The sequence below is a fragment of the Papio anubis genome, chromosome 1 (genome assembly GCF_008728515.1).
Source record: "Papio anubis isolate 15944 chromosome 1, Panubis1.0, whole genome shotgun sequence".
Classification (NCBI taxonomy): Eukaryota; Metazoa; Chordata; class Mammalia; order Primates; family Cercopithecidae; genus Papio; species Papio anubis.
Genome location: NC_044976.1, coordinates 94,723,953 through 94,796,041, shown reverse-complemented (window position 1 = coordinate 94,796,041; position 72,089 = coordinate 94,723,953). Strand labels below are relative to the sequence as shown.

The window sequence follows — 72,089 nt, the reverse complement described above, 5'->3', positions numbered from 1 at the left end:
CAACATAAAATATCTTCACTGATTTAAGTAAATAGCTAAATGGACACAAACATATTTTATGGAAATAGCATAGTCTATGTAGAGCTGCTACAGAATAAAAATCAGTTTTCCAAATAATCATTTCATTTGCAGCACTGAAGCAACATCTTACAATTAAAATGCACTTTCAACTAAGATCATTTCAGTTCCAATCCCTCTCCAAATAACCAAAGCTTAGAGGCACTATTTATTTACTTCACCAACAAAAAACAAAACACAAGAAAAACAGGATTTATTCTTTAAACACGAGCCCTTCAGATGATATCCAGTTTTCATCTTTCTTGGGTCTAGTAATTATAGCTGCAAGCTGAGAAATAGAAATACACACTTTGGTCTCATATTTCCAACTGAAATATTGGCTAACCTGTGATAAATTGCTTAACCCTACTGTATCATTGGATCCACCTCTGTTTAAAAGGTGAGGAAAAGTTGTTGCTTACCTATGGAAGGTGTCTGGTGCAGGTGAGTGAGCACAAGTCTATTAAAGAACTCAGAATACAGATATGGTATAATGCTGAAATAGTGTGATTTTTTTTTTTAAACAACAAATTTCTAATTCAAAGATTAAACCTATTAACCATGATCTTCTTTAAAAAATGCCCTGAGCAAAGGAAGATGGACTCTTTCTTAAAACACTCCCTTGGGAGAGGGAATAGACGGAATTACACATAACAACAACAAACACAAAAGTAAAATAAAGGTGGCAAGAATGTCAAATTCCAAACAAAAAATGCAGATGTTCTGTAAAGGAGAACCTAGAAAGACGTTGGCAGGTCTTGAGACTTGTTCTCAAGCAGGCACGCCCATCGTGCACTGCTGCTCTAATTTCCCTGCTATGAAATAAAACGACAAATTACTAAGCACTACCTATTTTATGGGCTCTGAATTCTGTGGGGGCGCTGATTTCAGAAGGCGCTGATGTTGGGTGAAGTATTGTATACTATAAGTGACTGTATTTTCTCTTCTGATTTAAAGGTGTTTTATTGGACAATATATGCCGTCTTTTCTTTATGTTTTGCACTTAATCCTTCAAATAGAGAGGTATTATGTGAGAAGCTGCGTGGGGTGCTTAAAGACCTGCACACCATCAGTAATGCAATTAAAATTGGCATTTATAAAAGTATATTTTGATTCCTAATCCTGTTTTTACAAGTGCAAAATCACATTAGAAAACAATGTGATGCTAATTAAAGCTTTGTCACCCATAAGACCTTGGTGAATTGCATTTGTAATAGGCTCTGATGCAGAAGCAATTTCTGCGGGAGAAACTTAAGCAGAATATGTGACTACATTTCTTGTTACTCTATTAAAATCAATGCTACAATTGTGTATGTTCCTGTCATGTTTTTAGCTCTAAACTGAGCTTGAAATATCATGTCATCTAAGTTTTAATTCAAAAGCTGAAAAAATGCATTGCATATTATATTTGCATATTTTAGAAACAGTCAAAAGGCCAGGGATGCTATTGATTTTCCTCATAAAGATTAAAAGGACTGATAGAAGCATCAAATGTATGTTTCAAATCACGTATGAATCCCGTCTTGCAAAAACAAATGTGGCTACTGGAAAGAAACAACAACAACAACAAAAAACCCCAACTAACTGGTCCTTATTCTTAGGTTTACATAAAACTTACCTATAAGAATATAAAATTAAAATAAAATAACTTACATTCAAACATAATTTAAAGATACGCGTTTTTCTAGGAATCTTCAGGTCAGCCTTAACCGATTGGTAACACAGTCATTAACAAAATCCTGGATCTAATGGGCACTCAAACAGAAATTCAGGCTAAGTTCCTCTTGAATCCAGGAGCCATCCCTAGAGCTCTGGTTGTGGACAGAGAAGAAAATGACATAGGTTGGAATCTGAAAACCATCTAGAGCTTGACTTGACCTTTACAAATGGCCACTAATATTACTTAACAGCTATGTTAATATAGATGTCTCTGTGGTGTGCAATTTAAATAGACCTGGGATTGTGCCATTTTTATATTGAAAATTCCACTGTAGTAACAAATAACAAAACTCAGAATTTTTAATGACATGCCCAACAGTTAAGTTTCAGTCATCTAGAATAGTACTAATGTGGCCTGGAGGATGCAAACTGACATGAATAATTGATATCTATGAGAGTAATTATAGGGAAGTTTTAAGCTCTTAAATATTCTTAGAAAGAGATAGAGCATTAACATTATTTTTAAATATTCAGATATGAATCATTGAGGTTTTATTTCAAATGTGATTATACATAGATATCTAAGCAGTAAAAGACTCTAGTCCATCATGCCCCCCACCTCTACCAATAAAAAAAAATCTATCTATCCATCTCTCTACCCATCTATCTGGATCTTGATCTTCATCTACCTTGATCTTGATGGATCACAGAAAGGCATAAACGGAGATACAAAATTTAGAAGGAGGTATAACCATGTAACTGTCTACAAAGACATCACACTGCAGATAGGACAGCAAACAAGTCATCCTTCAATGTAACCAAAATAGGGAGGACCCAGTGAGCATGGGCAATGTGCATTAGAGCTTGTGAGTCAGAGTTTTGCACTAGGCAAGTCAAAAGAGGCAGAGATCTAATGACAGCATATAAACAGTAGGTGAAAATGAAGAAAAATATCAAATAAACCCACATATTTGGAAGAGAGAAATGCTCTATGGTAAGATGAAGGATAGTGCAGAGGGGATCAGGCATGAGACCAGAGCGAAAAAACTGCATGTTTCATCTTGTGAGGGAGTGGTAGCCATTGAAAACACAACCCATATTACAGTAAACCCAATCAACAAAGTAAATATAAAGCGAAGGAGAACTGAAAATAGAAAAAGGAAATTACGTGGTTATTTTCTTCCCTTTAAAGCTACATTGTGCTTCCTTTTGTATTCTGCTTTTTTCAGCCTTTTATTTCTCTTCAAAAGAAACAAACAAGCAAAAATAATTTACAGTCATAGATTATCAGTACCCACATCCATCTGTTTAGTTTAACCACAACAGAATGTGTGAGTGTTTGTATTTGGGGAGAGTCGGGCGGGCACTCCCATGTATCCGTGAAACAATCCAATGTACAAAACCCAGATTCTGTTCAGTAAAAAATTTCACTGTCTATGTTGTATTCCTCCTTGAAAATGCTCATAGGAATTCAACTTAAAGAATCTTCCTCCTCCTCCTCCTCCTTTTTTTTTTTTTTTTTAATAAGAAGTCAATTGTTTCTGGAATGAATATTCACAATACTTGTCCCCACAAAAGACAGCTAATGCATCCAAAAGTGAAACCGGTAAACAGCCACTGGCAGTAGAAATTTATGGAATTAGAAAAACCGGACTGGTTAGAATACATGACTGCATTCATTGTTTGCAAAATGATTGGATTCATGTCTCATCAAATTTACATTGTGAAGACTGAATATAGTATGATTAGGCATTATTTTAACAACTACATTAAAATACAATTTAAAATAAAATGGCCCTTTATATCATACTAATATCAGTGTTTTAAATAACAAAGGGGATTTTTTTAAAGGAAAGGATTAGCATTTCGTTTCAATCAGTACAAGCAATGAGATTCCAGTTGGGGTCTCAAAGATTCAGGATTTTATTAATATTCCAGAGATGCATTTGTGTTGCCTCTGGGTACACTGAAAAGCCACTTAAACCGCACTTAAAACAGCACTACAGGATCAAATTGATGTGCATCAACCATTTACAATAAAACTTGATTATTATAAAGGCATACATATTTGCATAATTACATGTTTGATTTTTTGATAATGCAGCATACAAGACAAAATGTTGCTTCATGTAGAAACACATCATCAAAAAGCACCATCTGCTGTAGTATTTAATGCACTGCACACTGATCAAAAATGTTGAAGATGGATTTCTAAGTATCAAAAGGAAAAAAAAGAAAACCTGAGTTGTATTTACACAGGCAGTATGGCTGGCTGGATCATGCAGAAAGGAGAAATAAAATTCAGGCAAAACATGGTGTAAAAAGATAAGACCCACATATCTTCAGACATAGAAATGAGCACTTTCATTAATATGGCATAAGAGGTTTGGATATTTATTTATATGATGTCATCCTTGCATTTAGTAAATTTTTAGATTCTAGATTCTATATTTAGAAATGAAACACTTTAGAATAATTGCTCATGAATAGGGTTATCCTTGGAGAGGCTTCCATTATGTGTAGTAGTGTATTTGGAAAAGAGAAAGAAAAAAACCTTCCATTTTTCATTGTGCACTAAAATGAGGATAGTAACAATTATTATCTTAGTGGATTTATACATGCTTTTTTCCCTCTTTTCTTCTTCTTTTGTTTATTTATTGCTTAAATAATCCTCCTAATTTTCATATAATGTACATTTCAAAAGAGTATCAAATAAAAAGTAGAAAAAATTTTAAAAATATAGAAGTTGGAGATTCATTTTCTGAAAGAACTGCTTTTAGGAAAAGAAAACAACAAAAAAAAAGAAAACAGAAAATGCCCACAAAAAATGCTAACATACAAAATACACTTTCCAAATGCTTTGCAGAACACTTAGCTAAGTAGAAGACACAGTTATGGGATAAACAGAAACTATCTGGTCATGAGGTTAACTATGTTGTCTTACGATTGGTGAAATAAATCTACAGATCATAAGGGCATTGTTTTGAAAATGAAGTCGTACTGCTGAGAAGGGAGAAATGACCTCTTCATCAGAACTCTGTTTACTCAGGGCCTATAAGAATTATTTAAAACCGGCCGGGCGCGGTGGCTCAAGCCTGTAATCCCAGCACTTTGGGAGGCCGAGATGGGCGGATCACGAGGTCAGGAGATCGAGACCATCCTGGCTAACACAGTGAAACCCCGTCTCTACTAAAAAAAAAAATACAAAAACTAGCCGGGCGAGGTGGCAGGCGCCTGTAGTCCCAGCTGCTCGGGAGGCTGAGGCAGGAGAATGGCGTAAACCCAGGAGGCGGAGCTTGCAGTGAGCTGAGATCCGGCCACTGCACTCCAGCCTGGGCGAAAGAAAGAAACTCTGTCAAAAAAAAAAAAAAAAAAAAAAAAAAAGAATTATTTAAAACCAGAAATATTTTCATCTAGGTCATTTGCTATGTGAGTCCTCAAAGATGATAACTTAAGGAAAGAAATCCTATAGATGAAGAACAAGAAGTGAATTAGGGAAACTGAGACATAATGAATTTGAATTAAATCAATGTCCTACTACTAGTTCCAAGCCAAAAAAAAAACCAAAAACAACAACAACAAAAAATGAAATATCACTCTAATTGCAGACTTAACATTACAAACAGAACACATCAAGACTTGTACAAGTATAGGGAATTAGCAAAGTAAAAAGTTAATAATACTAACAGTTTTATCCAATTAGTAGACCTAAGCATGGAGAGGGGAAATGTTCTGAGGAAAAGTCCTAAAAGCTTTTCAAAAGGAGGAACCAGGGACCCAAGGAGGAACCAGGGACTCAAGGAGGTAAGGACCATCCATCAAATACTGGAAAACCCACCACTCACACATTGGAGCTGAGTCAGGGAACTTGATCTTGTGCCTTTTAGACACTGGCAGCTCCATATTCATGTAATTTCCTGTCTAGAAAACACTACAGGAAGTCGGCATAGCCATCGGAACAGAGACAGATGCATAGGCACCCTAGCAAGTGAAAAGGGGCTTGTGGGGAGCAGCTGGGCCCTCTCTGTGGATGTTCTGCTTGCTGACAATGGACCTGAACATCAGAGAGTAAAACGCACAAGGGTCATAGCTACAGAGCTTGTCCGGGCACATATTTACATTGTCTTACATGTTACAGGTATGTTCAAAGATCCAAAGTTGAATCTGCTGTCATGATAAGTGAAACCTTTAACGGATACTCATTTCTTAAGATTCGGAAACATGTACATGTGTGCATGTGTGTGGGTTGGAAAAAAAAGAGAAAAGCATTTGAAAAATATGCCCTGGGTTCACCAGAGAAAAATGAAAATCAATTTTTTAACCTGTAAATATTAGTATTAGATTCCCTGTTGGGGGGTTTTCTATTTATTTTTGAAGACTTCCCTTTTATATTTTTACCATTTTTTAAAATTATGAAAACAGGACACATTTAGACCTGAAAATACATAGCCTATAGGAAAGGACAAAGAAGAAAATTAAGACGACCAGAAATCTTACTTTCTACTTACTTAGCTTTTACATTTCAAATAGAAAAACACAAGACATTCTTTAAATGAACAAAAGGCCACTGATTCATTCAAAGTTCCTTTTTAAAAAAAATTAAGCTTTTTATGATTAAATAAATAAACATTAATGATAAAAACTCAAACAGCAGTGGAAAATCACATGGTGTTCACACTTTTGGCAGCCCTCTTCTGGCCTGCCTTTGGCCAATACCTCTCCCTCTCCCCTGAATAAAGAGTTCACATGGCCCAGAGAAAATGCCCCAATCAACTTGTAGAACATGCTTTGGGGAGCCCAGCTCAGAGGCCTTCCCATCCTCTCTGAGCATTCCAAGGATGGGCTATATTACCATTGGGCACACCTTCAGATCCTCAGCCTAGCCAAGGGGCAGCTGATTGCAGATAATGTGGAAGGAGCATGGACAATCTGGCTGGCATGTTCCGTGTATGCTCACCAGGCCCTTCATGGGGTGCAAACAGTTTTTGATGGTAAGAGAAGTGGGGTGCAGGTTAAGGACAGGAGTGGCATGCCCCAAAATCTGAAAATTCTACACTGGAATCTGGTCGTCCAGGTCATTATGAAGGTATATGTGTTAAAGAAAGAGAATAGAACATGTTTCATTTAATAGTTTGTTAGCTTGATTTCTGACCCTTAAAGATTTTGGCACATGGTGTGTTGGCCTACTTTTGCTCCTGGAATTGCAAATGTTAGGGACAGGCCTGATGGCAACAAAAAAAATCTTTGCAGTAGGGTTTTCTGAAGGAAAGCGACAGCAGTTTAGTTCTGAATATTGCCATGTTTCCTCTTGGAAAATGAGTAGAGCAAGAGAATGTACAAAAATAACCTAAAATTCTATTTTCATGGAGACTAGAAAACAGAAAAAAATAGATAATCTTTTAAAGTAACTGACACCAACAGAGCCTGCAGGCTTACCCATAGAACACTGAGGCAGAATAGTGAGAAGGTGTGGGCAGGCTCAGGGGCTGAGTGGGGTAGATCTCAGAAATTCTCAGAAGACTTACAAAAAAGTCCCCAAAAACAAACCAAAAAACCAACCAAACTTTATTATAAGCAAAAATTACTGAGAACTAGACTGAGACCAAATGAAAATCAAATGGAGGAAGAGACAGCATGTGCAGCAGGAAAAGTGCCCAGTGGGTCCCAAAGGCAGATCTGAGAATACTGCAGCAAGAACAAATAAATAATACCTAATTATTTAATACATAGATGACATTAGAAGGCAAGGCCTGTGCCCATGAAGGGCAGCACTTATAAAGGATCCAGGCAAGTACAGGACTTGCTGATTAAGTATTCCTGATTTAAAAAAGGTTCTGAAAGAAAGAAACACTATATTTTAAAAAGATATCTATCCCTGTAGCAACAAAAATGGTGTCTTTGACCCACAGAGACTGAAAGTATACTTTGTCCTTCTCCCTTCTCCTTTGCTCTAGGAAACTCTGGCTATTACCAAGTCCACAAAAACCTAACTCATTTAATATGAGCATCAAGCAAAGAATAGGCACAACACAAAGACAAAAATACAAAGATACTTCAAGAAAAAATGTTTTAAAAATTAGAAAACTTCTAAAAATGATGAAAATTCAATAGGAAAAAAATTACCCTAAAAGCATATGAAAATTTTAATCCAATATCAAATAATACTGAAGCAATCACTGTTATGAAACAAAACCACAAAACAGAAATACAAGAAATCAGGAAAGTGTATCTTAGACTAAAAGCATCAAAGATTGAAGGAGGCAAAGCAGTTACTGACAGAGCTCAGGAAAGAAATAGATAAGATACAATTATTTCAGAAACGGAGACTAATTTTTGCACATGACAGAGTAGACACCACAGAGAATAAAAGACAGAGGATAGAAACTAGAAAAGCAAAGGGAAACAGAAATAAAGGAGATTTATAAACAATCAGAGATGCAAATATATCCATTAGTAAATTTCTCCCCAAAGAAAATCAAAATGATAAAACTGAAAAAATCATAAATATAAGTTAAGAACATTTTCCTGAAATGAAAGAAGACTTGGGTCTGTATTAAGCAAGGACGCTGGGATAACTGACTGCAAATGCTCGACAATGAGACATATACTAGTTTGGTAGGGCTTGAAATCTTAGTTATCAAAGTTGATTTTTGGCTAATAAGCATAACAAAATAACGAAGAAAATTTGTAATGTTAAGAGAGGAAATAAAATTATAAATATATGAATATATATGTATCAAAATGGCAGCAAGTATAACAAAACAGCATTTGCAGGAAACATGTAGAGAAGTGGAAAGACGCTGACTGCACAAGGCTTTGATTTACCACTTTCAGTCCAAGAAAGATCAAGCGAACAAAAAATAAGTAAGGACAAAGAGGAGCCGGAAAACATAATCAACAAACTTGAATAGAATTTGTTCACATCACTGAGACTTTTGGCTTGTTTGGTTTATGATACATAATTATTCTATCTTTGCTGAAACTGATCTCCGCGATATTTATATATCAGCATCAAATATAATGGTGAAACTCTAGAATCATCTTCATCAAACTCAGGAACATGATAAGTCTCTCAATTCCTTTACATTACTATAATTTCATATTACAAGAAGGATTCCATATTAACATTTAAAAATAGAAAGATATTGGAAATAAAAATTACAAATAAAGGGGGTAAATCTATCCTTATTTACATATGAGTGTTTAGCCACAACTACAAGAGAATCAGGTAAAGACTACAAAAAGTAATTTATTTAATACGAATGAAATTGAATTTATCTACTTCTATTTTTTGGCTTTCATATATACAAACAACAATCAGACAGAAAATATTTGAAAAATAAGAACCACATTTATAATAGCAAAAGACATAAAATATCTATGGAAAACAACGAGAATTATAGACAGCTATATAAAGAGAACTGTAAAATTCACTTGATGTACACACAATGTAGACTTGAACAAAGAGCAAAATTTACCAAGTTCTAGGGTAGGAAGACTCTACATTATTAAGAAAAGTCTATTTTTGAGTTAATTGATATATTTAATGCAATCTCAATAAAACTACACATTTTTTTTTTGATGGAACTTTACCAGCCGAATCTGAAGTTGATATGGAAAAACAAGCTAGAAGAATCAAATTAAAAGTGAGCAAAAGCATGAATTGTTAATTCACAGAAAAAGTGAATATATAAATTGGATGCTTAACCATACTCACAATAATAAATTCAAATAAAACCTACATTGAAATGTCAGATTTTACCAATTGAAATAGAAAAAAAAGTCAAAACTTTGGTGGCACATTTTATTGTAAAGGTTGTGGGAACAAAAGACTCTCTGAAACCCAGCTAACAATATTGATAAAAATTTTTAACTACATTATACATTGGTCCATCAGTTTAGCTTCTGGGAATTTATCCATACATAGTCTTTCCTCACAAAAGACTGGGGACACTCCAAATGTCCATCTATGGGGTACTGGTTAAATAATCTTTGATATAGCCACAGGTTGGAATATTATGCAGCTGTGAAAAAAGGATAATCTTTGTATACTAATACAGAAGGTTTTCCGGAATATATTAAATAAAAAAGGTAAGATACAAAATTGTGCATATTACTTATATTTTGAATAAAAATGGAGGAAAAGAAAAAATTATATTTGCATTTGTTTATATTTGCCCAAATAGCAGAATAAATATAAAACTCTACTGAATGTTAGTTTCCTATAAGGAATGGGAGGGACAGAGGCAGAGGTAACTGTAAGATACCTAAACGCATCCCTTTTACTTTTTAATAGAATTTTCCATTTTAAACCTCAATGTTGTCTATATTCAAAATAAAAAACATTAAAAAAAAGAGTCTCTTAGCACAATATCCAAGATAACCAGGATATTAGTTTTTCTGAGGATTTTTTTTTTTTTTTTTGAGACGGAGTCTCGCTGTGCTCCCAGGCTGGAGTGCAGTGGCGTGATCTCGGCTCACTGCAAGCTCCGCCTCCCGGGTTCACGCCATTCTCCCGCCTCAGCCTCCCAAGTAGCTGAGCCTACAGGCGCCCGCCACCACGCCCGGCTAGTTTTTTGTATTTTTAGTAGAGACGGGGTTTCACCATGTTAGCCAGGATAGTCTCGATCTTCTGACCTCGTGATCCACCCGCCTCGGCCTCCCAAAGTGCTGGGATTACAGGCTTGAGCCACCGCGCCCGGCCCTGAGGATGTTTTTTTAAATGTCACACTTTAGGTATCCATGGTTCCAAGTCACTTTCTATTTTACTCTTACGCAGAAAGTCAGTAAGCAGAGACAACAAGGTGCCAAAGTAGGCTGGAATACAAACAGACTACAAGTAGACCAGGGCATAATAGTCCCAGGAATGCTGGTAGCTGTTTCTTGAGGAGTTACTGACTTAAGTAAACTTTTAACCCAAAGTGGTGCTATCTTCTACTCTTCACTCTTTAATGTTTCATGTCATCTTAGGCAATTATTTCCAGGCAATCAAAACAACACTTGTGTGACTGCAAAAAATCATTAAGTTATTCAACAAATAATTCCTTAGTACTAATAGGTGACTAGCACTCTGACAAACACTGTATATATTTTGGTCAATTATGCAGAGCCTTCTACAGAGTCAAGTAGAAGAAGTAGCAAGAAACAAAGCAAATAAATACAACAATACAACAATGGAAGACTGACTAAGATAAGGTCGCCAGAGAAGGCTTCTCTGAAAAGATGGCATTTAAGCCAAGACCTAAAGGACATATGAATCCTTTACGAGAACATAAGGGAGAGTGGAGTTCTAAACTTGGGAAGCATCGTGTACCACATGTGAAGGATGAAGATGAGAAAGAAATCAACTTGCTTGAGAAAATGTCAGGAGTCAGTCTAGAGAGTGGAGAGTGAGGATTCACTAATGTAAAATGAGCTCAGGGAACAGGGTAGAAGGTTGACCAACAGGACTTATAGCAACATTGATGTGCCCGGACTAAGACAAAGTGCAAAGAGAGATTGCATGTCAGGTAGTGCCATGCTGGGATTTATGTTTCAAGAAAGACTGTTTCTGTGGCTGTGTAGAGATTCAATTAAGGATGAGAGTCACTGTGTTCTGTGTACATGGAGATCAGTTTGAAGGTATTGTGGTTGTTAGGTTTAAAATAATAGTGGATCAACTACAATGTGGCAGTAACAATGAACACAAGTGGATCTCCTTACGATGCATTTAGAAGACAGATGATCAGACTTAGTGATGAATTGGACTAGAAGAAGAAAGACAGGGAGAAATAACGAATGGCTCTCAGGGTCCAGGCCTGATCAACAGGGTGGATGATGTCGCCAAAAAAAAAAAAAAAAAAGAGGCAGGGAGGATGGAAGGAGGACTAGATTTTTGGAGGGAAATAAAAATGCAGTCTTGGATATATTTATGTGAGATGTTCATGAAGCATTCATAAGTGGGTGTTATAAAAACAAGTGTGTAAGTCAGGAGGTCAGAGGAAAGGTTAGGACTAGAGATACAGACGTAGGAGTCATTGGCTTGGAATTGGTATTTTAAGCCATGAGGATGAATGAGATTATTTATGGAAACATAAGGCATGGGGTTCAGAGCAGAATACGGAGGAAATTCAATACTTAGAGGTATTACAGAAAGTGGAAGAAAAGACACAACAGAGGCTTAGGAGGAGCAGGTAGAGAAGCAGATAAAAGACCAGGGAAACATGAAATCATGTAAGCCAAGAACAATTTTGGGAAGAGAGTGGTCAATTTTGAGAAGAGAATGGTCCATTGTTGGATGTTGCTGAGAGTTCTAGTGAGATGAAAATGTGGACGCAGCAATATAAAGATCATTAGTGACCAACTGGGTCATGTGGGTGAATGCCAATTTAAAGTGAATTCCAAAGTGACTGCGAAGTGAAAATGTAAAGGTGCTGTGTGTACACAACTATTTTATGGAGTTTTATTGTGAAAGAGAGAAAAGAATGAATGGTAGCTGGAAAGGGATGTGGATCAATATGGAATATTGTTTTAGGACAGTAATACTGGATTATGGCTATATGCTGATGGGAATAATTGACTGGAGACAGTCTGACGGAAGCATTGAACTTCTTGAGAAAGTGAGAGGGATGGGATTCCCAACATGAATTGAGGGATGAGCATTTGATTACAAGGAATTATATTGAATTGCACAGAGGGAAGAAGACAGGTTTTGTAGTGGGAGGCTTTCAGATTTTGTGGTGGGAACCTCCCATTCTCTTTAATGAGGTAGGAGATGAGCAGAAAGTAGAAGTAGGAAGTGGTACCTCCAAGGGAGAGGTGATGGTATGAGCAAAGTTTTCGAGGAAGAGTAGATGTTCATCATGCAGGTGATCGCACGTGGGAGGTGAAATGGGTAGCGTGAGAGGGGCAGAGTGAAGGGCATTCCTGATGAAGAAAAGTCAGTTCACAAAGGCACGAAGATGCCAAATAGTCTGGTACATTAGGCCATCAAGTAGGGTCGATAAATAAGGCTGGAGTAAAGGGTACAAGAGCTAAGGTGGAGGGCCTTGGAGGAAATCCTTAGGAAGCCACTGGGAACTACAAGCCGTCATAAGAAAATTTCACTCAGAGCACAAAGCAAATAATGAAAGCATTGACCAATCAAGGAGATGACTGCAGGGGTCCTGGTGAGAGACAGTGATAATCTGAATTAAGGCAGTGGCTGCAGGAGTGGGAAAGCACAGCCTGGAAAGATAGCAAGCAGGCTTACTCAGCAGGACCTCGTTATCAAACATGATAGTTACATAGGGAGAGCAAACAGTGAGAGGAGGTGAAAGTTTACGGCATAGTCCTGGTGAGCAGCTACAGTTAAAGGACAGCAGAGAGAAGGAACAGCAAGAAGAAGCGAGAGGAATCAGGAAACAACCAAGTTGAGTCAGAGTAGAGGTTAGAAGTTATAAGTTCCAATGATAATGTCAAAGGCGCAAAAAAGCAGAGACAACAGGACCTGAAACAGCAAACAATCCATTGGAACCAATATTTACACAAAAAGGCAATGACTCACAAGAAGTTTTACAAAAAGTATGTATAGAGAGAGCCTAAAGAATTGTTAATAAGGAATTCTAAGAAGTAAATAAAAATCACCTGCACAAGATTCATCATTACAAATGAATGTGTTTAGCATAAAATAAAGTGGGTATCAATGGTACCTACATCATTTTGTTAGTAGATATAAAACAATGATGATAACTTTCACAGATTCACTCACTATCTTACTCCCCAAACTCTATTTTCTTCCTAAGGTCATAAGTTCCTCAAACGTAATTTCTCCTTACCGTGGAGGTTTTCAGGAACATAACCTTCAAGGTTGGGAAGGAAATACCATATCTGAGAATAGATTTTGCAATCAGTTAGCCACACACCTCCCTAGGCTTTTGTTTCCTCATCTTTAAAATGAAGTACTTGAATTGGATAACCTCTGGGGTGTCTTCCACTGTAAGACATGTACCAGTCTGTGAATGTAGCCATTATCTCCAAAATGTTCCTGTAACTCTTTGCTCTTGGCAATAAGACTAGAAGCGGTGGGTCTGCAAACCACAGCCTGCCTGCCTGCCTTATTGTTTACTTAAAATAAGTTTTCCCATCGTGTCTCAATTTTCATTTCTGTAAAGTTAGAGATGCATTTTCAAAGACAAATTCTAGAGCCATAGAAGCTTAACAAGCGAGGTGCCTTGCACAAAGTGAACACTCATTAAACATTTCTTGATTAAATGAATATGGAAATCCATACTCAAAGGTTATGTGCTCCAGCATACCAGAGACTACTAAAATCCCTTCTATAGCATCCCTGACCATCTCTCTTTTTTAATATCTCCAGACCTGGAGAACTCCTAATCTCTGAGGGGTGCCAGTGAATCCTTATGACTGGCACAAGGAATGACAATAATGCAGAACCAGAACCAGGTAGCAGATCTGTCTAACCCGGGCACTGCCAAATGGCTATGATGTAAGTGGCAGGAAGTGCCAGTCAATGGCACTGAAGTGAAATAGGGTTTAGGGGCTTCCAACGACACCAACTGAAAAAAGAGCAATCAGAGTGATGCTGCTGAGATGTAAAGCTTTATCAGGATATGTCCCGGGAATTCTGCAAGAGAAAAGAAATCTTTGCTTTTAAGACAAAGACAAGTGAACTCTGCTTGCACTGTAATTTGCTACCTCTGAAGACCTTAACTCTGTTTTACTCCTTAATCACATGGAAGACACTGTTCATTTTTAGACAGCCCTTTTAGATTTTTCCTAAGAATGACCTAAAATTTGCCTTCATAATAGCTTTACCCACTAGTCATAGGATACTTTCCATCATCAACATGCCAGATCTTCAAGTACCTGGAGATGTCAATCATATTATCTAGCTTTTTAAAAATTTTAAAAATATTTCATGTGACAAAAATGGTTTTGAGTATATGAACACCCAGGTACCCGCTACTCAACTTAAGGAATAAAATATTGTAGATTCGATTCAAACCTCGTAATCCTTGTGATGCTGCTTCTTTTTCTCCCTAAGGTAATAAATCCTCTAAAATTTGTCTTTGTCATTCTCACGCATATTTTATATTTTTTACTGCACATGGATATATCCATAAAAGATATATAGCATGTTTTTGTGTTGAAACTTTATATACATGATATTATACTGCCATGTATATATTTCTGCAATCTGGCTTTTTCTTATTAAAGTTCTGCATTAGAGATTTATCCATGTGGCTATGTGTAACTCAAATGTGTTTTTTTTTTTAAATCTGGCATATCCCCCAGTATGAATATACCACATTTTTTTTTCATTATTTTCTTGGACACTTAGCCTGATGAACTGCCATTCTTAAAAGAGAAACTCTTCAATTGCCTACACATTCCTGGACCCCCCAAGTGTGTTTTTTCACTTGGTGATTGAGAGAGAGAGATCTTATGATAGATAATAGAGAGATCTTGTCTGCAGCCTACAGGAAAATGTAATGACCATTTGGTGAGTGGTCTAGTAAGTCTAGTAGTCTAGTAAGAGAAGACCTTTTGATGTTTTTCTTATAATTCTCAGGTGGGAAAACTCAGGGCACATGGTGAAATTTAATTACGACTACTTTTAATCTTATTTGTGACATAATGGGATGTTTCTCCCTAACCTGGACACATAAATAAGGGTAAGAAAGCAGGGTACCTCAATTAAGGAGAGGAGATTTAAGTAAGTGTTTTACAAAAGCCATTTATTCTACCTTAGGGTAGCCATGGAAAGATCAAGTGTTAGGATGATTGAGAGTGGTGGTCCCAAAGTTTCGTCGCATCTTTAGTCTCCTATGACATTTCCCATAGGTGCCCTATAACAACTATCTGACTTTGTGCTTTCCTGTAAAATGAACTCTGTAAACACACATTTTTGCACACACACACAAACACCCCTGTTTTTGTATGTATGCTTACATACACAAGTGACTGGAAAAAATATATCAAAAAAGTGAGGGTAAGTATCTGTTGGTATTGAGATTATGGGTGATTCCTTAAGTGGTTTAGTTCTCTGTGTTCAATGCTTAATGTCCTCTGTGCAGCTGTGGCATGGGGCACTGGAGACACCAAGAGGAACCACACAAATGTAGCCTTGCTTTGCCTTGGAATTTTCTAAATGCTAGACTATAAACATGAATTCATTTTGAAATAAGACCAACAAAAGTGAGCATTTAAAAAGGCTCTATCACATGTGCTATATGAATTAAGCTATGAATGGAAAGAGATAATTTGTTTTAATTGCAGCTATTTTATGGACAAGATAAAATTTCATCATTTAAGATACTACTAATATGTTAAGTAAGTTCTTTTGTTGGGTTGGTTGCAGCCATTTAAAAAGAGAGTATTGGAGATGTGGAGGGCAAAAACAATCTTTATCCACAACTTCTGCTTGTCTAGGGATGGGGACAAGGTTGGGAAGAGGTTGAATAGAGCAGAGCTGAGTGGGGTCTGTGCAGCTGGACTTTGGTCCCCCAAGCCCTGTCGTGCTTGTCCTCCCCATAAGTGGCCAACCTCACATCTTTAAGACAGTTTTACTCTTTCAGAAATTCTCTTTGCCCTGACTCTCATGCTCTCAAGTTCCCATCACCACTGCCTTGAATAATGAAACAGAAATAATACAAATATTATTTATTGTTTTCACTGAAAGTAATTTATGTGGCCTCTCAGCCCTTTGCCTATGAATTTGTGTTTTCAAGGTTTTTATTTCTATGAACAGGACTTTTCTTTGAATTTTGAGATCATCCATGGCAATTTCATAGGTATTCAGCCAGGTGATCCTCTGCCAGGTGGGCTTGCCCACCTCCCATCCATTTCCTCAGGTGAACAGCCTCTTGTTTGGCCTCATTCTCTTCTTCTCTTTTTCTGTTCAAACAGTAGACTCTCCGAAGGCATGAACAGGTTTAGATTTGCCTACCATTTACCCACAGTGCTTTTCAGAATCCTGGCACAGAGTAAGCACTCAAGCATTATTTATTAAATCAACGAGTGGTTGTCCACATAGACTTTTTTTTATAAGCATAAGACCAATGAACGTGGCCATTTTTTTTTTTTTTTTTTTTTTTTTGAGGCAGAGTCTTGCTCTGTGACCCAGACTGGAGTGCAGTGGTGCGATCTCAGCTCACTGTAAGCTCCGCCTTTGGGGTTCACACCATTCTCCTGCCTCAGCCTCCCAAGTAGCTGGGACTACAGGTGCCCGCCACCACGCCTGGCTAATGTTTTGTATTTTTATTAGAGATGGGGTTTCACCGTGTTAGCCAGGATGGTCTCGATCTCCTGACCTCGTGATCCGCCCTCTCGACCTCCCAAAGTGCTGGGATTACAGGCGTGAGCCAAAACACGAGCATTTTAAAAGACTCACTTTGGAAAGTGGAAAGTCAGGAGAGGTTGCAGAGGATATTCAAGCACAAGACACCAAGTTAAGCTGAAATTCTGACCTAAGGGTGTTGGATTTGTTTGTCTTCATGCTAACAAATGCAAACACCCTTGTCTCATCCCTGACTTATAGCTACAGGCTTAATGCTGGATGAACACTTCATCTTCCCAATAAGGTAACACCCCTGTCCAGGAACAGCCCTTCACTAGCATGGCCCAGTACTGCCGACTTTGGTTCCTCCAGCTGCTGAAATGGGCCTGTGACCTTCAGTGGGACTTGTTTATTGAGAAACTGTGCATAAACCTGCTTTGTCATTCTAAAGTCCAGAAAGCAAGCAACTCAGAGCTGGATCCAATGCCAGTGGGTGTCCAGAGGTGCCTTTTCTCTCTATTCCTCAACTTTAGGTCTCTCCCAGCACTCTATAAAGGAAGCTAGACCTTGGAAGCTTTCTCTTACTTTCTCCTGCAGAGGTCTCAAAATCAAAGTTTTCTAAACTGAATTCATGATCTTGTTCTCCTTCTGCAATGGCTACTCCTCTCATACCCTTCATCTTTTCTCAAATGACCTCATTGAGCAACTTTGAGATCATCTTGAATTCTTTCATATTCCTCATTCCTGGTACTAGTTTACTAGGACTGCCATAACAAAGTACCATAGACTGGGTGGCCTAAATAACAGAAATTTCTTGTTTCACAGTTCTGAAGGCTAGACGTCCAATTACAAGGTGTCTGCAGAGCTGGTTTCTTCTGAGGCCTCTCTCTTTGGCTCGCAGATGGCTGCTTTCTCCCTGTGTCTTCACATGGCCTCCCATATGGGTTTCTGTGTCCAGATTTTCTGTTACCATAAGGATTCAGGTCATATTGAATTATAGTCACCTTACTGACCTCACTTTCAATGAATTACTGCATTAAAGACTCTTCTCCAAATACAGACGTTCTGAGGTTCTGGAGATGAGGACTTCAACATACAAATTCAGCTCATAACATTATCTTATCATTCAGTGTGACCTAGTGAAGACTGGAATTCCAGCTCCATCATTTGCTTTATGTGTGATTAGAGAGCAATTACTTATCCTAAGTCAGTCCGAACCAAATTTTAGCTCATTTAATCAGAAAATAAATCTAGTTATTATGGCTAACAGACACTTCAAAAGGGCCAGAGAAGCAGTGTGGACATTACCCAGCCAATGGCCACATTACCAATCAAGACACATAACTGAGCACTTGAGCATCTCTTTCACCTGCAGTGGCCCAACCAGTTTGCGTACATTGCCAACCCATAGTCACGCAGCACTGGGCATTGCTGCTGGAGCCACTGAAATTCTTGCCACTGGAAATCGGGCGCAGTGTAGGACTTCCACTGGCGTTTTCACCAGAGTGGTTTCCCGCAAAAGACCTCTTTCTTTGTATCTTTAGATTCTGGGAAAAACTCAAATGCACACTTCAGCTGGGGGAGACTCTTCCAATGTCAGTGTAATAGTTATCAGGGAATATGGGAAAAGTGAGTATTTGGTATTTTCAATTTTTATATTGGAAGCTGGTCTCTTCTTTCCAGCAAGACTCACTCATAAGGCAGGGCATTCTTCAGCATAGAGAAGGGCTTTAGATTCTGGGCTGCCAAAAATTAGGAAAATATATACTACCTCCTCTAATTTTAAGTCGTTTTATATGTAAAATGTGCCCAATAATAGTACCTATTTTGCAGGGCAATTGTTAGCAATAAATGGGACTGTATATGTGAAATCAGTGTGTTGAATAGCCTGAACATTGTAGTGCACAAATGTAATATGCTTTTATTTCGTCTGCAACTATTTGTTGTGCTATGTTTGGTCTCACTTTGCCATGTCTTAGCATCTTGGGTGAATCCTATAGTTTTCTAGTCACGTTCTGTTATTTAAACAAAACAAAAAGAGTCAAGTCTAATTTGTTACAGTATAGCCCAGTTTAAAATTTGAATCTCACATTTGTTTTGATGTGACTGGGAATAACAGAAAGTATCACTTCGTTTAGGTAGAAACTCAGAGATAGAAATTTCAGCAGACGCATGGATCCTATTTCTTTCAGCATCCTGCTGAAAAGGGGGCATGTTTGAGCCAGTGCATTGCTAGATTCACTGTGTGGCTCTGCTCCAAGAGGAGAAAAACATTCTTTTGTTTTCCTTTTTTATAGGACAAGTGTGCAAGTGGCTTTGCATGGTTGAATAAACATTTGGAGTTCAGGCCCCAAGCATTTTTAGCTTAGGTGCCGGGTGTTAGGGGAATGCTGGGGAATGCCAGCTGCCCACATCTAGGGATATTAGGCGGCCCTTGTTCTATGAGGTGTTGAGTTGGAAGGCAGCTTTTCCTTGGGGAATGAAGAAGGGAAGTCCCGGTATCAGTTAGCTCATTATCAGGGAACCCTGAAACAGCTTTAAGGGTAGTTGAAATTACAAGACATTCTTGCTTGTCCTCACAAAAGCACTTCCCCTCCTCAAAGTGCAGGCCTGACTCCTGGCTCAGGGATCCACTCTGGAAAATGGGGAAAGGCTGTTCTCACACTTCTGTGGTGCTGCTTTATGCAAGCCTTCGATCCTTGGATATGTTGAAGCTTGGGGGCTGGAGATAAAGAAAGGAGTTTAAAGATTTTCTCTTAACGGATTAAGCTATAAGACCTTCATTGGCTGGTGCTGCCTGTTGCATAGCTGGTGTTTAATGCTGCCTCCTTGTGGAGGCATAAGAGATCTTCTAACATGATTCTTCTCAACTTCAGCCTCAGTACCCATCTCTTGATGTGCCCACCTCAGCCTCCTACCTGGGCCTGCTACCAGGCCCAATACCCCCCAAATAGTCCCAGCCTGGCTATGGGTTCTCAGGAAATGTATTTCTCCTTTTATGCCAGACACAGGGAGTGCAGGCTTCCTGCACCACTGCCACCTCTCTTTCCTGGTGCATTTCTCATGGTTTTCTTTTCTTGTTCAAATATATGCTTAGGGGAGATGAGAAATTCAATGAGGAGCAAAGTGCCACTTTTCCCTGAAGGGTGCCTCACAAAGATTGGAAGAGAAAAGCTCTGAGACCGTTTCTCTAACCGTGAACACTCTCTTGCCTGAGGTGATTAGCGGCTCAAATTTCAATTCATTTCTATGTCCCCATCCATTATATCCATTATCCATTCATTATTGAATCATAAGTGTTTATACTATTCCTATTGTGTAAATTCCTAAAATTATTTGGCCCATTCCTCCTTCCTTCTTCCACCATGTTTCCCCTCCTGCATTTCAATTTCCTCGTCTCCATATGAACTGTGAGTCAAACTTCTTTCCTTTGTAAGTTACCCAGTCTCCAGCCTGCCTTTGTTTCTTTCTCTCCCTCCCTCCCTCCCTCCCTCCCTTCCTTCCTTCCTTCCTTCCTTCCTTCCTTCCTTCCTTCCTTCCTTCCTTCCCTTCCTTTTTATTCCTTCCTTTTCTTCTTCTTCTCTTTCTTTCTTTCTTTCTTTTCTTTCTTTTCTTTCTTTTTCTTTCTTTCTTCCTTCCTTCCTTCCTTCCTGTTCCTTCCTTCCTCTTTCCTTTCTTTCTCTTTCTTTCTCCTTTCCTCTTTCTTTCTTCCATTCCTTCTCCAAGTTGTTCAGATTTCCATAGAGTGCTCCACATGTACCATGTTAATTCTTCCCATCCATCTTTCTTTCTTTCTTTCTTTCTTTCTTTCTTCTTTCTTTCTTTCTTTCTTTCTTTCTTTCTCTCTTTCTTTCTTTCTTTCTTTCTCCTCTCTTCTCTCTCCTCTCTCCTTTCTTTCTTCTTTCTTATTATGCTTTGAGTTTCACGGGATACATGTACCAGAATGTTGAGTTTGTTACATAGGTATACATGTGCCATAGTGGTTTGCTGCACCTATCAACCTGTTATGTAGGTTTTAAGCCCCGCATGCATGCATTTATTTATAGCAGTGTGAAAAGAGGCTAATACAATTTTCTTTTTATTTTTTATTTTTGTTAGCTAGGCTGCCTGCAGTCTGTCTAATCATGCAAGACTCAGGTTCAGGACCTTTATCAGGCTTTACACACAGACACTGGTCCTGTCCTGCTCCATTTCTCTCCTTTTTAGGATAACCTCTCATTTGTCAGCAGCTGGAGCTTCCCCAGGCTGGGTCCTTTTCAAGTGAGAAAGATGGATGGTTTCCATGGGAGCTTCAGCACCCACAATCAAGCCACACTGTGGTATCAGACCACACTCAGGCTAAAGCCATAGAGATGGGAGGTACTCTCTGTGCCATCTCTTTAAAAAATTTTGTCTCTTCAAATTTATTGTTTTTGGTTACTTTCCAGAGTCTCCAGATAGTCGTTGTTTTTTTTTGTTTGTTTGTTTGTTTGTTTTTGTATTTTTGTCCAGAGCTTATAGTTATCTATGAGAAGATTTGGCTTCTGGGAGCCTACTCAGCATTATCACAAGTAGAACTGTCTTGGGCGTCTTATATTCTTTTCTCCACCTACCACAATATTACATAGTGGGAACTCAACCACTAAGATGAATAAAGAAACTAAAGTAATGGCATTGGTTTTCTTCCCTCCCTTTCCCATCTCAAATCATTGTTATCACATTTTTGCTCCCAGGTGTACAGTCCACCTGTTATGGCTCTTAATTTGTATTATCTGAAACTTTCCAATACCCAGGGCACCTGGCAGAGCCTTGTAAAGAGTATAAAAATGAAGAATTTTCTCCTCCCTAAGAGTGATCCTCAGTGGCTCTTTGTGCATCTAAAAGAAGGTATAGGGCAGACCTGGCAGAGTGGAACATATAAGCAGAGCCAGCCCCTGCAGTCAAGGCAGAGAAAAGAAGGACTTCTGGGCTAGGGGCATTCGAGCATCTCATGGCTTAGAAATGCATGTTAGTATTAAGTGAGATTAGGTAATGTAAGGAGTGGAAAGCATGGAACACTGAGGCAGGCTAAGTCTATCTCTGGTTATTTTTATACAACTCTAACTGAATTCTCCTCTAAAGCAATGCATTTCACTTTCTCAATTTTTTTCTCTTCTGTATTCAAATAATACCAGAAAACATCCCTCAAACTCCAAACAGCTTTTCCCCAATAACCTACCTTTGAAAATCCTTATCCTTTCAGAACACTTTTTTTTCCTCCTGTGGAATTATTCATTTATTTATTTATTTGTTTATTCATTTCCAATCCATTTCTTCAGAGCACATTGTAGCAAGTGCCTGGTTAATTAGAAAATCTCATTCAGACTAAATTGTTTTTGTCAGAGAATGGTTAGCCTATGTTTATGCTAAATACTCTTCTTCACTTACCAGAATAATTGGCCTGCAGGATTAGAAATGTGAGAATTTAGGCATTACAAATCTGTGTCTGCTACATACTCAGCATAACCAAACCTGAAAAATATTTCATTGTTGTCATATTGTTGTTGTCTGTTTTCTATTCCAGATAATAATGATAATTTATATTGCTTAAAGGAAAATTTAAAATTATTGTCATATATTTCCTTTTGTGTAAGGAAAAATATGAAAATAATCCATACCTTAGAATGAATTGATCCCTGCTCTCATTTTACTATCATTTTCATATGTACCATAAGAACTTTTTATATTAAAGTGCTTTTAATATTACAATATTATTTTACTTGATTTTTTTTTTTCATTTAATGCCACACCATGGATATGTCTTTGAGCTCTATGTAGTCTTTAAAACGTGATTTTAAAAGTCAGGTTAGTTTTCTGTTTTATTCATTTACCAGGAGGAGTGAAAACATATTTCAGATTGCTTCTCCAAATGGTCTTGGTTGAATCATAGTGATATGAAGAAATGACATTCATAAATTTGGTCAATTTAAGTTTCACTTGGTTTAGGGAGAATCTCTAACTTATTTCCAAATTGGGTAATTATAGATGTTGGAAAAAACCACATAATAATTATTCAGGGATAATATTTACTGAAAATTATCATAAAGATTTAAATGTCAAAGGAAGTCACATTGTGTTAACCGTAAAGTACAAGTTCAGAGTCTGAGGTTCCAAATGCCTAAATTCTTCATAGATTAGTCTTGCTGAACTAAAGAATTTGACTAGGGGGCATGGGCTTACAGGAGGCTTCTATTTGAGCTAGTTAGTTTTGAAAATAAAGAGATTTCTATTATTTGAAAACAATATACTGGAATTTTGTTGCAATTGACAACATTCACATTTAAGCCTCATGCATCTCATGTGGGCATAATGCTTGAATAATTTTCAAATAAATGTAGTAGTAATGTGGCCAGGTGTGGTGGCTCACAGCCTGTAATCCCAGTAGTTTGGGAGGCCGAGGTGGGCAGATCACCTGAGGTCAGCAGTTCGAGACCAGCCTGGCCAACATGGCAAAACCCCATCTCTACTAAAAGTACAAGGTGTGGTGGCACACACCTGTAGTCCCAGCTACTTGGGAAGCTGAGGCAGGAGAATCACTTGAACTCCAGAGGTGGAGGTTGCAGTGAGCCAAGATTATGCCACCGCATTCCAGCCTGGGTGACAGAGTGAGACTCCGTCTCCAAAAAAAGTAGTAGTCATGTAATAATACAAGTCATTACTTGGTTTTAAAAAGTATATAAGAAACTCCAAGGTAAAAGCAGTTGTCTCCTACAAATAGCTTCATCACCTACTTTCATAGTTCAAATTTCACCTCAGATGATGACAATCATGATGATAATAGCTAATATTTCATCAGCACTTACTCTACGCCAGGAAATGTTCTAAGTACTTTAGGTATATCAACTATTAAGTCCTCTAAACTGCCCTTTGAGCTAGGCACTTTAATTAGCACCACTTCACAGCTGAGAAGACTGACCCAGAGGTTAAGAAAATTTTCAAGGTCACCCAGCTCAAGTGGAGGAGCCAGGATTTGAATCCAGGCAGTCTGACTCCAGAGAGCACCCTTAACCTGAGCTAATCATTATACGATTCCTAGCATGCTAATCAGTACTATGGCTAGCCTAATCGTGAAGAATGTATTAATGAATTTATTTCAAATAAATATATACAATACCTGCCATTTATAAAGCATGACATAGCCTTCTAAATACCTTTTCACACGTTGCTTTATTCAGTTCACACAAACACCTCCCATGTTTAACAGAAGAGGAATGTGGACCTTAGATGAGTCAAGTAACTTGTCACTTACTGCACTGCTACTAAGGACAGACTCATGAAAAAAGCAAGCTGAGTCATGCTATTGACTCCACCAGGAGCCAAAGACAGAGATTTTCTCAATATTAAAATCTCATTGCAAATCTGGGGAACATCCATTGAAACCAATATTAACAAAAATTAAGACACCTCTGGAATCCTGTGCTCTCTGGAATACTGTGCTATAGGTAACATTGGTCCTTCCTGCAGCTTTTGCTGCCTTAGAACAAGTGCTACAAATGGCAGTATCTTTTGTATATGAAGAATTGCATCCGTAAGACTGAGATAGAGTCAATCTCGTTGATAGACTATCAGGGAGGTCAGACAAGGCAGTATGGGTTGTTTCTCTCTGAGTTCATGATCTGGGTCATTTTGATGACAGATTTTGGAAATTACCAGAGGTGAGCATGGACTGTGAAACGCATGGGCACTCACTATGAAGGCACTGGCTCTAGGTGGCAGCCATTTCTCTGTAAAAGCGATACTTTGCTTCAGAAAAACACATGGCCCTTTAACATACTTCCCTTGGGTAAGCAAAAGCATCTGGCAAATCTTCTCCGATGACCTCAGAAACTGCAGATGGTAAGGAAAAAAATAAAGTCTTGTTCAGTCTGGCAGTCCACTTTTATAGATAATACATCCTGATATCCAGTTATGAACAAAACAGGAAAAAGAATCAAGTTTTCCAGTAAGTGAAAAAATCTTCACATACACACTATTGAGATTGTGTTACTATCAATGTCCTTATAAATGTTGTAAATGACATCCATGGGCTTACAGGATCATCTACATATATAAATGAGAATTCCAACAAAATCACCTATTTTTTCCTACGTGCCCTCTGGCTTTTGATTTTTTTTCTGCTGAACCAAAAAAAGATTGGCATATGCATTGATGAGTCACTGTATATAAATGTATTCCAAGTTTATTGAAAAAAGAGGAGGAGGCTTGACATAAAGTGCCTGTTATCTTAGAAATAAAGCATGTGTTATATTGGGAAATTTGTTCATTTTTTATTATTGCAATTACTTACAAGTTTTGCCTCATTGGTTGCCTCAGAAGGTAATTCACAGCCAAGAAGAATGAGCCAAATTTGAAGAATTAAAAAATGGAGAGAGAGAAACTCCTTGCCCTTGGATCTTCACGAGTGAGCAACTTTTCCAGTTGAGTCTGCTGAAGCTTCCATATACAATATTGCTGTTTCCAATAAGCACTACATTTTCTTCCTGCTCTTTGTGCATGAGGTGGGCAGGATTTCATACATCATGTTCAGCTGAATTGGAGATTCTGCAAGGACAGACGTCTTTAGAAAGTTAATGAAAGAGAAACTTGCCAGTGGATCGTTTTCTACAGGGAAAGGTGGTAGAATTATTGAAGGTTTGACTCCAATGTTTGAGGCTAGCTACGCTGAGCAGCTTCGCACACAGTTACCACCACTGATTTCCTTTTCATTGCATGGCACTGACAGGTTATGATAGCAAAGCCATTTATCTTAAGTTAATAAATCAGAAGGAGGTTTTAAAAAAACGGCTGTGATGCTTCATGCAGCAGCTTTGGGAAGTCAAAGGACACAGGGGTTTTTGCTTGATCCTGATTTGAGCTTAAGAGGAAAATTATTTATCTTCAAGTTGTTAATTAAGAAAGAAAAAGAATATCCTTTGTTTGACTATTCTATCACACCCAGGGACATTTCATAATAACGAGCTGCCTGAGCTGCTATCTCTGCAGCAATTCACTCTACTAGCCCAACACTGTCTAACACTTTTCACCTCTCCTTGTATTTTTCACTACAGTGATATCTCATCAGAATAGAAAGTACTTTGTGTTAATTGTCTGCCACTGAGACTAGTCAGAAAACTGACTAGAAGCCAAAGAAGGAAAATTACAAAGAAAAAGATTGAGCCATAGCCTTTTTCATTTAAACAAATATGTAATGTTTGTTATCATTATTATTACTCTCAAAAGTAAGATTATTGCATTTTCCAGTTTATTGCACTCACATGAAGAGAAACATTCGATAGAGGGAGCACATTCTTAGTCCACCAGTTTTGATGCTTCCTAGAAGAATTCTGTGCATGCAAATCACACCTTCTACTTTCTCTACTTTAGCTCATTCCACAATTATTTTTAACTAAGCACACACTGTGAATGTACATACACTTCCAGGAAAAGAAGAAGGGCTGTAAAATCACTGCTATGATAAAATTGAAGGTATTGTAGCAAGTTCCTGCAGCTGAGCCTGCAATCTTGTGATACCAACGTTTCCTGGCATGGCTTGGGAGAACGACTGTCTACGGACTGGATAGAAGAAGAGAAATGAAATATAATGCTTAAGTCATTGAGAGATATTCCTGAAACTGGCTTCCTTTAGTAAGATAGCAGATTACAGCTGGGCTGTCTACCACTTCTATTTTAGCAATTAACTACATTACAATGGGAATAATACTGTATTTAAAGGGACACAGAGAGTTGTGCGCTGCTTCAAAGTCCCAAAAAATATAGACAGGTCTAGGAGATTTTGTGTATTAGGGTGCCAGAAAATAGGGCAGGGCAGCTAAACTAAATGTAATATGTTTTGCAGCTTCTCTAGGTTTCTGTCATGTTTTCCTCTTAATGGGAAACGTGTATTTGTGACAGAGTTTGGTGCTTGCTCTGTCAGACACTTGGCTTCAAAACTTTCTAACAGCAAGGAGTAGGTGATCCGAATGGAGAAGGGCTCTATCTTGACTGGAATTGATGCAAAGTTGGAAGTGCCTAAAAAAACTGAATAATATTTGATATTACCACCATGTGATAACAATGTCAGGAAAAGTGATCACTTAAGCAACAGTTGAACAAGATGTGTTGATGTAAAATACTTTGTCTTTTTTTTCCTCTTCCTTCTCTCCTTTTCTCTTCTTTTTTACTTCCTCCTCCTCCTCTTCTCATTTTCTCCTTTAAATTCTCTCTATTAAATTCCAAGCTCTGTGATTCAAATACTAGAAAAGATCTCTGGGAAACATATTTTTAAGTAGTTATTACTAAGATGAGATAAATGATTGCATTGATAAACAATCTTTAGAACTCATTTGCAATGGGAAATAATCTTTCTTTTGAAGGCTTTCGATAGCAAAAAAACAAAACTAATGATTACAGAGCTACTACTATGTGCTAAGTGTTCTCACCAGTGATTTCATATAGCTCACGTGATAGGTATTATGTCTGATTTTTGTCAGTGAAGAATGAGGCCTCAAGAGGTTAGACAACTAGCTCAAATTCATAGACATAAGCCTTAATTTGAACTTAGATCTGTTTAATTCCTAAATTCCTATTTGTTCTAAAAGACGCATTACTCCATTATTGTTTATAAATACATTTCTCATTAACATTTAAGCAATCTCAGTGCTGTTAGTCAAGGATTATGAATTCCTTTTTACAGGTGGGGGATTATAGAACAAAAATTCATACTAAAACCACCTAGGGCAGTTCCCTAAAAGCAGAGCAACATGTAAAACCTCTAGTCTTCTATAGTGAAGCCAGTCCCTTGTCAATAATTACCTTCCCTCCCTCATGCCAGGACTATACCAATGTGTCCGTCAAGAACCAAGTGGCTGTTCCTCTTAGAAAAAATTGTTGACCTTTATAAAATGGAATCTGGTGCCCCTAATTGGTGCTCTTTTGAGACCTTGTGTGTAGTACTATTACCCTACGGTGTAATTGTTACTTTTCTTTTCTGAGCTCTCTGCCATTAATCTGTGATCTTGCACTTTTGGGACAGAGGCTGTGTCCTGTTTATCTCCTGATTATAAGCCAGAGGCCACATACCCTGGGAGTTCGTCCCAGATATGTAATAATAGCTGACATTTACTGATCTCTTATAATATCTCAAACACTATTCTATTTACTTTTCATGACACAACTTTTAATCCTCATGATAATCATCAGGTCTTTTATTAAGCCCACTTTGCAAGTCAGCACTGAAGTATAGAAAGTAAATTGCACAAGTTCACATAATGAATAAAGGTGGGGTTGAGATTTGAACCCGTGCAATCTGATACAAGAGCTCATATTTTTAACCACTGAATTAGACTATGATATCTTTCACAGGCATTCAAAGAAGTTTGTTGAATGGGTTTTTTTTCTTTTTAAGTCAACACAGTAAACCCTTCACAAAATTGGGCCCTTAAAAAGTCAACTGAGGACATTGGGAATATGATATCTAAGGAACTTATCTTTATGTCTAAATCTCATAGTGAATGGGTATCAGAGAATAGACTAGAAACCTTGCCTCCTAATGACCTCATAGCAAATTACGGAGAACATACCAAAAAGAGCTTCAGATGGCACATCATTCATTCTTTTTTTCCTAAGCCTTAGCAAACTTTTTGTTTTACACTTGTAGTTGGCTGTAGATATTTTTGAAGGACAGAGCTGGCAGCTTTAATCAGACTTTACACTGATCCCCACAGAGACTTACTTACTAGTTCACCCACTCAGAATTCATTGATTACTTTTATGTCTGGGGATTCTGAAATCTGACTCTCCATGTCTCTCCCAGATGTCAGAATACTAGTTCCTTGCAGACTCTTTTGTCTTTGCTGTATGATTCACTCTGCTCACCACAGCCAACAACAATGGGGTTAAAGGGAGAAGAGAAAATAAAGCTGGCATGTATGCTTGAAGCTACCAACGTTAACTCTCTCTGTGTAGATAGCATGGCAATATACTAGCTAGCAGAAGATGCAAAAATAAGTAAGACCACGCTTTCTTCGCCCTCAGGAAACTTATAATTTAATGGGAGAAAAGACAGTTGATCAACATACTAAGAAATATTAAAAGACTGTATTACATACTTCCTCCAAAAGGATATAATCAAAAATGTTTGAGGGGAGCAGAGTGTGTGTAGCTTCGAGAAAATGAAAGAGATGGCAGTTAGGATAGGAATTAGAGCAATCAGTTTTCTTTTTCAAGGTTGCTGACTAGAAACATTACATGCTGCCTCATCTACTTAGAAGAACCAAAATAGTGTGTAGACAATTATCCTTTGAGGATATTATCCAAGAGAGAACAGAGGAAGTCAACAGAAAAATTACAGGAAACACCAGAAACTAGGAAGTAGAAGGAAAAGAGGTAGCCTGCTTGATTGGGCCTGTCTGGGAGGTAGAAGAGACTCCACAATATGGGGAGAGGGTGAGTGGGAGATTTTCTCTGTGGTCCACTTTCCCACAGGGGAATTGTAAAATACAGGCCAGGAGAGCACCTTGACTCTCCCAATTTCTGAATCTAACTTAGGAAGCCGCCAGGAGAGTGTGAGAAGGGACTACATTAAGGAGGCAGCTCACTCTAGGTCCATGCCTTTCCTGAGACTTAAGCAACTACCAAAAGGTGACATTTTTGATGTTAGCCTTTAAAAGGTTGTGCATTGTTTTGGGACTCTGCAGTGCTGGTACTGGGTGTTAGAGAAACTCAGCCTGTGGAACTGGAACATGAACAGCAGGGTGCTCACAGTTAAGACTGAGAAGCAAGCATGTCACGGTCTGCAGATGCCAGTGCTGGCAATCAGGCACCACCCCTGGGACTTGAGCAGGGTGAAAGTTGCCATGGAGGCTTGGTCCCAACCTGGACGGTGACTCCAGTGTACCAGGGTTGAGTTGCAGACTACATAGATCTCCTGGATCTGACTGGTCAGCCAGTTCTGCTGTAATAGCTGGGCCTGTGAAGCAAGTCCTGACTGGACTAAGGCATGAGAGGGATGCATGTTTCCTACTCGCTGTAGTAGAAAATGCTGTGGCCAATGCTGTGGTCTCTAAGGTCAACCCCACCCTCCCTGTGGCAGGACTTTAGCATGGCAGGTGCTACCCCTCACCTGAACCCTCTGCCAGGGGCCTGAGGATCATCCCACTCCCACCTGTCATGGCTGGCACATGTACTCACCATTGGGGGGCACTCACCATCTGGAATTGAAGGATTCATTGAAGGAAATAAAAAATAAATTGGAAAGGCTCAACAACAGACTAGACCAAACAGAAGAATAATTTCAGAACTTGAAAGCAGACCTTTGGAAATAATCCAGTCAGATAAGAATAAAGAAAAAAAAAGAATTTCAAAAATAAGCAAAACTTTAGAGACACTTGAGACAATATAAGGTGACCAGAGTTTCAAATTATCAGTATCCCTGAGAGCAATGATAAATCAAAAGGTTTAGAAAACGTATTTAATTAAATAATAGATGAAAATTTTCTAAGTCTAGCAAAAACTTTAGACATCTAGATATAAGAGACTTATCAATCCCCAAATAGTATGCAAAAAGTCCTCTGTCACGGCACATTACAATCAGATTGTCCAAAGTAAAAACAAAAAGTCAAATTATAAAACAGTCACATAAGAATCTTTAGTAACCTATAAAGGAAATCCCATCAGACTAACCGGAAACTTTTTAGCAGAAACCTCACAGGCAGAAGAGAATGGGATAATATACTCAAAGTGCTCAAAGAAAAAAGCTACCAGCCAATACCATGTCTAGCAAGATTAACTTTCATAAATAAAAGAAATAGTCCTTCCCAGACAAGCAAATGTTGAAGGAATTCCTCAACACTATACCAGTCATACAAGATATGGTCAAGAAAATTCTAAATGTGGAAGCAAAAGAATGACATTTACTATCATGAAAGCACAAAAAACTATAAAACTTTCTGGTAAAACAATCGCACCAAGGAGAAAAAAGAAGAAATCAAATGGCACCACTATAGAATCCCACCAAACCACAAAGACAAACAGTAAGAGAAAAACAAAAGAAGCAAAGAATGTATAAAACAACTAGGGAACAATTAACAATATGACAGGAACAAAATCTAAATACAATTCTAAATATGTATGCACCTAATACTGGAGCACCAAGATCCATAAAACAAATATTACTAGACCTAAATAAACAGAATGCAATACAATAATAGGGGGTGACTTTAACACCTCACTTTCATCATTAAACTGATCATCTAGACAGAAAATTAACAAAGAAGCATTGGACTTAAACTGGACTTTAGACCAAATGGACCTAATAGACATTTCATAACATTCTACTCAATAAGTGGTGAATGTATATTCTTTTCATCAGCACATAAAACATTCTCCAATAGAAGCCATGTGTTAGGCCACAAAACAAAGCTCAACAAATTTTAAAAATCAAAATTATATCAAATATTTTCTTAAACCACAGTGAAATAAAACTAGAAATCAATACCAGGAGGAACTTGGGAAACTATAAATACACACAGAAATAAAACATGTTTCTGAATGTCCATTGGGCCAATGAAGAAATTAATATGGAAATCAAAAATTTTTTGAAACAAATTAAAATGAAAACACAATATACTAAAATCTGTGAGATATAACAAAAGCAGTGCTAAGAGGAAAGTTTGTAACATTAAATGCTTAGATTAAAAAAGTAAAACAATTACAAATTAATAATCTAATGGTATACCTTAAGGAACTAGAAAAGCAATAACAAACCAAACCCCAAATTAGCAGAAGAAAAGTAATAACAAAGATCAGTGCAGAACTAAATGAAATAGAGAATAAGAAAACAATGCAAGGGATCAACAAAACAAAAAGTGGCTTTTCAAAAAGCCAAATAAAATTGATAAACTGCTAACTGGACTAACCAAGAAAATAGAGAACACCTAAATAAACAAAAATCAGAATTGAAAAAGAACACATTATACCCATAACACAGAAATACAAAAAATCATCAGAGACTATTGCGAACAAATAGAAAACCTAGAGGAAATAAGTAAATTTCTGGAAATATACAATCTAACAAGACTGAATACAGAAAAAAATAGAAAACATGAGCAGACCAATAACAAGTAACAAGAATTAGTAATAAAAATATCTCCCAACAAAGAAAAGCCCAGGACTAGATAGATTCACAGCCAAATTCTACCAAACACACACACAAAAACTGTATCAATCGTCCTGAAACTACTCCAAAACTTTAAGGAGGAAAGAGTTTCCCCTAACTCATTCTATGAGGCCAGTGTCACCCTGATTACCAAAACCAGACAAGGACATAACAAAAAAAGAAAACCACAGACCAATATCACTGATTAACACTGATGCAAAAATCCTCAACAAAATAATAGCAAACTGAATCCAACAGCTTATGGGATAGATAATACGATGTGATTAAGTGGATTTTATACCAGGGATGCAAAGATAGTTCAAATATGCAAATCAGTAACTGTAATATATCACATAAACAGAATAAAGGGAAAAACCTAAATGATCATCTCAGTAGATACAGAAAAACTTTTAATAAAATTTAACATTCTTTCATGATAAAAACCCTCAACAAATTGGGCATAGAAGGAACATAACCTCAAAACAATAAGGGCCATATTTGACAAACCTATACCAACATTACAGTGAATGGGGAAGATTGAAAGTATTTATTTCCTTTAAGAATTGGAACAAGAAAAAGATGCCCTCTTTTATTCCTCCTAGTCAACATAGTACTGGAGGTCCTAGCTAGAGCAATCAGGCAAGAGAAAGAAATAAAAGGCATCTGAATTAGAAAAGAGGAAGCCAAAGTATCTCTGTTTACTGATGACATAATCTTATAGCTATAAAAACCTAAAGACTTCACCAAAAAACTCTTAGCTTTCATAAATGAATTCAGTAAAGTTGCAGGATACAAAATCAATGTAAAAAATCTGTAATGTTTCTATATACCAATAATGATCTAGCTGAGAAAGAAATCAAGAAGGCAATCTCATTTACAAGAGGAACAAAGAAAATAAAATATCTAGGAATAAATTTAACCAGAGGGTGACATATCTCTATGAGGAAAACTACAAAACACTGCTGAAGAAAATTGAAAATGACACCAATGAATGGGAAAATATCTCATGTTCATAGATCAAAAGAATAAATATCATTAAAATGACCATACTGACCAAACTAATCTAGAGTCAGTGCAATCCCTAACACAATGCCAATGTCATTTTTCACAGAATTAGGACAAAACCTAAAATTCATGTGGAACCAAGAAAGAGCTCATATAGCCATAGCAATCCTGAGCAAAAAGAAAAAAAAAGTGAAAAGCATCACATTATCTGATTTTATATTATAAGGCTATAGTAACCAAAACAGCATGGTACTGGTGTAAAATAGACACATAGATTAATGGAACACAATAAAGAACTCAGAAATAAAGCCACTTATTTACAGCTAACTGATTTTTGACAAAGCCAACAAGAACATACACTGGGAAAGAACACTCTGTTCAATAAATTGTACTGGGAAAATTGGATAGTCATATGCAGAAAAATGAAACTGGAACTCTCTCACCATATACAGAGACCAACTCAAGATGGATTAAAGACTTAAACACAAGACCCCAAACTATAAAAATAAGAGAAGGAAACGTAGTGAAAATTCTTCTGGACATTGGTCTAGGCAAAAAATTTATTATTAAGACCTCAAAAGCACAGGCAACAAAAAAAGAGGTAGACAAATGGGACTTAAACAAAAAAGCTGCTACACAGCAAAATATCACTCATACATAGGTGTTCACATGAAGGTAGAGGTGGAATTATAGATAATAGGGACACAGAAAGATAGGGCATGGAGATCAGGATAATGAGAAATTGATTAATGGTACAATGTATGTTATTTGGATGATGGATACCCTAAAATTCTCTGATTAGACTACACAATCCATGCATATAACAAAATTACACATGAACCCCATAAATATGTACAAACAAAAAAACAAATAAAAGAATTACAGCAATTATATATAAAATACCATTACTAATGTTTACATAGTCCACCAAAGGATGCATATCTGAAGAACTGCATATGGGAACCCTTCAATTTGTAAATGTTAGAGCTGTATAACCACTTACTTTACATATTGAGAAACTGGCAACTATTATACCGTAGCATTTATTGAGTGTTTGGCATGTACTTTGGCATCTGATTTATATATTATGCACTCAATTATCCTAATTGAACACATTAATGCATCAATGTATGCATTCATTCATTCAACAATTCAACAATTGAGTACTGATTGTGAACTAAGCACAGTCCCACACATTAGGAAAAAAATAGTAAGCATGTCTCTGCCTTATGAGGTTGTCTCTACTTAGGAGAGACAAACAATGCACTAAGCAAATGAAAAAGTAATTATAAATTACAGAACATGCTAAGAAAGAAACAGGTAAGGACACAAGGTAGAGAATAATAAGGGGGTCTACATATATGTATGAAAAAACCAAAGAGATTTCTTTCTGGCTCAGATTTGTTAAGGAAACTATAATTTACATCTACACCAAATGTACCTTTTGGTACAGTGGAGAACAGCCTGTTGTTAAAACCAACAGTCAACTGAAAGTGAACATTACCATCATGAAGAGAACATGTGGAAGAAAAGAATAAATTTGAAATTATCACATATTTTAATTATAGTTACAATTCTATTATTAAAACATTGGTAGTCAAATTTAAAAAGTGAAATTATTGTGCAAGAACACTTATTTTAAAGACTGTTAGCTGCTGGCTTGTACTCACCATCACTACAGTGTACACTTGTGATACTAAAATATGCTTGCTTTCAATGGGCACATTTGCTAATACCAATTACCTTTTTGCATCCAGGAGAAAGAAATTCAGAAACACATATTTCAGCAATTTTTGTTGTTGTTGTTGTTTCCTGAGACAGGGTTTTGCTCATTCTGTCGTGCAGGCTAGAGTGCAGTGGCATGATCACTGCAGCCTCAACCCTCTGGGCTTAAGTGATCCTCCAGTCTCCACCTCCCGACAGTCATGCATGCCCAACTAATTTTTTGTTTTCTGTAGAGACGGGGTCTCACTCTATTGCCCAGGCTTGAACCCTTGGATTCAAGCAATACTCCAACCTCGGCCTTCCAAATTGTTGAGATTACAAGTGTGAGCCACTGCACCGGGCCACCTATTTCTTTTCTAGAGAAACTTTTCTGCTTCAGATTTATAGCTAGGGCATCTTTCTGAAATTCTTCCTATTGAACTACTGGAAATGGTCAGCAGTCTAAAGCAGTGATTCTCATACTTTGGCACACCCTCTGCATCACTGGAGGGCTCCTAGCAAAAACCACTATGCTTATTTCCTCACCTCTCGTGATACTAGCCTGCAGGTTCAGGGACCACATTTTGAGAACTACTCGACAGAAATATTCAGCTTGACAAAATTGAAACACCATGTTTAACCTCCGTAGACTCAAAATTACAAGTATTAATAATTGTTTTCTTAAAGTTGTCTTGCAATGTCTGTTGCTTTGAAATTTGACTAGTGAGAACAAAATATGTGAAGTATTTTTTAATTTCCTTTATTCCATTTTAATTATGATTTCTGGATCAAATATAAATGACTTGGGAAATTTTCCTCATGAAAATTTTGAGGTAGCAAAGTTGACATCTGCTTTTAATTCATCCTCAAAACTTATGAAAAATTCTAAATAGGAGTTTTTCTTAGCAGGCCTCTTGGCTTAAATAGAATTAGTTAAATACTGAATAAAACACTTAAATACAATTTCACCTAATGATATAAATACTATATTAAAAAATTTAACAGAGACTAAAATCATAATTTATTTTAATATCAATTATTTTGCCTTCTATAATTTAAATTTTATAAGTATGTGTTGATTGAAAAAAGGATATGTCCCTTCTAAAGTTATCTATCCAACACTTTATAAATATTCCTCAAAACTATAAATCTATTTCCCTGTTCAATTCCTTGAAAATGTCAACTAATTGGTTTTATAGAAAAAAATTAACTGCTTTCATAATAATCATTAATTATGGTAGCACTTTATTTGACAATAATAAATATACATTTTTATTTATTTCCAAAGAATATTATAAACTTTAGATCAGAGAGCCAAAAGCCTGTATTACACAGTTTCCATTACTGTATGTCATGGATATTAAATCAATACTAAGATTTGGTTTAAAATTATGTTGTAGTTAGAAATTTTTTCAGTTCAGACTTTGTTTAATTTGTTTAATTTCAAAGCTATTTAAACCAACTAAGTTAAGTGGAAGGAATAATAGATATTAAAAACTTAGGAAAAGATAATTATATCAAGGAGTCACACTATGAGCCCATAGAGAAGAAGAACAAAGGTAGAAATACCTATCAAGGAGAATTGGAGGTACACAGCATAGATGGCCTTTCCTGATTATGTACATTCCTCCCTATAAGTCTTTTCAAAAGAGGTAAAAAGCGGCAAACACACTAGGTAAAATTATGTTTGTTTCTGAGTCAGGAGGCTTTCAAGTACTTAAAATTCACTTCTTCCTGTGCTTTCCTGGCAATCGTCTGAGTATCAAACACTAAACCAAAAACAACTTGCTGAAAATCTTAGCTATCAAAAAATTCAGTTGGCTTGAGCAGGGAGTGATAATTCTTGCCCCTTCAGAGCAGATTTCCTGGCTCCTCAAACACACAAATAGTTTTTGGTTAACAGGCAGGAGAGGGTTAACCAATAATTACACCAACCCATGCTGACCTGCAATTTGGCCATCTTCTCTGCACTAATTTTCTGCCTCCTCCAATTATCCAGCCTTCTGCACTACACCTGGTAGTCAAAGTCCTGTCTCCACAGTGCAGGACGCTGGTATGTCTGCCCTGAAATACACCTGTTGCCGGCAGATTCCTGCAGGTTAATTTCCACTGCCAGAGAAATTGCTCTAAATTGCATTGACTTTCAACGGGTTCCCACTGGCAAACACCTGGAGGCAATCGCCTGCAGATGACTGCCCAGAGACCCAGGTGTGTTTCTGGGAAGCTGATTTAATACGGTAGGAATATGCGGTGCTCGGAGTGCAAAACAATAGCGATTGGTTACGCAAGACATTAGCGTTCAGAAGAAAATGCGGCCGCCGAGGGCGGCAGCCTCGGAGCGGAAGTGGGGGAGGTCGCGGGGGAGAGGGGATTAGTGGGGTCGGGGGAGTGGAGACTTACTCCGGAGGAATAAGCTGATGTTTCATTCCCTAACAATGTACATCCCAGAGCCTCTTAGCCCTCCCTTTCTTTCTTTTTTTTTTTTTTTTTTTTTTTTTTTTTGGGGGCCAGGGTCTCGGCTCTGTCACCCAGGCTGGAGTGCAGTGGCGGATCTCAGCTCACTGCAAGCTCAGCCTCCGGGTTCCGCCATTCTCCTGCCTCAGCCTCCCGAGTAGCTGGGACTACAGAGCCCGCCACCCTGCGCCCGGCTAGTTTTTGTATTTTTTAGTAGAGAATGAGGTTTCACGGGTTAGCCAGGATCGTCTCGATCTCCTGACCTTATATGATCCGCCGTCTCACGGCCTCTCCCAAAGTGCTGGGATTACAGGCAGGCCACGCGCCCGGCCTAGCCCCTCCCCTTGATAGGAGAAAGAAGTTTTTCAGTAATGGCAGTCCATATGGTAACTGTCTTTTCTGGATATTGCTTGCTAATGAGTTGAGTATCTACTTACACACACTTGCAGTTATTTTTCTTTCCTTTTTTTTTTTCCCTCTATACAATTTCTGAATGATCTGATTTTATGAAGACAGATTCTAAGAAAATGTAGACAGTAGATAAATAAAATCCCTTAGCATATCTGAGTACCATGAAGCTTTTGGGAAACATGCATTTTCTTTTATTATTAAATGAAAATTTGTAATTCTTATATTTCCAGTGGTAATTTTCTCCAATCTTGGCCACAAGGACTGTCAACTGGAAATAAGGCAACAGACATGAAAAAAAAAAAATCCCATTAGACTCAACTCCTTTGAAAGGTTGTCTTGTACATAGGCTATCACAGATATTTGTTTGATGACAGTAACAGTTGGTACTTGGATCTCAGCCCAAAATTGGTTCCTCTCAGTACCTGAGGGCTAACACCTGGCTAAAATTAATAACAGTACTGATGATAATAGCTAGCATTTGTTGGTAATTTGCTATGTGACCTGCACTATATTAAGGCTTTTGTGGGTAATCCCATTTAGGTAGGAAGCAATATCCCCAGGCTCAGGTCAAATTTGATGGCAATATAAATTTGGGAAGTGGAAGGGTAAAGAGTTTTTGAACTACAAGAGTGCTGAACCACTCTGATTATTTGCCTTCCAGAAATGAGCTAGAGGAGACCGCAATACCTACTCTTTTCCTACAGGACTGTTTCAGCAGAGGTTGCTGGATCCATATGTTTCGATTTCCAGCTAGTCCTGCTTGCCTCTCCTTTAGTTTTTTATTCGAATGGGGTTTTATGAGGCTGGACTTTCTCAGTTCATAGTCCTTTGCCTTGGCCATGGTGTTGCAGTAGAAAAATCCAAGGTGGTGGTGAGTGGAGCGGAATCACACATTACAAATACAATTTTGTATCTGTTTGATGTTGGGCAGCAGTGTTGCTGCAGGGAATGAGTGCAGAAACCCAAGTCAACCCAAACCAACCCAAATTAGCAACTGGCCATTGGCAGTGCATCCTGTCTGCCACTTAGTGCCCTAGCATGATCACTAATTCCTGGAGCATCCTGTATCTTGACTCTTTACATTTTTATTTTCATGTTTTGGACCTTTAGCTCCACTCTCTCTTTCTGAGAGCCCAGAGAAAAGAAGAATGAGAAAGCAAAATGCAAAATAGAGATCATGACTAGACAAAAACAGTTTAGGCATCAATAATTTTTTAAAAGGAGTTGAATTCATTGGAGCCACTGTAATTCTGATACTAGTTAGAGTAGAGTTTACTAACCAGTTTTATCACTAGTCAATTTTCCTGTGGAAACAAAGTCATGTCAAATCACTGGTCCATATTTTGCCAAAGTGTTTGGAAAGAGAAAAGAAGTAAATTGATAACTGTGAAGAAACACCTGATCCTATCTATGAACTATCTTTAGATATGCTAATCATCTGTACTAAGCCTGAAGACAGTTGACTGCATCAGGCCAGGTAACAGACCCTAAAGAAGTATAAATACCATAACTAACGTCTTATTTCATTTGGGCTACTATAACAAAATACAATAGACTGAGTGGCTTATAAACAACAGAATTTATTTCTAACAGTTCTGGAGGCTGGGAAGCCTAAGCTCAAGGCACCGGGGAGATGTGATGTCTGATGAGAATCTGTTTCCTGGTTTATAGTTGGCACCTTCCTGCTGTGTCCTTATGCGTAGAAAGGTTGAGGCAGCTCTATAGGGCCACTATTATAAGAGCACAAATCTCATTCATGAGGGCTGAGCCCTCAAGACATCATCAACTCCAGAAGCATCACCTCTTAATACTGTCACATTGGTGTTGGAATTGCAATATATGCACTTAGAATTGAAGGGACAAATATTCAGTCAATAGCATCTAGGATCTAAAAAAATCCAGGAAGTGTTGAGTGATTTCTCAGTTGTGATTCTCACTGTCTCAAGTAGTTACCTTTGGAAGCAGTAATCAATCATGAGCAGTCCAAAGCACACTCTATATTCCTATCACACCCATTGCCATATGCCTGTTATCTGTTGCCAGAACCAAGATGTATATACTCGACACCTTCACAAGGACTCAGCATCAGTAAAAATGGCTATTGATCTTGTTACTGAGAAAAAAAATCAGCATTATTTATTAATTTAATAAACATTTAATGAGTGTCTACATTGGCCAACCTCTGTGCCAGGTGCTTGGGAGAAAAATGGCAAACAAGACAGACCTATTTCTTGACTTCAGGTATTTTTATCATGGAAGATAAACAAGTAAGGGAATGGTTTTCTGTGATGGTTTAGTATACACAAATGCTCATGATAGAAGTTGCATTCTTTGTTATTTCTGTAATTTAATTCAACTATGCAAATCAAACCCTTTTGACGTTTTACAATTTCTTTTGAAAAAAGTTTCCTAAACAAGGAAGCTATTTCTACTGCTTCAGAATAACTGAAGAATAAGGGGAATAAAGAAAGTTCACTTAGACAACATAAATAATAGTTGAAGACTTCTGGGGACTTCTGGTACTACCAGTGGGTCAGGTAGGAATTGAAGCCACAGTTAGCTATGGCTATTCATATGTACCCTCACACAGGAGATCTAAACAGGGAGGCCATACAAGTTCTAAGTCCACATTAAACTTAGGGGATATTTGCATAGTAATAAAAATCATTCTTAAGACTACGTGTAGGATTTAGATTTTGGAAAGGCTAAGAGATGAAATTTTAAAAAGGAAATAGATACTTTATGTTCTGCTGTTCTGAAGAGTTCTGCTTTACTCAGTAATAGTTGACTGCATGTTTCAGTTAAGAGAAAAAATGGTTTTAAAATATATTGTAAAACAGAGTTTTGTCATGTCTTCTTTAAATGTGATCGAGTATAGCATGAGTTAGGGTGAAAGGCTAAGTTGCTGCCACAGAAGACTTAAGGACAAGGTGACTTATGAGCAAATTTGCTTATTCTCTCTTCCTTGACAGGCTGAGGTGAATACTCCAGGTTGGAGGATGTCTTTGCTTGATGTGCTCATTCATGAATTCAGGCTGTCTTTCCCACCTTCAATGTGTGCCTTTCACGTTTGATCTAGTCATTATCATCCCAGCTAGCTGGAAGGGGCAGAGTTGAAGCTTAGGGTCAAAGAGAGAGGGGAGGCAAAAATGTTTACATCAATTGGGTTTACATTCCATTGGTGGAAACCTAGTCCCAGGTCCGCCCCTGAAGGAAAGGTGTGCCTGGAAATTCAATGCCTTGTTGGACAGCCAAGTACACGGCAATTACTCTACTGCCATAGAAGATGGAGATAATGAAATTTGACAGACAACTATGAGTATTCACAGGTATAAGAAATGAGGTTATAAGGAAGCATTTACCTTTAACTACAACTTTATAAAAAGTTCTAACAAAACACAGCAGTTACAAGTGGAAATACAAATTTGTACTCCTACATTTTGGAATGATCAAGGCTTCTGTTTTCTCTCTTTTCCTAGTTCTTTCAGACTGCTTAGGACGTGGTAGAAATAGCAACGGGAAGGAAAGACAACTGGGAAAAGCCAACCTATTTCACTATCCGCTGCCTTATCAGAGGCTATGCTGGAAGTCAAAGAAGACAGTCTGGATCCTTCAACTGTAGTTCTAGAATTAATCCTCATATTCTCAGCCCAACTTCCCAGGCATGTGGTCCTTTGTCCTTTCCTGTTTTTTAATTTAAACTCTGATGCCTACAGTAAAAGTCATCTTCATTGATTTGTATATAATTAATGGCTAAGAATTAAAATTAGGCCAATATCAAGAACTAACAAGTAGTAAATTTGAGAATTATTATTATATTTACACCTCTATTGTGCCAATCATTTACTTAGGTTTACTTGATTAATGGAATCAGCCTGCATAAGTCAAGAAAATGTGTTCTAATTCCCCAAATATTTTTGTCATGTTGGTAATCCGCATTTATGCCATACTTTTCTATATCTTGGTCCCAATTGAAATGGTCTTCCTGTTAAACCCTCATTGTTTCCAAAGAAGTAAAATTTGATTGGACTTAGAGCCAAGGTGCCCCTCCTACTGACAATTCAACCTTTCCCTTCACCTTCTAGTTTTTGCCGACTCACATCCTTGCTCAACAAACTATTTCCTTTTGAGTTTCACATAACTCTGTTTTAAAGGGGAATTCATATCTCTTAGGAAATGAGGGCTGTATTGTATACTTAGCAATGGCTGGTGAATTGGAAATATGTAGTAAGTAAAACAAATGGACAAGGCCAAAGCTGAGTAAGTAAAGCATTCACTCTGACCAAGTAGACACTACAAGTAAGGGGATTCCAGGGTCATACTTTCCCTAGTCTCTGTGATTTCCCACTTTGTTTCCTCTTGTTCTGACAGTTGATTCTTTGGAGGTCATATATTAGTCAATAGAAATGGCTCTGGTAATGACTTTTCTGAGCATGCTCTCTGCCACCTTGCAGAGGTGGCAATTTGCGAACATTTTTAAACACACAATGCATTGTATGTTTATGAGTACACTGTATTTATACATTGCATTGTGTATTTATAAATCTTTGTAAATTTTCCAAAGAGATGTATTCTGTAAAAAATAATCTAAGTTCAAAAATGACTTTTATGTTAATCAAAAATATTGGACTGTCATGAATTTTTAAGAAAAAAGGGAAGATGACTTTAAGGTTCAGCCATCAGAAGGGTAACAGGCTGCATCACAGTCAGAAGCAGAAGATATGCATGTCCTAGAAGTATATCAAGCAATGTAGAATTGGACAAAAACATAAGCTCAGGAACAACAGGGTTTTTCCACCTCCTTGTTGAAATTATCAGAATCTGCAGTTGAGGGAGAAGAGCCCTGTTTTCTTGCCTATCTCTCAAACACTTCAGCGAGGACAATGAGACATCTTGTTGGTAGAATTCTTTGGTCTTTTAAGAGAGAATACTGGAAATACTTTGGGATTGTTGTTCTGGCCGGGGTGGTAAAAAAAAGAGTTGCCTTAATAATCTTTAAGATAGAAGAATAGAAGAGAGTCATGGTACTTGGTTTATACTCCAGGGCACTGCCTTATGGTAAATGTAAATGCTTGAGAATTCCACTCACTTTTCAAGGTTCAAGTCATAATGTTATTGTGATGGTTAATTTTATGTGTCAACTTGACTGGATTAGGGACACCCAAATAGCTGGCAAAACATTATATCTGGATGTGTCTAAGAGGGTGTTTCTGGAAGAGATTAGCATTTGAGTCAGGAGACTGAATAAAGAAGATCTACCCTAACCAATGTGAACAGCATTATCCAAATTGTTCAGGGTCTGGATAGAACAAAAAGATGGAGGAAGGATAAATTAACTTTCCCTTTTGGAGCTAGGACATCATCTCTTGCCCTCAGACATTAGGACTCCAGATTCTGGGCCCTTCAGACTCCAGGACTTAACACCAACAGCCCTCCTTGTTTTCAAGCCTTCAGACTCAGCTTGCAGACAGCATGTCTTGAGATTTCTTAGCCAATTCCCATAATAAATAATCTCTTCTATGTCTGTATATGTCGTATTGGTTCTGTTTCTCTGAAGAACACTGATTAATACAGTCATCTTCCTAAAAACTTCCCACTCCTGTTTTCAAACTGTAATTAATCATTTGTTCTTTGCAGTTCACGTTTTTTCCTTTAATAATGCTGAATACAGACTGCCTTATTTTGTAATTAATTCTGTAGACATCTATGGCAGAGGCTGACAAACTTTTTCTGTAAAGGGTCATACACTAAATATTTTAGTCCTTGCAAGTATACAGTATTTGTCATAATTATTCAACTCTGCCCTTGTAGCAAAAACAAAACCAATCACAGAAAATACATAAACAAATGAGTGGGACTGCATTTCAATAAAACTTTATTTATAAAACCAAGTATAAAACCAGATTTGGGCTGTAGGTTGTTCATCCTTGATCTCTGCCGAGAGGACATAAGTTCAATTGAGACAGAGCAATTCTTTATTATTCTTTGTAAACCACATCAGGTACATAAAGACTGAAAAATTGTTTCAAGGCTCAGACTCTTTGGGTTAACATAACAATTATTCACTAGTTTTGGGACCCTAAGCAAGGCATTTAACTGCACTCTGCTTCAGTTTCTCCAAGAGACAACTGTGAAAATAATAATAAAACCTATTTCACAATGTTATCGTGAGGGTGTGAAATAATCCCTTGAAGGTATTTAGCACAGTGTCTGGCACATGTTAAACACTCAGGAAATGCCAGCCATTAACATCGTGTGCAGTGTGGGTGCTCAATAGATAGACGTTTGTTGAATAAACACATTGTAAGGTTTAATTCATGTTTCAAGTGTATCTTTAGTGCATCCACTACCACTTAAATATATTGAATATAAAAATGTTATTAAAATATCTCTTATTCAAAGACATATTTACAAATTTAAATATCTATAGAAATTTAAGGTGGCTGTTATCATCTTTAACAATAAGAAACATTTTTTGAAAGATACAAAATATAGATATAAAAAAGGAGATAGTGGGAAAAACCAGTGCTTAATTTTATGGAAGTAAACAAAGACAATTCTGGAAATTTATTATTTTTTCAAAAATTGAAAAACCAGTAAGTTAATTCAATTAGAAGTAATAAATATGATTTTTAAAGAACAAATCAATACCAGAATTTTTGATTGTTTAATAAAGTTAAAAGACTAGTGGATAAGTAGGTTACCAAATCAATTTCTATCTTGATTTTAATAAAAATTATACTATTTTATCATAATTATTATTTACATTCAGCATTATGTTCCTCCAAATTAACAAAAATCAATATATACAAAAGTTTGCAGAATAAAAAGGAAACAAGATGAGGAGGATATTCCCAACACATTCAGTGAAGGAGGTTTGGGAAGAAAAAGTAAGTTAGTAAAATATATAAGGCATCCAACCTTGAGAATTAGAACCCCTTATTTTACCTCTCCGAATATTTTCCAGTCTTACCTGCTTTGTTGTAAGGCCTGGGAGGTCAGCCTCCTGTGAGGCTTTCCCTGGGCTCCCTTGCCTGCTGGCTTTCAGTTTGTTAGGCCAGTGGGAGGCACAAGAAGAGAGTAAAGGAATGGGAGGAGAGAGACCAGATGGTTTCCTCACTACCCCATGTGCTTGGTGGCTGCATCTCTGGTAGATCCCACGTCTCTGCACAGCTCCAAGTTCAGCCCCAGAACCCTCCTGCATTCTTTGTTCTCGCTGGACACTGGCCATGCTCTCCCCATCCCATGCTCCTCCTGCTTAGAAATACTCACAGCCTCCTGTTGCTGCTAAGTCTCTTGGCACCTCAGCATGGCTTGCCCACACCTTTGTGGATAGTCTTTCAGCAACATCTGCCAACTCTGAGTGATACAAGAAAGACCTCCTGGCCGGGCGCGGTGGCTCAAGCCTGTAATCCCAGCACTTTGGGAGGCCGAGATGGGCGGATCACGAGGTCAGGAGATCGAGACCATCCTGGCGAACACAGTGAAACCCCGTCTCTACTAAGAAATACAAAAAATAGCCGGGCGAGATGGCGGGCGCCTGTAGTCCCAGCTACTCGGGAGGCTGAGGCCGGAGAATGGTGTGAACCCGGGAGGCGGAGCTTGCAGTGAGCTGAGATCCGGCCACTGCACTCCAGCCTGGGCTACAGAGCGAGACTCCGTCTCAAAAAAAAAAAAAAAAAGAAAGACCTCCTATGGATGCCATTATTTTAGCAAAAGTCAAATTTAGAGAGGTAAGGAGGTAATCAACATTAACTAAATGCATTTCAAGCTGATATGCTGCAAAATATTTGTTAGATGAGATAAATTGGGAAACTGAAACAAAAACCCTAGAAAGTAGTAGCACAATGTATTTTGTGTTTATATCATTAGTGAAGTGAAGCTGCAAGTGTTGAATAAGCCAGAAACAATCATTAAAATGTAAGAACTGATATGAGAAGTCCATTTCTAAACATTTTACTCTACCCTTTGGTCTCAGACACATCCCAATTAGCTCAAGGCCCTTAATAAATTCCTCTGTGCCCTTGGATAAGACACCAGGTTCCCATTAAAACCTGGCCCTTCCCATTGACCAAACATTTCATTCCACCTCTGTCACTGCCTCTGGTTTCCATCTCGGCCATGTAATTATACATCCTGATCCTTCGAGGCTGCCTCAAGTCTCCCCCAGGCCACCTTTATGCAAGTCTGTGGTGTTTGTTTGTTTGTTTGTTTGTTTGTTTGTTTCTGAGACGGTGTCTCGCTCTGCCGCCAGGCTGGAGTGTAATGGCGCAATCTCGGCTCACTGCAACCTCTGCCTCGCTGGTTCAACCCATTCTCCTGCCTCAGCCTCCCAAGTGGCTGGGACTACAGGCACGTGACCACACCCAACTAATTTTTGTATTTTTAGTAAAGACGGGGCTTCACCATGTTGGCCAGGATAGTTTCAATCTCTTGACCTCATGATCTGCCCACCTTGGCCTCCCAAAGTGCTGGGATTACAGAGGTGAGCCACTGCACCTGGTCAATTCTGTGTTTTGACTTCTACTTTCTTTCACACTCTGAGGGACTGTCCTGCCCACTACCCTGGCCCAGCCTTCCCACAACTCCAGCTTCAGCAGCACACATGACACTTCTCACTACACACGCTACCCACTCACTCAGGAGATAAAGTCAAATAACCCATTTTAAGACATGTTTTCAAAAGATGTGAATTCAAATGTCTTTCTCCTTTCTCAGAGGGAGAAGTCCTAAATCACAGGACCTCCAGGAGCAAACCTGAAATAGAACCATATCTTTTCAACGATTTGCTTCCCTAGGTGTTGTTTGTTAGAGCTAAGGTCCTCAAATTCTTTTGCTCAAGTATCTCCTACAATAATTTTGCAAAACTATGTATCCTCTTTCACATTTTAACCTGATATCTAAAATGTTTTACTGTAAGTTTTAAGTAAGTTTATTTCTCAACACTGGTGAGAATTCACTGCAGCTAGAATATGTATTTCTTAACGCAATTTGATAAAATATGTGTTAACTCTCTCATTACATAAACTTCACCAAATCTGGGAGAAGTCTCATAATATTTTATCTGTTTTATCTAATGTGTTGTCAAATAAAGACAAGTCTAGACTTACATAAAGAAAGACTATTAGAAAGATTATTGCAATACGGAGAATACTCTGACTGCAAGATCAGTGAGTGCCTTGAAGGTCAGGCAGAAAAGGGCTTTTCTTTCATGGGGAGGAATAGACAAGGCTAAAAAGAACCCGAATTCAGCAGCTGATCAGGAAATACAGCTTTTTGTGGTCCAGTAGTGTTGAGGAGAGGTCACTAAAGAGGGGCTGTTTCCTATTCAGCAGGCTCAGGCTGACTTGGGTCAATGTTGAAGGTCCAGTGGGAAGGAGAGAAGCTTAGCAAAAGATTGATCAAATCAGATCAACGAGTGCTTTGTTCTGATTGGTCAGTGGGGACAAATAGTTCAGCTACTCACTTATGAAGCAAAGAATGGAAATTTGGAAAGCCTGAGTCTGGCCTGGTGCTAAATAAACAAGGTGATTATCCACAGAATGTATCTAAATTATATGAGAATGGGTAGCTCTTTGCAGTAAGCAGTCTCCCAGAACAAACAAAAAAAAAAAGAAGGGAATTTCTTTAATTTAAATTTCTTTAAATATGTTTTCCAGAATTATAGAACTCAGACAAAGCTCAACATTTTCTATAAAATATTCTTATTATGTTGATAAGATGAAGTGTCACTAATCTCTACCATTTCACTGTTTCCTGTATTCTGAATTCAGAATGTCTCAGTATGGGCCAGTGTATTCTGAGGAAAAGCCAGGAAGTGCTGTGTGTAAGGTCCCTCGGTTTGTACTGAAGGGGCTGCTCTTATCAGTATTTCCATATTGTTAGGCGCTCTGGAGGTTTCATATCCCACGGCAAAGCGCCACAGTGTAATCTGCAATGGAAACAGGCTCTGGCTTTCTTCTGTAAAGTGGGAGAACTATTTAAAGTATTCATGCCTGGATTACACTGGGAAAGTCTTTGTATAACAACTATGGTCTTGGTGTAAAAAATACTGTTTTAGGCTACCAGTGCTTTTCACTGAGAAAATTTAGCAGAGATCTTCATTATTATTGTTTAAATTTCAAAAGCATCAAGTATTGCAATAGACAATAATAATTACGTTTATTCTGTATTTCTTTCTTTTAAAGAACACATAATACCAACTCATAGGTCCTCGAAGATGCATATTATCTTAGGAAAACTTCTCTGCTAGACCATGTCAAGACTTTAGAAGACAGCTATGATTGAGTGTTAGAAAATCTAAATTTATACTTTCATTGTAGTGGCCAGTGCAAACAGGAGGAAGGTCAGCGATGTGCGCTTCCACATAGTTAAGTATTTCATGGGTTACCTTATGTAACCCCTCACATTATCCATTGGAAATACAGAATATTCTTTCCATTTTTAAATGAGAAAACTCAGGTTTATGAAGGTTATCTAATTTGCTGATAGTAGCCAAAATTCAATGGAAGAACCAAGATTTCAAACACGATGCATGATCTCAAATTCTGTCCTCAGTTACCAGGCTCCTTATTTTTAAAATTGCTAAATTTGGAAGCAACAGACCTTGGTAAGATGTGTTTCTTCCATTTTCCACTTTATCATCTGGAGCAAGTCCATGAAACTCTCTGAGATTTGGTTTCCTTGTTCATAAAATGGAAGTAGCATTACGTATCTTATATAGGGTTGAGAAGGAAAAATGAGATAAAATATGTAAAAATACTTTGAAAACTCTACACATGTTGGATCTTGTAATGGATTATGGATCTTGTCCATACCTGGTTTCCAAAACACTCAAATAAAGAGGATTTCCAATCCTCTTTCCTATACATACACAGAGAAAAAGGAAATTTTGATTTTTTACCTTTTGTAAGAACTTTTGTAAAAAAAATATATTTGGAACAGGTACATTTAAGATACCATTTAGTGTGCATCACTGGATTTGTACACAGTTTGCCAGGAACTCATTTACTTACATGAAGTGAAGTTATATCTGCCAGGCTTGGCGGCTCACGCCTATAATCTTAGCACTTTGGGAGGCTGAGTTGGACAGATCACTTAAGTGATCTCGGCTCACTGCAACCTCCAATTCCCAGGTTCAAGTGATTTTCCTGCCTCAGCCTCCCGAGTAGCTGGGATTACAGATGCTTGCCACCACACTCGGCTAATATTTGTATTTTTAGTAGAGAAGGAGTTTCACCATGTTGACCAGGCTGGTCTCAAACTCCTGACCTCAAGTGATCCGCCTGCCTCGGCCTCCCAAAGTGCTGGGATTACAGGCATGAGCCACCGTGCTCGGCTGAGTAAATATTTTAAAAAAAGAAAAAAAAAAAATTCAGGCTAAATTTCCTGAAAAAACTTCCTGGCTGTGAAATCTATTAACCTCTGAAAAGTGTCTTTTATGACAATATTAGAGAAGGGCTATCCCTTAAGATATTTAAAACAAGGGAGAAAGTAAACGTGGCAGTTTACTATAAGAAACAATTAGGCAAAATTGAGAAGGTAGACTAGATGACTTAAAATCTTTGTTGTCCTTAATGATCATATTTAGTGATTTGAACGGTTAAATCCTAAATTTTTGAAATTATACATATTAAGAAATGACTTCATACATCAGATTACCTTAAACTACCATTCTTATTTACAACACTCAGTCTGAATGGTTTCATTGATGTTGAACTGAATAAATATTTTATGCAACCAAATGCTACCATAATTTCCAAGTGCAATCATTACAAGTTCAAAGTTAATTGCTTTTAAATGTATATGCTAAATAAAAAAGCATAAAAGAATAGTGTTTAAATTTTATTATGTTTAAAACCTTTTTTAGGCATTTAGTCTCCATTTTACAACGGGGGAACAAAATAATATTAACATATCCTATTATTAAACAGTATAATTTGTTTTACCTTTATTTGCTGTATTCAATGCAGTTTGGCATAACGAAAAGGCAGTTAAATTTGCAGTCAACCCATCTAATTCAATTCTGACTCCATTACATGTCTCTGGCCATCAAACTTCTAAAAAATAAGTTGGTGGCTACCTTGAGGTGACCCCAAAGCAATTGCAAATGAGAAAAATAATGTTGCCTCTGAGAACAAAACATTAAAGCCAACATATGGTAATGATAGCTTAGAGCAAAGACCCATGTGGCATCTAAAGACACAGGAGGATTTCCCTAGTAAATTCATTAATTGACACTTGGTGTTATACTTCAGATTCCTGTGAGTCAGCTTATTCTATCCTGAGCATTTCTAGCTCCAGATCTATAAAATTAAGTATCATATACTTAATCACTGCAGATGCAGCAAAATCATGATAGCGTGAAGTATCTCTTGGGTTGTCACCCAGTGGTAACTCCTTTTATGTTGTTATACCACCTTCGATGTTCACAACTGAGGGAAAATATCTTTCACTAATCAGTGGAGAAATACACAGCATCAGTCCCATAACCAACTGTTTACTTTATTTCTAAACCTTAGGTACCAGCCCAACACACAAAGGGCCTCTCGAACCTCTCTCTAAGCACAATGTTCTCATATGCAAGCCTTCACCTTCCTCCAGCCATTCTTCTCTGAGCCTTGGAGCCATCAATGTATCTTCATAAGCATAAAGATTTTGCCAATTCTCAAGTATTTTAAATCCATAAAACATGAAGTTATTTCATAGATTTCTAGAGACAGTAGGAAACTTAAAAGAACAATTCAGTTTGGATACCTTGTATTACATGTAAAAGGGAAAGAGGATGAAAAGAGTATTGAAAACCAAAGTTTTGTAGAAACAGATAAATATACCTCTTTCATCGCAGTTAGGGAGGAAGAAATAGTGAAACCTAGAACATATGGATCATTGTTAGGAATAAAATATTGTAAAGATTTTTGATAACTCACAGAAGGCTGAGCTTAGGTTTATGTGTAAATCTGCATTAAAATATATAACATTTGTATATATTTACATATGTATACAGTTATTTGTTTATATATAACTCTATATGTTTATACATATACATGAGGAGACTTTAAAAATTCATGAAAAATGGAATTCAAGAAAACAAATAAAAAATATAAACTTTGTTTCTGAACACTACCTCTATCAGGTTCAAGAAACTTTTGTAAGCAACAATAGTAGTCATTTAGTCTATTCCTAAAGAACTATGGGTCCTAGGAATTTAACCCTGTAAATTAAATCTTTTTACCTTATTAAGAAGGTAATTTAAGTAAATTAAGTCTTTTTACCTGAAGAAGAATGGGTGCCCTTTCTGGATTTTTTAAGATTAGGAAACAAATATAAGTTAGAAGGAACCAAATCAGGACTGTAAAATGGATGCCTAATAATTTCCTATTGAAACTCTCACAAAATTGCCCTTGTTTGATTAGAGGAATGAACAGAAGGATTGTCTTGGTAGAGAAAAACTCTCTGATGAAGCTTTCCTGGAGTTTTTCTGCTAAAGTTTTGGCTAACTTTCTGAAAACACTCTCATAATACACAAATGCTATTGTTCTTTGGACATCCAGAAAGTCAAGAAACAAAATCCCTTGAGCACCTCACAAAACTGTTGCAATGACCTTTGCTCTGGACAGGCCTTCTTTTGCTTTGACTGGACCGCCTCCACCTGTTGGTAGCCACTGTTTTGATTATGCTTTGTCTTCAGGATCATACTGATGAAGGCATGTTTTATCCCCTATTACAGTTCTTCAAAGAAATGCTTCAAAATCTTGATTCCATTTGTTTAAAGTTCCCATTGAAAGTTCTGCTCTTGTCTGCAGCTGATCTGAGTACAATAGTTTTTCTGCCCATCCAGTGGAAAGCTTGCTTAATTTTAATTTTTCAGTCATAATTATGTAAGCTGAATCAATTGAGACATGTATGTTACTGGCTATTGTTTCTGCTGTTAAGCATCAGTCCTCTTCAATCAGGGTACAAACAAGGTTCATTTTTTTCCTCACAAATTAAAGTGAAAGGTTTGCTACCACAGGCTTCATCTTCAACATGGTCTTGTCCCTTTTTAAAATAAGTTATCCATTTTTAAACTGCTGATATCTTTGAAGCACTGTCCCCATAAACTTTTCATAACGCATTAATGATTTCACTGTTCTTCCACCCAAGCTTTACCATAAATTTAATGTTTATTCTTGCTTCAATTTTAGCAGAATTCAATGTTGCTCCAATAGAGTTCTTTTCAAACTGATATCTTATTCTTTTTAGGACTTCAAGCGAGATCCTGTTCACACATATTATGAAAAGTTAATATGAGTTTATTTTGGTGCAAAATTTCTTGAAATCCATGCATAATTTTTGCATAACATGTATTTTCCACGAACTTTTTGAAAATCTTTTATAGTTCTGGGCAGGGACAAGTGGATTTTTTTTTTTTTGCTCCATTTTTAAAATTTTTACTTTAAATTCTGGGATACATGTGCAGAATGTGCAGGTTTCAAGGTGGATTTTAAGAAGGTAGAGCAATTGCTGAGAGCTAGAACTCAGATTGGCACAAATGAATGCTCACGGTTTCTGAAGAACAGGGAGGTCCCACAATCAATCTTAAGGGTTTTGTGTTGATGAAATCTAAGCCCTCTCTATCTCCTCACATATTGCTGTATTCTTCTCAAGGCAAAATGGTCTTAGAGTGGTCAGTTTTTGTTTGCACTTATTTCTTGTTTGGAGGGTCTTTGGGGAGGTGGTATTTGTTCAGTTATCTTTATTTTGTTGTCACTGTTGGATTCTAAGTGTGGTTACTTTATGGATAAAAAGATAAAGGGGCTAAACTCCATAGTTTGTTCTGAGTGACAGCTGAGATTAGTGGTGGATAATTTCAGACCTACACAAATTTGGTTGAGCCCAATTTGAAGAACAATGTAAGCTATCCTCCTCAACATCTCAAGAAAGAATGATAGAAATGTAAGCCTAGAGCCCTATGACCATATTTCATTTGAAACCTAAGTGTCAACAGTCTCCCATTTGTGTCTGGATTCTATAAAATGGGGAATATAAGATCCAAATTATTCAAGTGGCTTACCTAGGGTTGCCGGCACCATTCAGCTTCACTGATTCTTGTGGTTTTCTCCCCATGATAAGAAACTAATTTCTAACTTCACATTGGTCAATTGCAGCCTCTGAAGTATGGCTACCTGCCTATGGCTCACAGAAATTTGAAGGGCTACCTGAAAATGCTGTTAGGGCTTTAGAATGGTGACAATGCCAGAGAGTTCTAGAATGCTTTTGTCCTCAACCCATGAGCCACAATAATCAGAGATCTGTAAGTAATTGGCATTTTAAATAACCAAGGTCTGGGGTGCCTGGCATGCTAACCTTGTTACTGAACTCCACAGTGTTTTCTGTGATGACAAAATTATGCACAGAAGCTCTTGGGGTTGAAATGTACACCAAGAGAAGTTTATTCTCCTCTATTTCCTTGTTGCTCTGATGCCAATTGTTCTTCTCCTTCCTGACCCCTTGGCTTATGTGGTCATTCCTCTGGCCTTGCACTAGAGTCATGTTTAGGTTTGGATTTCGTTGATAGGAGCCAAATTAAGCATTTCTAGAAATACAAGGAATTTTGTTTAGTATACACTTCTCATTTAATGCATATAGCTGCTCTGAGAAAATATTTATTGTGCACAATTCACTTGAGTCCTTGCTATCTGAGATTATTGGCCTCTCCTGGGGCTGGAGAGGCAAAAACAACTCCTGAAGCTGAAGTTCCATGGCAGGAGACAGTTTTGTTTCTTGGATCAAGGAGTTCCAGAGCTGAGAATACGTTTGTTTCCCAGATCAAGGGCAAGCACTGCGGGTGCTCAGGAGTAAAATCCTACAAAGACTGTGACTCTGAGCACTCCTGCTGCCTGCTTCTGTATATTGAGCCTTAAAGGAATACAGAAACAAACTAAACACGTTTTATTGGGTAGAATTTACACCAAGCTCCTGAGAATTGGGAAAGAGAGTAAATAACATTTTCCTTCTTTATTATGTTGCTGCCTCTTATGAACTACCTCATAGAATGTGAGGCAAGTATACAATCAAGTTCCAAGTAAATAACATCATTAATTCAAATGGAATAAAGTGTGAAACATGACCCAATCTAAACTATGATTTTAAAAAAATTAGAATGATCTCATGTGAAAGTGACAGGAATGTGTTGTAATTTAGAAATATATGAATCTTCCAGTGTTCCCAAGATAACGTTTTTATGTGCTGATGAAATCTAAGTAATATATCTTCTTAAAAAAAAAAAAAAACCTCTTCCCATAAAACACCTTTATTAGAGTTTACTGAGTTTAGCAGAAATGGCAGCTAATGTCTGGAGCGCCTATTAAAGTGCAGGTCATTTGTTTGATAGTGATTATAGAGTGTATTATTAAAAATGTGCATCCACAAAATGTTAACATTTCTAGCTTTATACAGATCCACACAGAAAATAAAACTTTTAAATTGTGGAGATTATATATCCAGTAAAATATTTATTGTTTCACAATGTATTGTTAACTGCGCTGACTACTCTTCAGTAAGATGCCACATAAATGAAAAATTAACCACTGTAGAATAGAAAATAGTTTAAAGTCCTGAAGTGAGTTTTTGTGCATACAAAATAGCTTTGTCCCGGACAATGTAATGTAGAAATACTTCCGTGAAGAAGACACCATAGTAGAAGGCTTGGCAGCAAAACAAAACAAAGACCAGCACTGGAATTGCTAAGTTAGGGAGCTGCATGCAAACATGGGCTGGTCTGAATTCAAGATGCTGGAGGTCACATGTGCAGTTTGGGAAGATGATGAGCATTCACTGATGTTGTAACTACATCTCAGCAATCTGAGGCACAAGTCTGCTTCTGTTGCGTTGTAAAATTCTAGAGAGATATAATAAACTTCCAAATTAAAATTTCTTCTCATATTTAGAGAATTTTTTTAAGTGATTGCTTTCCTCACTCCATGCTTTAGAAACCTCTCTAGTGAAATCACGCTTCAGCCTAAAATGTTACTGTATAGTAAATTACATTTTTAGTGTTAATCAGAACATTTCATTCACCAGAAATCTGAGAATTATTTCTCGTCATTGATTTTGTTTCTTTCTCTCTCAAAAACTCGGTGTTAGCAGACTTCCTTTCAGACTTTTGAGAAGTGACAATTCTTTTCCGCGTGTTCCAGGAATGATTTTTTTAAAATAGCTACCTCACTTTGCTGTCTGCCTAAAACACTTAAATGGAGGCCAAAAGTACCAAATTTTTGTCTTTCTGCTGCGAAGGTAGCCTAAGACATTGATGTAAGTTAGAACCCAACAGGGAAGGAAATCTCACTGTCCAGAAATGGCCTAGTTGGGACATGCTTGCCTATGAGGACTTAATTAAGTTGCTGAATTGGTTTTCTGAGTTTCTGCCAGAACACAGTGAAGGAGTATGTACCCGATGGCACTGACCAAGGTAATTATTTTCTTGATTTTAAAACAAACTTGGAATTGAGGATTTACATAGAGTCACTTGTGGGGAACTTCGATTTCATAAATCCTTTCCAGGATGTAAGCCCTATATCTATTTGAACCAGTTAGACAATATTGCAAGCTGAATTAACTTCTCTACATCCTCATTCAGAATACACCAAAACTCTAAACTGTCCAGTATGTTAAAGGACTTGAAAGGGTGAACAGCTTCTCATATCATCTTCTCAGTTCCGAAGGTGTCACTATTTCTGGCCTTTATACTGTAAGAATCATAGAGTCAAGGTAAAGACTACACTTAAGAAGCATTCTCCTAGTGCCGATTTCTTAGTTAATTCCATGTACCCTGGTAGAGACTGGGCTGTGAGCCACATGAGTACAGGGAAAATACCTTAATCCATTTGTATTGAATGTAGCTGGTGATAGGAGGCATCCAATAACTATTTGTTGAAGGAGCAAAGAATTAATGGGTGAATGTGCATTACTACCTCTTTCTCTATCCCCCAAGTTAAAATTTTTGTTGCAAATAGCATATTGAAAGTGCAACACTGAAAGGCAGGGGGAACAACAAAAATATGTTACACAAAAATTTTTAGTAAAAATGGTAGCTCTAAACTCCTTTCAAAGAAAAACTTAGAAGACTTTGCATTAGCCAAGAAACAAGGTCAAACGACTTTATGAACAATGATATATCTGAAAAAAGAACAATTCCTTTATCCTTGAAATATCTGAAAGAGCTGATAGAAAACATCCAAGAGCTTGTCAAATAAGGTATTTTGCGAAATGCTTGCCATCTTCAGCCATCACCATATTGTCTTGCAAAGTGGGGATTCTCTTCCCAGTCCTTGCAAACTTAGCAATTCAGTTCAAATGGAACTGGTCTACTTATGCTTAACTGCTGAAAAGCAAGCTTCATGAAGAAACAAAATATATATATTTCCCAGTGGTAGAACCAGGACCCTTCTTTTTACTCAAACTACAATAAACAGAGTTGAGACCCCAGAGAAAACTACCACATTTGAGTTCTTACAGAATCCTGGTAAGTATACCCTATCTTTCTCTTTAAAACAAAAATGAACATAAAACAGCAGAGCAGTAGGAAATCATTTCTTCGACTCATCACTGGAACAGACTTTCCTAAGAAAATCCTGATAAGTGAAGAAGCAGACCTCACATCTGGCCTGTTCCTGAACCTGTAAAAGAAGATGGCAGTCTATCAGATACAATACGTTACATAGAATCAGTGGTTGCTATTATCAGCCTGTCCTACAGGAAACAACGTTGGGATTACTTGCTAAAACATCAGTTGCATCAAACTTCTGATACAATTTTAAACCACAGATATAGAATCTTAAGTGTAAAGCGAAAAGAAATCAGGATAAGGAGCTAGATTACCATCATGTTGTAAGCAAAGTTAATTTCTGTTTTGTACTTATTGAAAGGACTCACTAAGTCATTGCTTTTACCCTGTTTAAAAAAAATTGTATTAGACTCTCCATAGTTTGGAAAAAAAAATTCCATTTTGTAAAATAAGTAGATTGTACTAGATTCACTTTTCATGTCTAAACATTTTCTGTGATTTTATGAATTCAATTAAATATCAATTGAATTTCCTTTCCAAATAAATGAATTCCAACATGACAGATTTTTCTATGATACCAATGTCTAGTCTAGTTCTTAGGATACAGTGTGTGTATAATGTATTTTTGGTGTTGCATTGTATCTACAACAAATCTTTCCAAAAGGAAAAGGTAAACAACATTTCCAGCATCTTAGAATGCAATATTACTTTTCAGAACGGGAATTCATGACGATACATATTTTACAGCTTCATATTCCTTTTTTTTTCCAAATATCATATTGTAACAATGAGGATGCAAAATAGTTTGTGAAACTGATTTTTAAGCTTCTGCTTCTACAATAGTCTTTAATCATGTAGAAAAATTATGTTTAAAAATGTCCTTCTAATATTGAGTAACAGCTGTGCTACACATTCTGCTAGTACTAACAATTCATAAATTAAAATAACTGGCAATTTTGCACTAAATTTATGTCAGCAAATGCCTGGTCAATGTAGGATAGGATGTTAAATCATAAACATTAACAAAGTTTTCTTAAACAAAAGACCAGCCCCATTAATTTCATTGGCTGAAATAAATGGTTAAATAAACTATTGGATTATTGTGGGAGACTTGTATTTATTTCTCCTTCAGAAATCCGAACCAATTAGCCTTAATTTGTTACTAAGATATTCTTGACTACTAGATGATGGTCAGAGGCAACATTATATCTTAAAATTAGACAAGCCTCCTGCATATCCCGGATACAATGCAACAAAGGTTGTGCTTTTAAGAGGCTGTAATAGATGAATGCAGCCACTGACTTATGTGTTTATTTATAAGTCTCTGGTATTCCCTAGGAGTAGAGTAGTCTATTGTATCCTATTTTCACAATTATCTGCTAATATTTATTTCTACAGGCAAGATCAGTACCCTCCCTCTTCATTTTTTGTGATTAATGCTATAAAGAATGGTATTCCAAAAAGTTTCTACATATGAAGGATCTAATTTTGATGCAAGAAAAAAAAAAGTAAAAAGATGCATGGAAGGTGGAGACAAAACTGAGAGAAATACAGCAGAATTGATCTCCTTTGCAAAGACAAATTCTTGACGACAAAACCACCCACCCCAAGACAAATTCTGATTGTCACTGAAATTCAAAAATGAAGCAGTGTTCAGTTATTCTGGCATAAAATGGCATATTGAATCCAGACAGAAGAAAGTTTAGGTTGGCTTTAGACTTCTGGAAAATTATATTCAATGTCAGAAGACAATGGAGCAATTTCTAGAAGGTTCTGAGAATGTGTGATTCAAAATATTAGACTCAGGCAAGATATCAGACAAATCAAATGACAACCAAAATTCTTCTGAAACATGCTTCTGTATTTCTTACAAAAAGAGAAAAACAAAATCAGAACTCCCATATTCCCCATTCAAATGTGATAAACACTTCTTATGAAAACTACTCAAAACTCAAAAGTGAAAATAACCACTTCAGAACGGAGAAACCACTGTAAAACATCTGGAATGATAATCAAGATTTTTCCTATAATAATTGTGGTTACCAAATAAAGGTAAATGTAAGCTTAACAATAAAATTATGACACATAAATGTAATATGTATTAAATAGTATGACACATAACTAATAAAAATTTGAGAGGTGGAGATGGAAGCTGGGAGCAAGTGTAAAGAGTTAATACTTTTGTCTCTCATAGCAGAGGTCAACTGATATTGTCTAAGGTTAAAACATGCAGCTAAAAATGGCAACTCAAGAGCAATGTTTTTCAGTTTCTAAGGATTAGAGGGATCTACTATGAAATAGTATCTTTTGAGATGATAAAATAGTTTTTGAAGTTAAGCAGTCCTTTCCCTTATTTCTTATGAGATTTTTCTCTGTAAAATTTAAATAAAGATCAATTCTTATGTTAAAATAGTATTACACTTTGATGCCATGTTATCCTTTTTTTTTTCTTTATTTCTCTCCCCAACCACTCATCCCTCCAAACTTACCAGCTCATAGAACAGTTGGCTAAGAATAATGCTGGTGATGAATAAAGATGGAATTAGAAGAAATATTTTACATTTTGTCTGCAACTTCCTATTACATTTTTAATAATAAATATGTATCTTTTTATTAAAACAATATAGTCATTCCCCTGAAAAAAATAAGAAAATGCAAAATAAAAATAAAGATGGATTCAATAGCTGAATATCAAAGTTTCTTCCCCCTATATCCCAAGGTGACTTAATTGGTCATTGCCTTTTTAACTTTATGATGTCTCTTATTTTAATGCACATTCTTCTCTTGGATATCATATTTTGAATTTAAGTACTTTGCTTTTTAACTTACCAATTAATACATGTTATGAAGTCTTATCATAGTAAGACGTATAAAGAATTAATGTAATAAAAAGCAACCATCTCTGAGCTCATCTTTCCCTGCTTCTAATCCTGGTACCCAGAGAAATTCCCCTTAATCTTCATCATTTGAGATTTTCCTTCATGTTGACACTGCCTTTTTCCCCCAGCTTTAGACATATCTATTGGTTTACTCTCGTGATAGATGTGAGATTAATTCATATATACTATCCCCTACTTCCCTAATTTACCACCTGTCGGTATAATTTTACAACTATGATTGGTTTCTCCATGGAGCATATCTTTAACATCAAACAACATAATTATAAGTTTATTTCTTCTTCAGTCTTGTTCAGTGTTCACATAACATTTCATATAATTCAAAAAGTAGCATTTCTTTCTTTTCTTATGCTCTTCCATTTTTATTATATCTGACAATAGCATTCTTACCTTTATATTGTCAACAATCAGTAATAATAACATTCTGGGTTTTTGTTTCTTTATTTTGGCCTTTCTTGTTGTTTTGCATTTCCATGTACATTTTAGAGGCAGCTTTCAATTTCTACAGATAACGTGTGCTGGGTTGTTTTGACTTAATGGATCATTTTTCCCACCAATGTTTTGTAGGACTCAGGGTAAACATATCATATATCTTTTGACAAATTTATTCTTAAGAATTTGATAGTTTTTATATTATTGCAGAAGTTATTTATTTTATTTTCTATTTATTTGCTGCTAGCATAAACACATAAGATTGATTTTTGCATATTGGTCTTGAACCTATGACCTTCCAAGGCAACTAGCTGCTTCTGTATTTCTTGGAATTTTTGTTAAGCACAACAGTATTGTTTGCAAATAAACAAACATCGTCTTCTTACTTTTCAATATTTGTGTCTTTTATTTCTTCTTCTTGCCTTAAAATACTGACTAGGACCTCCAGTACAATGGTGAGTATAAGTAGTGATGGCAGAAATATTTATCATGTTTATGACCTTTAAGGAGATAACTCTCAATATTTTATCACTGACTATGCTGCTGGCTACAGGATTTTTAGTAGATATTTTAAAATTCAAATTGAATAAATTCTTCTTTATTTAAATAGGTAGCAAATATTACTTTTTTCCTCTATGAATTAAGCTAATCATCTTTTTTCCTTTTGTTTTTAATGAACTATCCTTTTTATTTCTTTACATGCTTATTTGCATTCATAGAAAATCCCACTTGCTCAGATTGATTTATCCATTTTATACAACACTGAAATAGGCTAATATGGTTAGGTTTTTGTGACTATGATCATGAAGGATACTGTTCTATAATTTTCTTCTTCTGCAATGTCTTTGTTGGGATTTGGCATCATGTTTATGCTAGCCTCCATTGTAAGACAAAATGTTCCAAGTGTGGGAGTTTCTTTTTTAAATGTATAGTAGAATTCACCAGCGAAGCTATGTTAGTTTGTAGTTCTTATCTTCCGATGGGTTACAGGATTACATTATTTTTAGGATTCTATTTTATTAATAGTGTTCTATGAGTGTATCTCTTATATAGCTTTTTTAGAGGTTGTTCTACATAATATCTATGATTCACAAGTGCCATTATTACACCAGTTTGAGTGAAGTATAGAAGACCTACCTCTCTTTACATCCCTTTACATTCCTTTGTTCATAATATAATTGTCTGAAATATTTTCTCTACATACAGTTAGAGTCACAGAGTTACAATTTTTACTTTAGCTGTAAAGCATAATTTAGAAAATTAAGGAAGAGAAAGAAAGCCTAAAGTATTTACCAATATTTTTGCTGACAGGTTCTTTCTTCCTTCCAAAAATTGCAACATTCTTTTTTAAAAAATTGTTTCCTTTCTCTTTAGAGAACTTATATGAATTATTCTTTTAGGGCATATCTGCCAGATTAGTTTTTCTTAATCTGAGAAATCTTGATTTTTCCTTAATTTCTAAAGAACATATTTGATAAGCATACAGATTTGTGTTGATAGTCTTTTCTTTCAGCATTGGAAAAAGTATGGTGCCGCTTTCTTTTCGCTTCCATGGTTGCTAAGAGGAATTCGTTGTTTTTTTTAAATTTTTTTCTCCAATACATAAAGTGTCATTATTCTCTGGCTGCTTTCCAGATGTTATCCTTGTCTTTAATTATCGGGACTTTATGATGTGTCTTGACATGGCTATCTTTGGTTCATTCTTTTTGAACTTCATTCAGCTTCTTGCACCTATAGGTCAATGTCTCTTACTTAATGTGCAAAGCATTCAGCCATTATTTCAAGTATTTTTTCAGCCCTGCTGTTTCTCCTCTCTTTCTAACATTTCAATATTTCAAAATTAAAATATTTTGCTATAGTCCCCTAAGTCCTTGAAGCTCTGACATTTTTTTTCCAGTTTTCTCTATGTTGTTCAGTTGGGTAATTTCTATTATTCTATCATTAGGTGGCTAATTCATTCTTCTATCCCCTGTATTCTACTGTTGAGCCTCTCTACTGGGCGTTTTATTTTGTTTTCACTTCTAAAATTTTCATCTGGTTTTTCTTTGTATCTTTTATTTTTTTGCTGGACTTCCTTTGCTGAGGTTTTGGATATTTTTTCACTTGTTTCAAAGGTGTTCATAATTGCTCATGAAGTTTTTTTAAAAAATCATGGCTACTTTAAAATCTTTTCCAAGATTTTAAGATTCTAAGATTTTATGACTCTGAGATTTTATATTATCTTTCTTGATTCTAAGGTCTCTGTTATTTCACTGTTAGCTGGTGTGTGTTTTTTCATTAAGTTTGAGATCTGCTTGGTTTTGGCATGATGAGCGATTTTTACTGAAACCTTTATATTTTGGTATTAGTGATGGCAGCGGCCGCCCATCTAGAGTGGTCACTGCCATGATACCACCTTCAGGGGAGGAGGCGTGGTTGGGGCTGTATGCTCCATGGAACTAGCGGGAGCCAGGAACAATCGGAAGCCCTGCCTTCTTCTGAGTTGTCAGGGTGGGAGCCTCAGGCTCCCTGAGCACAGTTGAGGGCGCCCAGCTGCAGCTGCAGACCTGACCATCCCAGTGCTCTTAGGGACTGGGAGCAGGAAGGAAGGAGCCCCCCTCCCCCCCCGACCGGGGACAGCTGCAGCCGCCCGCCCAGCTGTGACTGTGGACCCAGGCATCTCTTCTCTGCACTCTCAAGAGCCCAGGAAGGTCCCCCGCCCCTCCCGCCGCTGCAGGTCAGAAGTGCCTGTTACCACTGTCTGGTTTCTCCCTGCTCCCTGCACCCATTTGATCTGAGAGTAAAGTTGCGGATGAGCCCGTGTGCTGTTGCAACATGGCCAGGTGTGCGCAAACTGGGTACAGCACTGTCACAGCAGCCCCCTGCCTCCTCAACCCCCTCCAGACTTCGGGCACCAGTGATCATGAGAGCGAAGCCAACCGGGGCGTTGAAGGCAGCTCCCGCTGGCCTTCAAGCGTCCCTTAGCACAAACTAATAGTTGTAGGAGGCAGACAGGCTCCTGGGCAGAAAGGGGCAGGTCCCTGGTGAAGCTCTACCTTCAGGCTGGGGAAGGCCTGAAGTCTGGGGATCGGGTTCCCAGTCCCACAGACTGGAGTGGGAACTTATGGTCTTTTTTCTGGGCTTCTCATAGCCACTGATGAACCAATCAGCAGCATTTCCTCGGCTTTGAAGGCCATAAAACCCCAAACACAGCCAGACAGGAGAGATGCCATGGCAACCTGCCGGAGCAGACCCACTCCAGGGTCTCCTCTCTGCTGAAAGCTGAACACTCCTCAAGACAGCTTGGTGGGGCCTAAAGAGCTGTAACACAAACAGGGCTGAAACACACCCCTTGCTTGCTGCGTTGCAAATAATGAGAGGGAGGGAACAGCTGCGGCCCATTGGGGAGCCCAGACCTAGGAGCTCACCAAGCCAGGGCTGTGACACCCTCTTTGGGGCTCTGTGGTTCCTGGTATCTCCAACCTGCCATGTACCATGTGTTCCCCGGTGCCAGCCATGGAAGCTGCTTATGGTACCCCTGGTCCAGCTGCAACCTTGCAGGGAGCTAGTGTCCATGCTGGCACCTGGAGCTGCCTGTCCTCCCGCAGCCAGTGTGCCTGGGTGTGCACAGTGGCTGGATCCCATGCTCACTTGCTCACACACTCCTCACCACTCTGGTTGCCTTTGGCAGGCAGGCGTCCGGGCCAGTAGCGCAAGCCAGTCGCAGCCTACCAAGCCGAATGGGCCCAGCAAGCCTGAGCAAAACTGGAGTAATGGCACCACAGGCCACAGAGGCTTTTGGCTGTTGAAGCGACACTCCAGGGATGTCATAACATTAGCTTATGAGATTCTAGGTCTTATTTTTTATGACATTCTCTGACAGTGCTCCTGCGGGAACAGTATGGGGCAGGAGGAAACACCATCTCATTCCTGCCCAATGGGCCTAGAAATCTAGGATTCCTATTCCACCTGAATCCAGGCTTCAGAGCGTAGGCTCAATAGGTTCAATCGGCTTCCTATTGAACATTTTCAGAGATGGGTGTGGTTCTTTGCTAGGCTGGGTGGAGGTGAAAGGCCCAGCTGACCACAGAGTACATGTTTTTTTCCTGTGGTGTTTGACTGGAATGGGTAATTGTTGCCTTGCTAGGCTGTCCCGTGCCTGGTTCTTTGGCTACAAGGAACGCAGTTAGCCAGGGCTTTTATTTTTTTCTCTGTACCCATTGTGTTTCTGAGATACTGGCTCTGCAGCTCCAAGTTTAGAATATAGGAGGCAAGAAGAAAGCTAAGAAACTCATCATTGTGTTATTCTCAACGTCTCTAAGCCAGTCTGCCCTCTTTTCTCCACCTTTTCAAGTCTTCTTATGTTTGCTTTTTACACAATGTCCAGGGTTTTTAGTTTTACTTAGTGAGAAGAATGTAGAAAAGTACATCTACTCTATTTTCCCAGAAATTGAACCATCCAATTAATTTGTAATTTCAGGTTTTATATTTTCTAGTTCTAAAATGCCCAGTTTGTTCCCTTTTTAAAATTCAATTTAAAATTCATCTGTTTGTCGATTTTTCATGTATTCCTCTAAGATATTTGGTAGCTCTTTCAATAGTTTGTCTATTAATTCCAACATCTGAATCTAATTCTATGGCTGTTTTTTCTGTTATTAGTATTTACTTTGTCTTACATCTTTGAATATCTAATTATTTATTTTTAACTAGATGTAGTATTTAAAATATCCTTATTAAGTAAAGTAAATAAATATTGCTCCCTAGATAAGAACTAAGCACCTCAGCAACTGGTATGAAAAAAATGAACACTTTAGGACCAAACAGTTGAACTCAGTTGGGACTTGGTCGCAGCTTTAGTTAGTTTCAACTTACCTCCTGTTTCAAATATTTTGAGGATAAGATCCATTCTGCATGCATTGCAATCTCTTCCCTCTTTCAAGATCGAAGAACTGTGAGACTACAGAAGGCTGTTATTGCTTTCCAGCCTGCTGGAGTGCAGTGGCACAGTTTTGGCTCACTGTAACCTCTACCTCCCAAGTTCAAGCAATTCTTCTGCCTTAGCCTCCCAAATAGCTGGAACTACAGGTGCGTGCCACCATACATAGCTAATTTATTTATTTATTTATTTATAGTAGAAACAGAGTTTCACAGTTTTGTCCAGGCTGATCTCAAACTCCTTACCTCAAGTGATCCTCCCACCTTGGCATCCTAAAGTTCAGGGATTACAGGCATAAGCCACTGTGCCTAGCCTATAGATGGCTTCTTAAAATTATAAATAAATACACTGCATTTGTATTATGACTATTTTATAACTATTACTAAAGAGACAAGTAATGTGCTAGGATTATATATTCTTCTCTCAGGATTTAGTATATATTCACATTTCCACTCATGGAGAATAATCCTAGAGTTTCATTCAAGGAATTTGTTTTTAGTTCACAGAATCCTTTTACTATATTTTCAATCGGTCTCTTATTTTAAATGATGTATGCAATTATTTTTCCCCAATTGTTTCACTCCAGCTAGCTTTCTAGTCTTGTTGTTCAGCCATGATTTTAGAATTTTCAGTGCTCTTCTGGAAGACCTGTTAGTCTGACATTGGATTCACAAGGTTATCCGTGTCTTTTACTTTAGATTTCATTTAGTCTGCCTTTCAGTATTTCTGATGTATTTTCCAGGAGATTTTCTTCACTTTATCATTTTACAGAGATATACAGATATGATATTTATGTAAATATCTATATGTTCAAATTCAAGTGTGCTTTCTTATTAGTATTAGGTATTTTTTCTCCTTTCAAGTAAATCTGCTCTCACTTTATTAAAGCATTCTCTTCTAAATTTCTCTAGACACATTAATTAGGATGTTTTCTAAATATTGTTCTATTCCCAAAATATCTGTTTTTCCTGTGGGGAGGATTTCTTTTTGTCTCTTTCTTTAAAATAAGTATTTGGATGATTATACTTTGCACTGAGGATTTTCCCTAATGTCTAGAGGTTCTTGTTGTCCATTTAATTAAGAGACTACACAAAATCTGACCATAAACACTGTTAAGGGCTGACAGACTTGGCTTAATTTAAGTGAGCAGAGAGCTGGCAGTAAATTTTCAGACACCTCAGTGATAGACTGTTTAATGCTGGGGTGCCATCTCCTACACTAGTGACCCTATTTCTCCCTCAAGGAGGTGGTTCAGTTTAATTGAAGAACCTCGCTTAAATTTGTCATCATTTTGCTTTTCTGCATGTGGGCTAAATCCCTGTATGCCAGGCAATCTGTGCACAGACATAGGAAAGAGGGAAAGAGGTCGACTGATTCTTCTATAGACTTTAATTATATCTCTTTCCTACTCTTCATAGACATAGTATTTCCAGCTTCCAAGCCCTACTGATCTTCTGCAGTGAAAAATCTGTTTCATCCTTGACTAAAATTTTCAAAAGTGTCCTTGACTTTATCCTTCTCATTTCTGCTTTATTGGCTCCCAATCCCCAATATAGTTTTTGTTTGTTTTTCCTGAAGGAATAGTTCCAAAGAGCAACCATAGATTGATGTACTCTCTTCCCATCTACTCCCTCCTTTGTTTTTTGGCTTATGCCTTTATATATCTATTTTGTTTTATTTGAAATTATGCCCATAGAGAGAATGAAGAAAAACATATACTCATTCTAATATCTGGAAAGATTTTTAAATTGTTTAAAAATTCATTCTTTATTAAATAATGAAATTTTATTATAATGATATAGTTACATCTTGGCTATGGTCACTATCCTAAGAGTATGGAGAAAAAGCAACTCAGAAACCATTCTAATCAAAGAAGAAGAATTTATAGCATATGAAAATAATCCCATCCACTTGTTAATGGCTTTGGGAGACAAAATGAAGTTTGCTTGAATGCTGCCTTCTCTTTCCATTTCTCCTTAAACATTTTAATGCATTAGACATTTAAAAAATCATAAGTGTACTTATAAAAATTTTAAAGGAACACTTAGTTGGAGAAGTGGTGTTGCCATAACTGAAGTATATATATGTCTCTTTAACTAAAATTAAAACTGTATCAAAGAGCTAGAGATCATTAGACAGAGGATGGTAAATTATCCAATGACAAGCTGATTCTCCTGAGATAAAAGCCTAGAAGAGAACAACGATTAATAATTAAAATTTTCTTATTTCCATCTAGATTGTGCATTTTTGTTATGGGATTATTATTTATTGTCTTTTCATTTTTTTTTTTTTTTAGGAGTCTTGCTCTGTTGCCCAGGCTGGAGTACAGGCCGTGATCTAGGCTTACGGCAACCTCTGCCTTCCAGGTTCAAGCCATTTTCCCAACTCAGCCTCCTGAGTAGCTGGGATTACAGGCACGTGCCACCATGCCCAGCTAATTTTTGTATTTTTAGTAGAGATGAGGTTTCACCATGTTGTTTGACCAGGCTGGTCTCGAACTCCTGACCTCAGGCAATCCACTTGCCTCAGCCTCCCAAAGTGCTTGGATTACAGGTATGAGCCACTGTGCCCAGATGTCTTTTCAGTTTTATATAGCAAAATGTGACATCTTAAGAAACAAAAAATATGTATTATCTCTGAAACCAAGAAGTCCAGAAGCAGAAAGTTTCTAGCCTTGGTGAATTCTAAAGATTATTAATGTCTTCAAAAACCCAGATTGTTTCTATCTTTCTGATCTACTATCCTCAACACATGGCCTTGCCTTCTCTCACGGGAGTGGGATGGTTCTCAGAGTTCCTGTCATCACATGGATATATGACAATAAACAGTGGAAGATGAGCTATTTGTATACATTACTCTTGGTCTCCTGATCTAGCTTTTCACAGTTTGTGTATAAGATAAATGGAAAGGGCAGGTGGCAGAGTATGGGTAAGAAGTTAACGAGATACAAGCAGCATTGTTTTCATATTCACATGAGAATGTGTAAAAAAGGAGAAATAAATGTTTTGTTTTGTTTTGTTTTCTTGTGCACAAAATAGCCACTTGGGCACTGAGGGCTCCAGAGAGGTCTCTGCCACTTTTGGTCTTTCAACAGTGCAAACATCATCAATAGCAGCTTCTAGGGGTGACAGGAGGGTTGTCAAGGACAAGTAGGAGATGGTTAATAGCAAATCAAGCTGATGTGTAGAAGAAAAAAGGAGGACAAAGTTACGAATTCTCATACTAACACCATATCAGATACATTGACAGCAGACATCACTAGAGCTGTTCCAGAAGGTAAACAGGAGAAAATGATAGATGCCACCAAACAAAAGCTGACAGGGCTCACTTCTGAGTACATGTGAAGTACCATCTCAAGATTTCCTTTTGCAAGAAAAGCTGTCCTAAATTAACAATGGAATGAAAGTTACACCCATTTTAGAGATGAAGAAATCTTCTGGTATCTTCTACCTCCAGAGTAAAACTTCTCCCTCTCCCTTGTATGAATTTTTTTTCAATATACTTTTACATTCACCTTATAGCATATTGAACGTTTGTCTAATTCATTGGCCACTTTATTTATGTGATGTCTTGTGATTTCAGTTCTAGTTAGGAAGTCACGAAGCTTAATCTCCATTAACTGGGAGTAATGAGGGACAGGGTAATTGAGGATGAGGCCATAAACAGCCTCAACTTACAGAAAAAGCATGAAGTAGAAAAAAAAATGAAGAAGAGAGATGAACTTACAGTTCACAGTGACACACTGTCCTTTGGACTGGCCTTGGTGTACAGAGGGGGATCCTTAGTATCCATGCCTATGCTTCTTGATGCTGTAGTTGACATGCAAATGTAGATAACTGACAGAAGATGGGCCCTCTGGATCCTCTCTGTGGCATATCTGAAACATGAAGACAGAGAAATAAAAATCTCAGAGTCACTAGAATTGAATAATATTAACAGTAGTGCCTAGTGACAGACTAAGCATCTGCTTGGAGAACCAACAAAGCAGAGGTAGTGAAAATTGGCAATATTCGTGATAATAGAACATCAAAATCAATCAGAATAGTAAATATTCAATTTCTATCTTCTTCCCCCCACAAATAAACCAAGGAGGTAATAAAATAAAATGAGAACTTTTTGAGCTTTATTTTATTCTTTTATTGATAGGGATAGATATGGTAAGGCTATACATATAAGTTTTAAATTCCACAGAGGGTAGTCAGTGCCCTACAAAGCTTAGTTCCTGTAAACTTCTTGTTCTTCTTTTCTTAGTTCTTCTAAAACTCTAATAACTCTTTCAGTTTAGGTCCCCATAGCCACCTTAATTCCTACTCTTTCTGAAGTGAGATTATCCTCTTTCCCTTTGATTCTCTGAACTCATATCTGGTACCCGTTTGGAGGTTCCAAAAACAAAAAAGAGGTTATATTAAGAACTTCCATTATATAGTGATATTAAGAACTATAAAACCAAAAGTAAGAAAGCATAGATCTCTTACACTTATTCAACATCCTAACAAAGTGCTTTCATACTACTATTTGATTCTTTCTGGAACCCGAGGAGACACAAGTATTATTACTTTTGTTATACATATGAATAAATGTACCATAAATAACAATGATCACATGCTTAAACTGTTAACACCTAAAGTAAAAAACTAGTTTGGTGCTCTGTCAAATCAAACCAGCTGGCTTGGAAAGCTGATAGAAAGTAAAGAATATAGATAAAAAGGTAGAAAAAAGACATATAATTTGGAGCCCAATTCAGACAAAGTCAAAAATTCAATATTTTAATTAAATTAATCTGAGTCTATTTCTGTTGTTTGCAAGCAAAAGAATTTCTAATAATAAAATAAGGTAAATTATATCAAATAGATCTAATGGATTTTTTTTAGTGAACTTCCATGTGATATTTATGAACTTGTTTATTAACTACAGATGTTATCCAAAATGATGCCCATATAATAATTTAGTCATTCTAAACATCTCAGAAATTGTCATGTTGGAACCAAATAGCCCAAGCTTCTCCTTACGTCTCTCTGTAACTAGTGTTTGCTTCTGATTCAGTAGAGGGTCTTGAGAGAGTGATGGGATGTACACATATGGTTGCTGATAAGAATGGGCCTTCTTACCTTCCAATTAATATAACACAAAATATTGGTTGTTATGTGATTCCAAACAATAGACACAATCTAATGTGTCGAGTTCTTACTGATCTTTAGTCAGCAATCTCGTGTGTATAATTCTTACTGATTTTTAATCACTTATTTTGAGAAATGTACTGTTTTACTTGTTCCATGTTTAATTCACAAGTTATTTAATCTTTTCTCTGTTCTCTATCAGTACTCCACCAAAACTACCAATCCACCATCAAGAGTTAACTAGTTTAACTCAAAGATGAGAGTGATTTAGGCAACTAGCAAGTGATAACAGAAAGTGTAGAGAATTAATATCCCTATTTGAACCCCCTGTTCCAACTAAGTGACTATCAACAGATCTTCCAGTAAGTAAAACCTAACCTATGGAGAATTGTTTGCCTTCCGCTGAATCTGGGATACATCATTTAATTTTCAGTAACCCCATTTTGAAGAATTAATATCACAGATTTTCTTACATTTCTTATAGTCTTATATTTTCTTATGTTTCTTTTATTGTTCTTCTTATATTATCCATGATACTGTGGGAACACTCTAAATAATTCTTGGCTTTCTCTTCCTTCCTAAGAAACATCTTCTTGCTTCTAATAATGCAAACTGCTCCTGATTTATAACCTCAGATACTTTAGGTAATACCAGTAACTTCAGGGTCAGTAGTGCCTGCAGAGCATAGCCTTGTTAATCAGTCAAAATGATTTCATGTGTTTTCTTAGAAGCATCAGAAAGGGCAAAGGATTTATGGATAATATCATTTTATGTGCCACTGTGGTGTACAATATTGTCATCATATGTTAAAACCAGCAATGGTCTTCATTGATTTTAATCATAGTCGCACTCACCTCACTCTCCCCTGTGTACTACCCCTCCCATAAAAAGATAAAAGAAATCTGAACACATTTTATATGATCACTTAAAACACTTTTAGTCATTATAAGTTTTTTAATGCTTTTATAGTTAACCAGGATAAAGTGCCACTTCTCACAGATAATATGTCTTTCTCGCTCAAATTTCAACCAAGAACACTTAAGGCTATTGAAATACGTGTATTTTAAAGGTGGAGGAGGTTCTTATAAATAGCCACCACTGAAGAGACTTATTTGCCTCATTTTCCCAGGAGTATTTTGTGTGTGTAATTTTATTCAACAGAGAGCTTACATTTTTATGGTGATTCATTCACATATCAGAAATTCAATAAAAAATCCCATAGCCAAGAAGATAGACTTACAGGAAAGGAGTGAGGGAAAGATAAGCTTAAATTGAAACATGTCAGAGCAGATCAGGTGCCCCTCCATCACCCTTTGCATGAGCCAGACTCGCTTCTCCAATAGACTTGCTTCAGGAAAGGAGAAAGCTAAGCCCTCATCTGCCATTCTCTCAGTATGAAAGTGAAACATCCTTTTATTTGCTTAATCAAGCCATCATTTGTTCTTTCATTCTTCCAACATTTAGCCAATGCACATTCATGGGATCACATCTACATGCCAGGTGGAATGCTGGAGCGAGATGTCAGAGGCTTCAATTTCACAGTCTTCTGAGGACGTTTGATTAGAAGAAATAATATTGTTAGTAACAAACACAAACTACTGGTACCCCAGAAGAGGGAGTGGTCAGCTCTGGTGGATCAGGTTTCACAGAAAAGCTTACCCAGGGACATTGTCTTACCCACTACAGTATCCTCAGCACTTAGCATAGTGCCTAGTACCTAGCAGCTAGTTGTAGTGGACACAAATATAGCAGCCTTCTGTTTCCCAGAAATTCCCCTGATAGTCATGTCATGTAATTCTCTTACCTTGGCCTCTGCTACCTACCCTCTCCTTTAACTGAAAGGTCCAAGTGATTAGACATTTGACCTCTACTGGGGCAATCATAATAACCTATTCCTTGGCCACAATGCATGGTCAGAGAAAAAGCCCATGGCCCAAGCTGTAAAAACTGAGGTTCTTCCTGGTTACTCACTTGTTCTTTATTAACTGTGTTTACAGAAAGAGAGCCCTTTCTTTTCACATTTCTCTCATCCTATACCCAACAACTACATAGTGCAATGGTTTGAATGTGTTCCTCAAAGTTCATGTGTTGGAAACTTAACCCCTAATGCAACAATGTTGAGAAGTGAGGACTTTTAAGCATGAATGGGTCATGAAGGCTCTACTCTTATGAGCAGATCAATGCCATGATCAGGGGAGTGGGTTCTCTCTTGAAGGAATGGGTTTCTGGTAAAAGGATGAATCTGGCTTTCTTTCTCTCTTGCACTCTCATGTGCTCTCTTGCTCTTCCACCTCTGCCATAGGATGACACACTATGAAGGCCCTTGCAAGATGCTGACACTATGTTCTTGGACTTCTCAGCCTCTAGAACCATAAGCTGAATAAATGTATGTACATTATAAATTACCCAGTCTGTGGCATCCCGTATGATTATAGCAGTATAAAATGAACTAAGACACAAAAGGATAAACATTTAGTGAGT

General features: G+C 37.3%; 1 long non-coding RNA gene across 1 annotated transcript; it reads right to left on the bottom strand.

Annotated features, from left to right (window-relative positions):
* Positions 1-16,976: 16,976 nt before the first annotated feature.
* LOC103887009 lies at positions 16,977-58,799 on the bottom strand. The gene is made up of 5 exons (XR_650926.4): positions 52,756-58,799; positions 25,281-25,534; positions 24,683-24,820; positions 22,173-22,291; positions 16,977-19,697 (listed from the first exon to the last, which is right to left on the bottom strand). It is a non-coding gene; the product is annotated as an uncharacterized LOC103887009 (long non-coding RNA).
* Positions 58,800-72,089: the final 13,290 nt, after the last annotated feature.